The 72,089-nt window shown below is 32.5% G+C and overlaps 2 protein-coding genes across 9 annotated transcripts; both read right to left on the bottom strand.

The window, feature by feature from the left end:
- Positions 1 to 19,260: 19,260 nt before the first annotated feature.
- Positions 19,261 to 56,521, bottom strand: LOC143076272 (fringe glycosyltransferase-like). Of its 7 annotated transcripts, XM_076252006.1 has the most exons (13): positions 55,827 to 56,521; positions 55,199 to 55,291; positions 53,375 to 53,440; positions 45,262 to 45,430; positions 42,271 to 42,319; positions 39,042 to 39,084; positions 35,161 to 35,220; positions 32,652 to 32,799; positions 32,241 to 32,326; positions 31,808 to 31,878; positions 25,085 to 25,179; positions 24,405 to 24,475; positions 19,261 to 21,034 (listed from the first exon to the last, which is right to left on the bottom strand). In XM_076252006.1, the coding sequence occupies exons 4-13, from the start codon at positions 45,286 to 45,288 to the stop codon at positions 20,968 to 20,970; spliced, it is 717 nt and encodes a 238-aa protein (XP_076108121.1). In that variant the 5' UTR covers positions 45,289 to 45,430; positions 53,375 to 53,440; positions 55,199 to 55,291; positions 55,827 to 56,521; the 3' UTR covers positions 19,261 to 20,967. The 7 variants fall into 7 exon arrangements, 6 of the variants coding, with proteins under 6 accessions (XP_076108121.1, XP_076108123.1, XP_076108120.1 ...); XM_076252008.1 differs by lacking the exon at positions 39,042 to 39,084; XM_076252005.1 differs by lacking the exon at positions 45,262 to 45,430.
- A 1,250-nt stretch (positions 56,522 to 57,771) lies between these two features.
- LOC143076274 (uncharacterized) lies at positions 57,772 to 69,829 on the bottom strand. 2 transcript variants are annotated; one of them, XR_012978591.1, is made up of 4 exons: positions 69,619 to 69,820; positions 65,100 to 65,220; positions 63,989 to 64,066; positions 57,772 to 58,379 (listed from the first exon to the last, which is right to left on the bottom strand). XR_012978591.1 is itself a non-coding variant. In XM_076252011.1 (4 exons), the coding sequence occupies exons 1-4, from the start codon at positions 69,793 to 69,795 to the stop codon at positions 58,269 to 58,271; spliced, it is 417 nt and encodes a 138-aa protein (XP_076108126.1). In that variant the 5' UTR covers positions 69,796 to 69,829; the 3' UTR covers positions 57,772 to 58,268. The 2 variants fall into 2 exon arrangements, 1 of the variants encoding a protein (XP_076108126.1); XM_076252011.1 differs by having other exon boundaries at positions 69,689 to 69,829.
- Between the last annotated feature and the right edge of the window lie 2,260 nt (positions 69,830 to 72,089).

The raw sequence follows: 72,089 nt of genomic DNA, 5'->3' as shown, positions 1-72,089 counted from the left end.
AACTATTATCCAATCAAACGCCTTTGACATAAACTTGAATAATACATGGGCAATATAACAAAGATTTTGAAAAAAGTTGAGACTCTAAATTCTAACTTAAAAGTATAGATTAATGCTCGTAATGCATTTTCGCAATTTACATTAAATTTTATACATACGTTCACCTGTCTAGTGAGGAAAAAATACAAATTTAAAACAATTGCAAATTACAACTATTTTGAATTATAATGCACAGCAAGGACGTATATTAGTTATCCGTCCTTGTGCACAGTTTGTGATAAATGGGTGTCAAAATGTCTTAAACAAAAACCCAAAGACCAGTTTCAAGAAGAATTCTTTGCTTTTATTGCAGAATCGCATAAAACATAATGTTGTCGTATTTTCAAAAAGAATTATCAATTTGAAAACTACTTTTCCTTTTTACCTTTCTAAAATAATACATTACGCAGATATAGATGTGGTAGTTGCCGATTGAGTCTAGAAGGTGTCAGGATTTACACAGAGAAGACAGAATATGCCGTCTCTGTGACACAAACAACATTGATGACGAGTACCATTACATAATGAATTGTAAAACATTTAAAATATAGAAAAAGAAGGAAATGTTTAAGGAACTACTGTTAGTCAAACCCTTATATCTTTAAAGCTGTTCAACAGTTAAACTCATCAAATATTGTAATATTAGAAAAACTATGTAAGAGTTATAAATGTGAAAGTCAGTCCTCCAAGTTTATTTTTTTTTTTTTTTTTTTTTTTTCATTAAAACTAAGTTTTATTAACATATTTACATTTGTTAATATATACATCAAATACCGGTACCTTATCCCGGCCTCGTTAACATTAGTATAATACATCTAAAATTATGGTTAATTATGTTAGTACACAAATTTTCTTAAATCCGGATATAATTCATGTCTTTGCCAGAATGATTTTCTAAACTAGTATCTTTGTTTACAAAGAAGGTAGATAACACGTGCAGTGCATATATATATGGAATATAAACTAATAAGTGCTTTTTATTCAAGGAAATGTTTCCAAAATATTTGTTTTGAAAGGATTATTGATATGCCGTTATCTTTTTCTGTTGTGAATATTCGATTGATATGCAAATGCATTTTGCCAAATATGACTACAGTAAAATCGGATGCTATTTTATCAATTGAAGGTAATTGTCATTTATGTCAGATTATAGATTGTAACGTTATGTCTTGAATAACGTTAAACTTGTGGGGGGATATGAGTGGACAACAACAAAAAGAGACGAATAATACATAGTACAAGTAATAACCGTGAAAACATAACAAATACATATAAAACAACAGCTGACTGTTGTGTGAAAATACAGTCAAATCTAAACTCACAATTTATAAACACTATAATTTGCATGCACATACATAACCAATTAGTTATACATGTGCTGTGCTTGAAGAAAAATTACAGTATAATCTCAATATTTCAAATCAAATATTTACATGTATATACATAAACATAAACAGGTAATTATACCTTTGCCTTGTTTGAAGAAAATTACAGTATAATCTCTGTATTTGGGTGAATGAGTCAGACATTCAGTTCATTAAATTGCTTTAATAGTCTGTCAATTTTATATCCTAAAAAGTTTCTTATTTCAATAAAAGTTCTGATCTCTTGTCTTAATATTTTGAGTGGTTGTATAACTTTTATTTTTTTGTCAGACATATAGTATACTTTATATATTGTGTAACTAATAATAGTTAAAAGTAAATTGAGTCCATAGTACTCTTTATCATGTATTTTATATCCAAAAGCTATGCTTTTTAGATTGATAACATGTCTTCCAATATTTAGTTTCTTAAGAATTTGTTGTACTTTTTCCAAGAATAATTCAAAATATGAACATTTGAGGAAGAAGTGTTCATAATTCTCTATTTGTTTACAGTGTAAGCAGGTGTCTGTTTCTACTATATGCCATTGTTTTAATAGTTGATTACAGGGAAGTATATGATGAAGTAGTTTCCATCTAAATATTTTATATCTATTATCATCTAAAAATGTAAAGATAAATTTTAATGTTTCATATGCTAGATTAGTATTTTCTAGTGTAAAGTATGATTTCCATTTTAAAAAGCCATTAGGTGTTTGCATTTCCTTTGTTTCTAGTAAGAAGTTATAAATATCATGGTTATTTAGGGTTTGAATAGGCTTTTTGTTTATGATGTTCAGATTTTCTTTTATATTTATATTGACTTGTGTATGTTTAGAAGGTGAATTTTTGATGATATTGGTCCACTGTTTTGGAATAGCTTTCTTCAGTTTTGTGAGCTCAGCTATCCAGTTTTCCTTATTTTTTAGTTTACTTAGTATGATATCTGAGGATATATTTCCATCTTTATCTAATAAGTCATTTATAACCAGAATGTTGCTTTGTATCCAATTTTTAAACAGTAAACATTTATTGTTGATGTTAATATATTTATTGCCCCATATTATTTGTTTCCTTATTTCCCAAAACAATGTAGGCTTTTGTATAGTTTTTTCTTTTACTTTTATCCAGGTCTTTATTAACTGCATATAAAACTCTGGGATTTGTTTTATAATATTTTTTTCAATAATATTTATATTGGCTATATTCATCTTGAATATTAAAAAATTATCTCCTAACTTATTCAAAAAATATTTTGGAATTATCTTCCAATGTTGCTCATCATTTTCTTCAAACAATAATTGTTTTATCCATTTTAGTTGAATTGTTGAAATATAGGTATCTATACAAATCATTTTTAATCCCCCTTCCGTATAATTTTGCGACAAATTATCTCTTTTAATCATATCTCTTTTCCCATTCCATACATAGTTATATATCATAGTTTTGATGTTTTGTATAAAATCTTTTGGTAATATCATGTTGCTTGCTATATATGTTATATTTGGCAGTATTAGAGACTTGACTACAGTTATTCTTCCTAGCATACTTAGCTTTCTTTTTGACCACATGTTTATAATTTTTTCAATTTTATCAGCTTGTTTTTGACAATTAAGTTTTTTACAGTTTTCTTTATTATAGCCAAAATAAATGCCCAAACTTTTTATAGGTTCTTTCGTCCAATTGATTCTTTCGAATTTATCTTTAGTATGTTTAAGTCTGCCTAGCCAAATTCCTTCTGTTTTAGTTCTATTTAATTTTAATCCTGAGAACGATCCAAATGTTTCTATTAAGTTCATGACTAAAGATATTTCCTTTTTGGATTTTAAAAATAAGGTTGTGTCGTCAGCCAGTTGACATATTTTTATACTACAGTCTTTTCCATTTAATTTAATTTGGAACCCTTTGATATTTTTCTCAGATCTAATTCTGCAGGCTAATACCTCCACCGCTAGTACAAAAATCAAAGCGGACAACGGACATCCTTGTCGAATTCCGCGACAGATCTGAAAGGGGTTTGATATCCACCCATTATTTACAATGCACCCTGATATACCATTGTATATAGTCTCAACCCAGTGTATAAAATCTTTTTTAAATCCAAATTTTTTTAATGTTTGTATCATAAAAAACCATTCAATTGAATCAAAAGCTTTTGAAAAATCTAGAAATAAAATTGCTCCTTCAACATTGAAGTTTTCAGCATAGTCAATAACATCTTGTATTTGTCTTATATTAAAACCAATGTATCTATTTTTTACATAGCCTTTCTGGTCTGCATTAATAATATTGGGTAAAACTTTTTTTAGTCTTTGTGCAAGTGCATAAGCAAGAATTTTAACATCTACATTTAGTAAAGTTATTGGCCTATAGTTATCCAGAGATTTTGGATCATTCTTTTTAAAGATCAATGAAATTGCCCCCTTTTTTTGCGAATTTGTTAAACTTTTCTTTTTATATGACTCATTATATACTTTGGTTAATATCTTTTGAATTTGGGTCCAAAATTTTCTATAGAATTCTACATTAAGTCCATCTAAACCTGGTGCTTTATTAAGTTTCATTTTAAACACTGCTTCTGTAATTTCTTCTGATGTCACAAGCCCTTCTAAGCTATTACTGTCTTTATCTGAGAGTTTTTTTTCTATTTTAGTATTTTGAATATACTCTTTAGTATGTCAGTATGTAATTTATCTGGATTTGATGATTTATATAGTTTTTCATAATATTTTACTTCCTCTTTTAAAATTTCTGTTTGGTCTGTTATAGTATTGCCTTTATCATCATATAATTCTATTATACTTTTATTTATTTGTCTTGATTTTTCTAAATTCAAGAAAAAAGCAGTATTTTTTTCACCTTCTTCTATCCATTTTGCTCTTGACCTTATTTGAGCTCCTTTAGTTTTTTCAAGGTATAATTGATCTAATTGTTCAGATATATTATTTATCTGCAAAATTAATACAGAATTATTAGTACTTTCACTTTGGTCTAATTTAATATTTAGCTTATTAAGGTCGTTTTCAAAAGTTTGAATTTTATCTCTTTTTTGTTTTGCTTTTCTTTTGCAAAAATCTAGACTAATGTCCCTTACTTCAGATTTAAAGTTATCCCACAGTATACCTATATTTTCTGTCGTTTTTTCCTTGTTTTCGTAATATTTTATTAGTTTTTCTATATTACAACAGTAGTCTCTATCGTTCAGTATTGATGAGTTTAATTTCCAGTATCCTTTTCCTCTGTTTACTTTTTGAGTTCTGATTTTTAATGAAATACCGTTATGGTCTGTTGATTTTAATATAATAGGCCTTATATCTGCTTTGACTATTTGTGCTTTACATTCCTTACTTACAAGGAATAAGTCGATTCGAGTTGCTTCTAATCCTGATTTTCTACGCCATGTATATTGAATTTGTGTTGGGTTTTTATCTCTCCATATATCTATAAATTTGAAATATTTTATGAGCGTTTTAAGCCCGTGAACTGGTTTGTCAAATTTGTTTTTTGTTTTTTTATTTTTTGTATCATTAATTTTTAGAATGTCATTAAAATCTCCTCCCATTATAATTTGGCCTAAGCTATGTTCTTGAGTCCAGTCTTTTACTTTTTTAAAGAAAGCATTTCTTTTTTTTGCTATATTTGGTGCATATATATTTATAAGAGAATAGATATTATCTCCTAGTTCAACATTAATTAATAGATAACGTCCCTCCTGATCTTTAAATTCATTTATAATGTTATATTTTGTTTGTTTTGTGAACCAAATTGCTACACCCCTTGATGCGCTACTACCCCAACTATGAAAGATTTCTCCAGGTAAGTCATTATTTAAATTGTCATTCATACTTCTGGTAAAATGTGTTTCTTGCATCATTAAAATTTGACATTTTTGCTGTTTGCACCACTCAAATAATCTTTTCCTTTTTTCAGATTGCAGTAAACCTTGAGTGTTTACAGAACATATGTGAAGTGGTTTAGGAGCCATTTGTGTGTAAAGGTAAGTTTGTTTATTTTTTTATTTTCATTCATTATTTGTTTGTTCTTTCTGTTTTTATTTTTTCCGCTAACGTACCTTTCGTTTATTGTTAATTCTGTTCTTAATTTAAATGACCTAGTTTGTTGGACTTCATAATATCGCAAGTGTGTATTTACACAGTCACGTGATGAGTGTACATATAAACAATACCACGTGATATTGCTATCATGTGACGTTTGTAAATAAAAACAATACCATGTGTTTTCTATGTTAGTTGATTCAAGTTTGTTTATTGTAATGGGGTTTTTACTTAAGTTCTGATTTTCCCCGTGTTTAAATACCATAACCAGTATGTATCTTGTAACAATATTTTTCATACTTGCATGCAACTTAGCAGCATTTAAATTTAAATGTATACACTTGTTTACCAACTTATTTTTGCATACAATACAAATAATGTGACATCCTTTTGTCGCATTGGTTTCATTAAACCACATGCAGACTAAATATTTTTGTATATTTTTTTTGTATAAACATAAGAACATTGTTAATACAATGAGATATTTACAATTTAAAAAATACATTGTTTATTTAATGTGTTATTGTGTCATATTACTTTTCTTGCAGTTACTTTTTCTGCTTTTTTGAACAATTTTCTCTTTGATGTAATTCTTCTGGAGGTGTTACTGGCGACTTTTCAAATACGTTCAAAAGGCACTTCACATTTGTTGACTTTGGTGTTTTTGGTACTGTTTCACTAGTTGTATTTGATGTTTTAACAACATGTACATAGTCTGACATATTACTTTGTGTTTGATTCTGTTTTTTTGCTTTCTTTTTTTTACGTCGTTCGTCATTTCTACCGATATTGTCTTTTGGGGTCTTTTGGGTTTCCTGTGGAATTGACTGATATGGATTTACAAATTCTGTGTCACTTAGGTTTTGTGTCGCTTTCTGGTTTTCTTTATTATTTTGCTTTTCCTTGGATTCTGTTGATTTACCATCAGCTTCATTTCCTTCTACATCTCCTGTTTGTGCGCTTGATGTTTCGTTCTCTTTCTCTTCCTCAGATTCTGAGCTTTCTGTATTGTCTTGTTCATCCTCTGTGAACAAACCTTCTGTGCACGCGTCTTGTTTGTGACCAGACTTCCCACACCCTTTACATTTCCAGTCATTTGTACATTCACCAGCTATGTGTCCTTCTTCAAGACACTTTCTACAGATTATTTTCTGGTTGTTTCTTGGCTGTCCATAATGTATGATATTTGCAGCATACTTTCCTATTTTTAGAAATCTTGGAAGAGGGTTTTCAAATTTCAGGCAAATGATTATACGGTCTCCTGTCTGACAGTTTGTATTCAGATCTTTGTACCTTAACCGTTCTCTGTAGTGTGAAAGTATTTTGATGTTATATCTTTCAAAAACATATAGTATCTCTCCGTCGTCTGCGGATAGTGGTATATCTTTGACTCTGACTCTAATAGTTTCTTCTTTATCATATTCTGTGAAGCGAGGATTTCTGGTATAGATTGTCATGCTCTGACCTCTAATAGAAAGTCCTTTGGATATGAGTGTTTCTCTATCACTTTCTCTATCTAAATATATTCTCCATAGACCTTTGACGCGTTGCAATCCTCGTATTGCATGCTTTTTCACTACTTGAGACAGGTTATAGAACATTTCTATGTTGGAAAAGTTCCAGTATTTCTTCTCTATGGATTTACCGGCAAACCACTCTTCTTCTAGAATAAATACTGGCTTTTGTGATTGAAAGTTCGATGATAGCCCTACTGGATCTTCAACTTTTTTACTTTGTGTCTCGGTCCTCACGGCCTCGGCATAGGACGCCATTTTGTCGTTGTCTTTGTGTTCAGTTTGTTTATCATTTTGAGTTGCCATTTTTTACTTTATTTTGATTTTGTATGTAAAAACTTTTTGTTTCCCACCTTACAATGATCAATGTTTATGTCATCTATATCGTTTTCTGTATCAAACTCTTCAGTTTGCACTAGTTATACACTTTTTCTTTCTCTCGAGTCACTTCGTGTCCTTGGAGCAAAAGGTGCGCTCGAAAATCCAAGTTTATTTAATTGTATCGTTTACACATGCATGTGATAATTTTACCTTATAGTTATGTTTATGTATGTTCTTGATAACTAGCAATTGAAGTTTTATGAGAAATAAAGTATTCGTATTCCTTTAAACCATAAATTACAGTACACGAAGACCGCCTACGGGTAAAGTACAAGTGAATATATCACAAAGATCATCCGTACGCGTCCTTGTAAATGCAAAACTCTGGATTTTCTTTGATAATTACCCGAGAGGTTATAAAAGATCTAGAAAAGACTTCCAAAGGTGTTTGCCAAAAATGAATTGAAATAAAAGATTTTTGTGTAGACGAGTTACAACATTGCATAAGCATGATTAGGAAATTTGAACAAAAAATGTAAGTGCACATCTTTCTAGTGGCGAAAAACACGTATATCGAGCTACGTAGACGAAAAAGAATAAGTTCATAATGATTATGATGTAAATTCACGAAATTATAAGGTTATAATTAGAAAACAATTTAAAACACGATTCGTCATTCCCCATGTATATAGATTAAAACAGAATTATAATTTTCTAATTCTTAAATTAAATTCTGGAATTCAAAAGACATGTTTCTGATACTTGACAGTTCAGCGAACACTATTACATGAAATGCACGATGATATTGACCGAAAACAAAGGTGAAAGATTCAAATTGTAAAATCAGCCGCTGGACGGTAGAATTTCTATCAATCATTCAACGATAAAAAAGAAAAAGAAAAAGAAGACTATTGAGTGTAAACGTATGATAGAAATACTTTTAATTTATTATAATGCCTGTTAAATTGTTCCAGTCATTGGTTACTAGTGATTGTCAGTCCATTTCGATATTTCATAGCACTTTTACAAATTCTGAAACAAATAAAAGAAAAAACTAATTTTCCCATGGGAAAAATATATCTACCCATGAGAAGAAATTTGTCCCGCACAGTGTTCAACCCCCAAAAAGGGAGTCTAACCAACAAAGAAATGCTTTATCATCTGTAGATTGATTTTTATATATGAAACGATGTGTATTGATTTTACTTGGTTCAATGTTCAGTGGCAAGTATTTTATATATGCGCAGGTCCTGAGACAGAAAATCAAATTATTCATTCACTTAAGGTCTTCAAAAATAACGATTGCGAGATGACGGACAGGAAGACTTCAAACGTAACAGTTTGAACTAGCTGTCAGAAACTTAAGTACTCTCAGATCTTTTCTTGCTATTGTCGTTTTGTTCTTCTGGTAAACAAGTGATTCTTTCATTGTTGAAGATTCTCTAGCGACTATAAAGATGAACAGGAATAAAACGCTGACCATTGATAATTTGTATTTTTGTTTAGCTCTGACTTTGTGTTCGATAAGGTCCCGTGTAAAAATGTACCTTTACTCCATATTCCTTTATTTTCTATAAAGGCGTCTGTCTTGACAGTAAGTTGACACGACTTAATACAAGTTAAACCCTTAAATGTAAGACACCAGATGGAAGTACTCAAAAAGGAGAGCCAGTTTGGTATTCTGTAATGTTAGAGTTCAATTCTTCATGAAGAAACGACTACTAGTATATGTTTTCTGTATTCAGCATAGAATCATTTCTTCTAAAGTATATTTTTTCGCACAATGTCTGGATATTGGTGGACATGCATCATTGCGAAACCAGACATTTACAAATGAAAATTAATACTTGTACTATAGCCATTTAGTAGGAAAGTAAATGCACAAAAGACAAGTAATTCAGAAACATGCATGGATCACGCAAAATTATGCAGGGGCGACACCGGAGTAATGGGAGTTTGCTTCTTGCAAGACATTCGCCGTGAAAACAATTTGATATGAAGACAAGCCTTTGTTTCAACTTTGTTTTAAAATTTCAAACATGAGGCTGTTACGGCCCAGGTCAATGTTCTTAAGCAACACATATTTTCCTTTCATTTTGCTGTTAGCTTTCTGATATAAATTTATACATATTATAGACTATTATGATTCTTTTTTTTCAATTTAGTTAAACACTATTTATGATTTGCTTTTAAATAAATTTTAACATGTTTAAATGTCTCATCTTTTTGAAACCCTGGTTTTGTATTACCACTGACCAGTTCAGTAAAGAAACAGCTGCTTCATGTTTGCATAAATGTGTTTGTAACCAATCTAACATGCTATTATAATTTCCTTAGTTTTTATTCCGTGTCTATAGATAGTCTTCATCGGGGAGGCAAGATTTACTTTGTCTGTTGGTTGCTTGGCTAGCGTAAGCTAATCGATTTACCTCACATTTTGAAGTTGGATGGAGATTGTTTCTAGATAAATGCCGTACCTTTGTACTTTGGTTTCCTGTCGGATTTTTCTCAATTTTAAATTTGGAAGTTTTATCATTTGTTTTGCATAATTATTATTTTTGACTTGCAAATGAACGATTAATAAATCTAGTTCCGTGTGTGCTAGCGAAATGTCTTTAGTGTAATCTCGGAGTGTAATTTTTATTTCAACTTTTACGTTTGCATCAGGACAACCTAAAACACGAAAACTTTCTTTTTTTCAAGAATGACATTCGTTACTTCAAACAAAAATCGCTTTTATCTTCTTTTTTTTCTGCAGTAAAAGACCTGTTTCTTTAAAAAAAAACTTTCATACAATCGACTGATTCGGGAAGGTCAAGGATTATAACATATTTTTCGTAATTCTGAAAAACTTTTTAGTAATCTCTGGTTGATGGCTTGGTTTGAAGCGATAACAGACGAACTATGCTTACTAGTGCTGCATAAAAAAACATGAGGATATGGTTTGTCCTTTATTACAAATTTGACTCCAATAAGGATAATTTTTGTCTCATAGAAAAATCGATAATTTATTTTTCGATTTTTATCGGATATAAATATATCGGATTATTATTTATTAAAGTTTCGTATGCATCATAAATCAAGCTCCGGCAACTTTTGACTTGTTCTGATATAAATAGTAATGATTTTCATCGGAGAAAAAGATAGATATTTTTGTCGTGATTGGAAGAATCGTAAAAGTGTTATTTTTCTGAATTCTGTTTGTTTAATCGGACATCGTAGAGTTTTAATTTGATTTCTTTTTGCCGAACTGGACTTCATATTGTGTATTGATTTGAAACATGAACGAGGACCTCGATGAGAACACCTGGATTGAAAGTTTGCAAACGTTCCGACCAATGAAATTCATTTTAATATGTAACGAGAGCACCTAGATGAAATATTTTATCTATACTACAATCAGTTTTAACTTAGAAATTTCCGCTCAAATATATAGGAAATAAAATTATATGAAAGCAACAATGCAGAATGTTTCTTTTCCATTTTCTGTTTTTTTTTAACAATGTTTATGTTCATTTCAATTTGGAAAGTAGACTTATATTAAATGCCCAAAACGTAAATGTATGTTTTCTTTTAAAACATTAAAAAACGTAAGAGTATGCCGACAAATAGCCTGTCAAGGTCGTTAAACTTAAATCAACTTACCCATCTTTATCGCAGACTAAAATTTATCTCATATATACAGAATACATGTTAATTTATTACAAGTACGTCAGGGTGCATGAAGGCACAATAATCTTTTTACAGAGTCGTAAGAACAATATTTTTGTTTGATATTTGTTTCTCTTCCACAATTAACGCCCGATTTGGCCAGTGACCGGTATTACAATTTAACACAGTTTTAGAAGTTCAGTGGGCTGCTGCTTCATTTAGAATTTTGAGCATGCCTTTCTGTTTATCATATTCAACGTCAACATTATCTTCGTCGATTTTATTATTCAACAATATCTTGTTTTTCATTACAAGCTTTTCCAAATATCAATATACAGCAAGAGAATGAATATATGTTGCTTCAAGACACATCGATTTAAATTATGTACACAAATTATGTAGTTTTCCGTGTCTACATTTGATTTACGAGTACAATATAGTAAAACAGAAAAAAGAGAAACGGTAAATATACAGGAATACATAAAGTTTCGTAAATAGTTGCAAAGGACCACACGTTACTTACGATATATACATCGAGGTCGTTTTGCTTGAGTGATTTACCTGTAAAAAGTCCTCGGGTCTCATTCATGTTTAAAACGAATTAATGCATGTTTGAAATAGCTTAACAGGGGCGTGGCCTATTAGTTTGACCCAACTGACCACTAACTTGATTTCAATTGATCGACTGCAGAGAAATCTATTTGACTGGCGTTAAAATGAATTGATATGAATTGAAATGAATTAAATATAATTTTTAATTTTTGTCAATCTTTATCAAATAACGATCAATCTCATTTAAATAGCGTTAACACGTTTTTGTCCGATCAAGTTAAATTCGGGTTACTAGTGCAGGGTACATGTGGTATATAAGGTGTATAACATCCTCCTGTGTTACATCCACCAGAGTACATGTGGTATATAGGTTGTATAACATCCTCCTGTGTTGCATAAACTAGAGTACATGTTGTATATAAGGTGTATAACATCCTCCTGTGTTACATCAACCAGGGTACATGTGGTATATAGGGTGTATAACATCCTCTTGTGTTGCATACACCAGGATATATGTGGTATATAGGGTGTATAACATCCTCCTGTGTTACATCAACCAGGGTACATGTGGTATATAAGGTGTATAACATCCTTCTGTGTTACATCAACCCGGGTACATGTTGGATGTAAGGTGTATAACATCCTCCTGTGTTACATCCACCAGGATACATGTGGTATATAGGGTGTATAACATCCTCCTGTGTTACATCAACCAGGGTACATGTGGTATATAAGGTGTATAACATCCTTCTGTGTTACATCAACCCGGGTACATGTTGGATGTAAGGTGTATAACATCCTCCTGTGTTACATCCACCAGGATACATGTGGTATATAAGGTGTATAACATCCTCCTGTGTTACATCCACCAGGATACATGTGGTATATAAGGTGTATAACATCCTCCTGTGTTGCATAAACTAGGGTACATGTGGTATATAAGGTGTATAACATCCTCCTGTGTTACATCCACCAGAGTACATGTGGTATATTAGGTGTATAACATCCTCCTGTGTTACATCCACCAGGATACATGTGGTATATAAGGTGCATAACATCCTTCTGTGTTTCATCCACCAGAGTACATGTGGTATATTAAGTGTATAACATCCTCCTGTGTTACATCCACCAGAGTACATGTGGTATATTAGGTGTATAACATCCTCCTGTGTTACATCAACACGGGTACATGTGGTATGAAAGGTGTATAACATCCTCCAGTGTTACATCAACCCGGGTACATGTTGGATGTAAGGTGTATAACATCCTCTTGTGTTACATTAACCCGGGTACATGTTGGATGTAAGGTGTATAACATCCTCTTGTGTTACATCAACCCGGGTACATGTTGGATGTAAGGTGTATAACATCCTCTTGTGTTACATCAACCAGGGTACATGTGGTATATAGGGTGTATAACATCCTCCTGTGTTACATCAACCGGGGTACATGTGGTATATAAGGTGTATAACATCCTCCAGTGTTATATCAACCAGGGTACATGTGGTATATAGGGTGTATAACATCCTCCTGTGTTACATCAACCCGGGTACATGTTGTATGTAAGGTGTATAACATCCTCCTGTGTTACATCCACCAGGATACATGTGGTACATAAGGTGCATAACATCCTTCTGTGTTACATCAACCCGGGTACATCTTGGATGTAAGGTGTATAACATCCTCCTGTGTTACATCTTCCAGAGTACATGTGGTATATTAGGTGTATAACATCCTCTTGTGTTACATCATCCCAGGTACATGTTGTATGTAAGGTGTATAACATCCTCCTGTGTTACATCCCCCATAGTACATGTGGTATATTAGGTGTATAACATCCTCTTGTGTTATATCATCCCGGGTACATGTTGTATGTAAGGTGTATAACATCCTCTTGTGTTACATCCTCCAGGGTACATGTTGTATGTAAGGTGTATAACATCCTCTTGTGTTACATCAACACGGGTACATCTGGTATATAGGGTGCATAACAACCTTCTGTGTTACATCAACACGGGTACATGATGTATGTAAGGTGTATAACATCCTCCTGTGTTACATCCACCAGGGTACATGTGGTATATAAGGTGTATAACATCATCCTGTGTTACATCAACCAGGATACATGTGGTATATAAGGTGTATAACATCCTCCTGTGTTACATCAACCAGGATACATGTGGTATATAAGGTGTATAACATCCTCCTGTGTTACATCCACCAGAGTACATGTGGTATATAGGGTGTATAACATCCTCCTGTGTTGCATAAACTAGAGTACATGTTGTATATAAGGTGTATAACATCCTCCTGTGTTACATCAACCAGGGTACATGTGGTATATAGGGTGTATAACATCCTCTTGTGTTGCATACACCAGGATATATGTGGTATGTAGGGTGTATAACATCCTCCTGTGTTACATCAACCTGGGTACATGTGGTATATAAGGTGTATAACATCCTTCTGTGTTACATCAACCCGGGTACATGTTGGATGTAAGGTGTATAACATCCTCTTGTGTTACATCAACCCGGGTACATGTTGGATGTAAGGTGTATAACATCCTCTTGTGTTACATCAACCAGGGTACATGTGGTATATAGGGTGTATAACATCCTCCTGTGTTACATCAACCGGGGTACATGTGGTATATAAGGTGTATAACATCCTCCAGTGTTATATCAACCAGGGTACATGTGGTATATAGGGTGTATAACATCCTCCTGTGTTACATCAACCCGGGAACATGTTGTATGTAAGGTGTATAACATCCTCCTGTGTTACATCCACCAGGATACATGTGGTACATAAGGTGCATAACATCCTTCTGTGTTACATCAACCCGTGTACATCTTGGATGTAAGGTGTATAACATCCTCCTGTGTTACATCTTCCAGAGTACATGTGGTATATTAGGTGTATAACATCCTCTTGTGTTACATCATCCCGGGTACATGTTGTATGTAAGGTGTATAACATCCTCCTGTGTTACATCCCCCAGAGTACATGTGGTATATTAGGTGTATAACATCCTCTTGTGTTATATCATCCCGGGTACATGTTGTATGTAAGGTGTATAACATCCTCTTGTGTTACATCCTCCAGGGTACATGTTGTATGTAAGGTGTATAACATCCTCCTGTGTTACATCAACACGGGTACATGTGGTATATAGGGTGCATAACAACCTTCTGTGTTACATCAACACGGGTACATGATGTATGTAAGGTGTATAACATCCTCCTGTGTTACATCCACCAGGGTACATGTGGTATATAAGGTGTATAACATCATCCTGTGTTACATCAACCAGGATACATGTGGTATATAAGGTGTATAACATCCTCCTGTGTTACATCAACCAGGATACATGTGGTATATAAGGTGTATAACATCCTCCTGTGTTACATCCACCAGAGTACATGTGGTATATAGGGTGTATAACATCCTCCTGTGTTGCATAAACTAGAGTACATGTTGTATATAAGGTGTATAACATCCTCCTGTGTTACATCAACCAGGGTACATGTGGTATATAGGGTGTATAACATCCTCTTGTGTTGCATACACCAGGATATATGTGGTATGTAGGGTGTATAACATCCTCCTGTGTTACATCAACCAGGGTACATGTGGTATATAAGGTGTATAACATCCTTCTGTGTTACATCAACCCGGGTACATGTTGGATGTAAGGTGTATAACATCCTCCTGTGTTACATCCACCAGGATACATGTGGTATATAGGGTGTATAACATCCTCCTGTGTTACATCAACCAGGGTACATGTGGTATATAAGGTGTATAACATCCTTCTGTGTTACATCAACCCGGGTACATGTTGGATGTAAGGTGTATAACATCCTCCTGTGTTACATCCACCAGGATACATGTGGTATATAAGGTGTATAACATCCTCCTGTGTTACATCCACCAGGATACATGTGGTATATAAGGTGTATAACATCCTCCTGTGTTGCATAAACTAGGGTACATGTGGTATATAAGGTGTATAACATCCTCCTGTGTTACATCCACCAGAGTACATGTGGTATATTAGGTGTATAACATCCTCCTGTGTTACATCCACCAGGATACATGTGGTATATAAGGTGCATAACATCCTTCTGTGTTTCATCCACCAGAGTACATGTGGTATATTAGGTGTATAACATCCTCCTGTGTTACATCATCCCGGGTACATGTTGTATGTAAGGTGTATAACATCCTCCTGTGTTACATCCACCAGAGTACATGTGGTATATTAGGTGTATAACATCCTCCTGTGTTACATCAACACGGGTACATGTGGTATGAAAGGTGTATAACATCCTCTTGTGTTACATCAACCCGGGTACATGTTGGATGTAAGGTGTATAACATCCTCCTGTGTTACATCAACCCGGGTACATGTTGGATGTAAGGTGTATAACATCCTCTTGTGTTACATCAACCCGGGTACATGTTGGATGTAAGGTGTATAACATCCTCTTGTGTTACATCAACCAGGGTACATGTGGTATATAGGGTGTATAACATCCTCCTGTGTTACATCAACCGGGGTACATGTGGTATATAAGGTGTATAACATCCTCCAGTGTTATATCAACCAGGGTACATGTGGTATATAGGGTGTATAACATCCTCCTGTGTTACATCAACCCGGGTACATGTTGTATGTAAGGTGTATAACATCCTCCTGTGTTACATCCACCAGGATACATGTGGTATATAAGGTGTATAACATCCTTTTGTGTTACATCCACCAGGACACATGTGGTATATAGGGTGTATAACATCCTCCTGTGTTTCATCCACCAGGACACATGTGGTATATAGGGTGTATAACATCCTTCTGTGTTACATCCACCAGGACACATGTGGTATATAGGGTGTATAACATTCTTCTGTGTTACATCCACCAGGACACATGTGGTATATAAGGTGTATAGCATCCTCCTGTGTTACATCCACCAGGGTACATGTTGTATATAAGGTGTATAACATCCTCCTGTGTTACATCCACCAGGACACATGTGGTATATAGGGTGTATTACATCCTCCTGTGTTACATCCACCAGGACACATGTGGTATATAGGGTGTATAACATCCTCCTGTGTTACATCAACCGGGGTACATGTGGTATATAAGGTGTATAACATCCTCCTGTGTTACATCAACCGGGGTACATGTTGTATATAAGGTGTATAACATCCTCCTGTGTTACATCCACCAGGACACATGTGGTATATAGGGTGTATAACATCCTCCTGTGTTACATCCACCAGGACACATGTGGTATATAGGGTGTATAACATCCTCCTGTGTTACATCCACCAGGACACATGTGGTATATAAGGTGTATAACATCCTCCTGTGTTACATCCACCAGGACACATGTGGTATGTAAGGTGTATAACATCCTCCTGTGTTACATCCACCAGGACACATGTGGTATATAAGGTGTATAACATCCTCCTGTGTTACATCCACCAGGACACATGTGGTATGTAGGGTGTATAACATCCTCCTGTTGTACATCAACTAGGGTACATGTGGTATATAAGGTGTATAACATCCTCCTGTGTTACATCAACCCGGGTACATGTTGTATGTAAGGTGTATAACATCCTCCTGTGTTACATCCACCAGGACACATGTGGTATATAAGGTGTATAACATCCTCCTGTTGTACATCAACCCGGGTACATGTGGTATATAGGGTGTATAACATCCTTCTGTGTTACATCAACCATTGCATTGACTTAAGACTCAGGTGGTTTAATTTATGAAACTTTATAAATTGACTTCCAAAAATGGGGTAGACTTACTTTCCAATCCCCCTCCTTTAATTCATAAAAAAATCCTACCGTTAGCCTTTGTCCATACCAGGTAAGAATGATAGGCAATTGCCCAAGGTTGCCTGGACCCAAAGACCCAGGTTGTTAAATTATGGAACGTTTTTAATTGATGTCTAAAGTTAGGGTAGGGAGACTCTACCACCTCCGTTCTTGAGTTCATTCAAGATTTTCTACGGCTAAGCTTTTGTCCACACTAGGTACAAATGATAGGCATTACCATAAGGTTGCCTGACCTTTAGACTCAGGTGTTTACATGCCACTTTTTTTTATTTGGTATCATATGGCTTTGAAACTTTGTAAACTGTTTTATAATATACTAAGCTTAAATCATGCCAAGTTTTATCAGAATTGGTCAAGTTTTAGGCCCCTAAGAGGTGCATTTCAGCAAATTTTGAATTTTTACTTTAACAGCTTCTCTGAATGATCTATTGGTAATAATTTGTCAAACTACATGAGAAGAAATGATTTTCACTTTCATTTGATAGAAATTTTGTGAAAAAGTCACTTTTCAGGTTAAATGACCAAAATGTAGCTTTTTCACTTTTTTCAATATTTTTGCAAAAACAGCATGCTCAATTTCTCTCTGACAGGTTTTTTCTGATATCTATTTGTGTTTGTGGTATTTATTTCAGTTGTTTTACTCATTTGTGAACTCTGAACACAAAAAAAAGTAGATAAAAACATAAAAAGAGTGCAAAATGTGCTGTTTTAATAGTCTAACGGTCAGTATACACAGCAGGTGAAATGTGAAGTTCTATGCACTTAAAAGTTGTATTCCTAAATAGATTGCACTGAATCTATACCAGAAACACTTATTACTGGTTGTTTAACCATTTCTGTTTAACAGACTACCTTTATTTTCTTCTGTTGGATAGCTAGTGGTTAAAATATTGGCCTTTTGAGGCTGAAATTTCATTCAGGTTTTAAACAGTAAAGTTAATAAACTTTGCATCAGACCATACTGTCTACATATATAGTTGATAGTGACAGTCTTGTTACATCCAGGCTCCATGTTTTGTCATATCTAAGCATAGATTTAAGCAAAAAGAAGCATATCTCCATCTCCCATATCATTTATATGCTTTTTAATATGCAAATGCGGGGAATGGCCTAAATTGACAACCTGTTTTTTTAAGCTTGACATTGCTAAAGACTTTTTTATCCACATGTGTTATGCTATTTGAAACTTATATTTCCATTAAAAATACATTTATAATATGTTAAAGTTTTTTTGATAACTTAACAACTTCAGAAAATTGTGGTTAGTGAAAAATATTACATTTGATATAAGACCTCACTTTATTTGAAAACCTCTATTTTTTGGCACAGGCTCATATAAAATGAACTTCTGGCCATTTTTCATAAGTCTGATACATGAAGTACCCCTACAGAAAAAAAAGTTGAGGGCCAGTTGATGGCCATGTGGCGGACAGTTGAGGGTGAGCTGTTCTAAACAAAATAGTTGAGGGCTAGGCGTTGAGCATCTTAGCTCAACTCAAACCTGGCCAAGCACTGTATGTTTAATAGATGTCGCTCAACTGGCCCTCAACTGAAGCTTGCCATTAAGTTGAGGAATAAGTTGAGCAATTGATCTTTGGTTTTCATATAGTTAAGCAAAAGTTGAGCATTCAGACTTTGAAATTTTTGTAGTTGAGGAAAAGTTGAGCATTCAGACTTTGAAATTTTTGTAGTTGAGCAAAAGTTGAGCAATTAGAAATATGACCTGGTGATATGAATGTTATGTGCCATCTGTTTTATCTGTCTTTAGTGCAAATGGACAGGAAGTATTATTATTAAATGTACACAAAGTTTGAGGCAAAATTAAGGGAAGCACATGTATTTATACATTTTTCTGTATTTTAACTTTTAATAACTAAATCTTTTACATAAAGATAAAAAACAAACAGTATTTCTTTTATTATAATTAAGATATATCAAATATTCAAGAAAATATTACATGTTTTTCGTCTTCTATGTCATCATTACACATGAAACACATTCTTTCGTCTACATTATACAAACAAAACATTACTTAATTACATTGTTTACAGAAGCTCCCATATCGCCTTAGTTATTTCTGTGTACCTGAAAATTTGTACTAAGGCAAACTGGGATTAATTTTATATAATTATTTTGACAGCTAAGGCGAAATGAGAATAAACCATCAGATGATGAATTTTCAGTTTATATATATTAAGTACGAAAATGTCAAATTATAGTGTAATGAGATTTTGAGCCATCTCATTGATCAGTATGCTACATAGTGCCCCCAAATGACCAGTATAAAACTATCCAGCAAGAGAGAAAAGGGATAGGTCAATATACGAAACCTTAGTAACAAGGCAACTTCAGTTCAATTTCAAATGTCAGAGGGAATATCTTTTTAAATGTGGTAGGAGTACCAAAGAGACAACTCTCCATCAAGACACAGCGTAGTTAAAGTAAGTAATAATAGGTTATAATACAGCCTTCAACACAAAGGCCTGGCTCACATTGGACAGCATCCTACTAAGGGCTCTCTTTAGACCCAAAACACTGTTATAAAACAATTTAAACAGGAAAAAACAAATAAAGTTCACGTATTGCATTTCTGAAATACAAATAATAATTAATTGATTAAATTTCTTCACAATTGCATTTGAACTTCTAGATTGACTTTTAAACAAACTTTATCTTGCTTTCAATAATCTGCATAAAGAGTTATTTCAGACCGGTCATCCTTTTTTCATGATATTCCAATAGCAAAATCAGGGGAAAGCAAGAAAATTTTACTTTAAAATTTAATTTTGAACAATGGAGGACTGAAATAAAACAAACCATGTGCTGATTACAAAAAAATAATCAACTGGTAGAGGAAATCATAAATCAGCTATTAGTTAATAAAGTGTTAACTGTCATGGAAATTATAATGAAAAATAAAATAAAGGACAAATTCACAATAAAAATATTGTATTTTCTCATTATAAAACTTTAGTCACAACTTTATTTTGATGAATGTGATATGAAATTTTACATAAAATTTAAAAATTTAAATGAGATCAGAACACAACCAACTTATCAATCAATTGCACTTCACATGTAAGCACCAAACATCTATTCTGAAATTCTTTTTTTATCATTTGTTGTATCAGCAATTTTGCAAAACATAAAACCTTAAGAGCTCAGTTTTACAACTATAAAATACAGTTGTCTAAAAAATTATTTGGGTTTAATTTAACTTGGATTTACATAATTATCTCCCTTGAATAACATAAATTCAGTGGGACTTTTTTTCCAAAACAAATAACATAACAAAAAAAGATACTTGCAACACTTTTGAAACATAGTTACAAAATCAATAATTTTCATTAATTCAAGTTATAAAAATATAATCTACTACAACCATTTCATGCCAATATCACAGATTATAAAATTTATCATTTACAAATGTATCAAAAAGTTTTCATCTTTTGTTGATCTCGTTGAAATTGTTCTGCTTGTGCATGATACATTTACAAAAAGACTTGAATCTATAGTATAAATATAAAGTCTTGCAGCAGCATTTCAGCAACAGCACTATAGTTATATCTGAAGCAAGTAGGTATAGGTGAACACTATATAATACTGGTCACCATCTTGGCATGTCTACACACTGAGAAAGGTATGGATACAGATGACAGTGAACTGTTTTAAATCTGAAAAGAAATGAGAATAAGAACACAATCTCGAGATATACTAGAAAATTTCAAAATATTGCTGAAACTATTATTGGTGTTTTTCATCATTTCTGTTTTTAACAAGTAAATGAGATGCACAGACCCTTTTGTGCTTTTTTTGTTTTTGAATTTACCATTACCTATATATATTATTATGCTTTTTCAACTGATAATGTTGTTTTCTTCCATTTTTATTAAATTTTAATTATTTCTAATACTGTTGATGTCATTTTCATGATAACTGTAAGATCAAAAAATTATTGCGTTCAGTTTTTATTGTAAATTGAAACGAAAGGACAAAACTAAACATTAAATATAAATCAATTGCTTTTAAAAAGCAATTGTAAACGGTCTTTCCCCCCTTTGAAACATGATTGTTTGTTATGTGTGTGCGTGTTTGTTTGTTTGTTTGTTTCTGTAAGGGGGCTATATTATTCTGGGGAAGTTTCATGTTTAGTTCGGAAAGTTTTTATTTTATTTCAGGTCCAGCGCGCGACTTCTCGCACCAGATTGAGGAGACATCACGTGACGTGGGTTTATAATAACGAAAACTTAGTATATTTATTCCTTTTTAGGTGGGGACGTTGAATAGACAACATGTATAGATACGGAATGTACACAATGTCATTTCTTTTGTCATTGTAGGAAATTGACATTTTGATCACAGTTCACCAGCAGTGCATGTTTTGGATTTAATTGATCCGGTGTAACTTTAATACACATTTAAGGATTATTTTCTGATAATGTACATTTTTCAGCACCTGTTTGTAACACAGATTAGTATTTCAATCTAGGAGTGGACATTTTATTGTAGGATTTCACTGAGATGTACGGACCTAGCAAGCGATATTTACGGCATTGCAATTTCTTTTCTCTAGGAAAAGTCTTGAGAGATATCTGCACCACGTTGTTTTATAAACTTTTAGTACATGTATGCCCTGCTGAATGCAAATTTTGGGGTCCATTAGACTTGTAGTTTCAGAGTATAACTGATAACAAACATGTGGATTTTTTTTTCAGAAGAGATGTAAGAACAATATTAAAAACCAATTGTTCAGAGAACCATTGATGGTCTTTCCACTAGTAAAGATCTTTTTTATATGAAAATATTAAAATTCGGTTTTAAATGTCAATTTTAGCGTCAAATGACAGCTTATTGAACACTGATTCCAAAAATGTATGGTTTCTATACAAAAAGATATAAATAAGGAGATCATTTTTTACTTCCGGTTTAAAAGATGTTACTTTCGGTATGTTTTGATAGTTTACTTGACACTGATTCCAAAAATAGATGGTTCTATATACTTTTACATTAAATTAGTACAAAAAAACGGCTACTTCCGGTTTACAAAAGGTCACTTCCTGTTGGATTTTTCAAGGTCACATTGCTTGCAACCTTTTGCCAAAAGTCCCATGGCTTTATATGTATATATAAGAGGAAAAAGGCAAAGGTCAAAATCTAGAACGTTAAATTTACCTATGACCTTGAGCTCAATTTCAAGGTCATCAACCAAGGACCTTAAATCAAAAGACTCTAGGCCTCTACTTTATATTGTTAATGAGTTAATGAGTTATATTACCATACAACTAATATTAGATATAAAAGGGGGCAAAACTCGCATTAAATGTTACGTAAGTAAAATTTACATGTTACGAAATAAGAGATAACAAGCCAAAATCAAAAATTTGATCATGAACTTGACCTTTGACCTTGACCTCATTTTCATACTTTTTGACCAAGGGCCTCAAATCAAAAGACCCTAGGCCTCTATCACTTATGGTTTTCCAGTTACAAATTTATTTCACTTATTTCAATACAAAAGGGGAAATTACTCTCATATGGGGTATTCGTAAAGCTTCGGTCAAAATAAAACGTAACATCCTGAGGATATAACGAGCAATTTTGAAAAATAAATTTGTCGCTTTCTTTTACAGTTGCGGAGGAGATCTGATAACAAGAAAAACAGTGTTTGGGGAGATAACTCTTACAAAGAAAAGTGTTTGGTTAAACAGGGTGAGTTTCAAAAGCGTATAGACTGTATGATCTCATATACAAAAATAAACAGCTGCGCCATGAGCGCATGATACGCCCGATGTCTTATGTGGAAGTCTTATGCAATAATCATAAATAGTTTATGAGAAAGTTTTAAGCAATAACCATATATTGTTTTAGAGACACGGCGGGACATGTGAAACCCCCCCACCCTGTTTTTTTTTTTACAAAAATTAAATATTACCAAAATAAAATTTTGAATCAAAACCAAAAAGTATACAGATCTTTAGATTAATATATCAAAGAAGTGAGTAAAGTTTTAAGCAATAATCATAACTTATTTTTGAGATACGGCGCGACATGTAAAAAGCAGTTTTACAAAATACTCAATAACTCAAAAATGAAATTTTGAATCATCACCAAAAAGTATACAGATATTGAGATTAATATAACAAAGACATGTGTAAAGTTTTAAGCAATAATCATAAATAGTTTTTGAGATATGGCGCGACATGTAAAAAAACCCTCCCCCTTTTTTACAAAATACTCAATAACTCAAAAATGAAATTTTGAATCATCACCAAAAAGTATACAGATATTGAGATTAAAATACTAAGAAGTGTTTAAAGTTTTAAGTCATAATCAAGAATCGTTTTTGAGATACATTGCGACATGTGAAAAAAACACACCCCTGTTTTAGTTATAAAGTGCCGTAACTCAAAAAGTTTAAATCTTATTTTCACCAAAAAGTATACAGATCATTTGACCATCATAAGAAACATTAATATTAAGTTTCATGAAATTTGGATAAGTCGTTCTCAAGTTACGGTGCGACGTGTTGACGCCGGACAGACGGACGGACACTGGACATTTGTATATCATAATACGTCCCGTCAAAATTTTGACGGGCGTATAAAAACTAAGCGATATCTTTTGAAACATTTTTACACCGCAAGAAAAAATTAGGCGGAAGAAAAAAAAAAAAAAAATAAATAATCAGAACAAAATCAATAGGTCTTTCCACACGTAAAGGTGGAAAGACCTAATTATTGCAATTTTAAATGAACGGACAAAAATGCAACATTGATTATTGCAATTTCAGGAAACGCTGCATACAGATATATGTAGCAGATATTAAAATGTTAGTTATTACTATTGTGATACTCCCCCAATTGCATTATTCAAAACCTCATTTCTGAATTCAAAGTATCAATATATCTCATTATATTGAAAAGTTCAGAAAAAGTTTCAAAGGGAGATAATTATATAACTCATATACAAATATAAAACTTGATACTACATCGAGGCACAGTAACCATATTTTGTAAATATTGTAGAAACTGATTTTATGTTTACCTTGTTGGATCGTTTTCATGGCTGTACCCTTTTACATCTATCACATTACTGTTAAAATAACTTAAAGTCAGCTGAAAGAAAAATACAACTGCTGCTATTGACTATGAATAATTTGTCATTGTATAATGGCAAAATTTGTTTACAATGACAGAACAGTTCAATTATTCCTAATTAGCTGTATTGCTCATCATAAAATTAAATCAAATTCATTGAAAAATTAAAATAAAAATATGATTTTGATTGACAACTCCTTATTTTCTATAGAATTTCTGTTGTTAATGTTAGAGATCTTTGATAGTCTCTGATAATTTAATCACAACTTTTCACCAAGACTTTGCACTTTAAGTTCTGATTGATTTAAGCAATTTCAATTGATAGTTCATAGGGTGTCTTTTAATGTTGTAATATTACACAACTGTCTTAGGTAGTGTGAAGGTTTTCATAAATTGTAACTTTGATGGAGAGATGTTTTATTGGCACTCATACCACATCTTCTTATTTAGAAGTACTGACAGTAATGCAACTTTATAGAAAATTTCATTGATCTATCACCAGATGTTCTAATTTAACTACCTTAAGCAACAAACTCAACAATTATTGACACTGCTAAGGATGACGACGCTGCTGCAAGAAAAGCAACGAGTGTGTATGATTGCTGTCAGTGACTTTGGTGTACATACCTGATCAGAGAGTTGATGCTGAGGAATCCTATGTAGTCCCTCTAAGTGGGAATGAAATTCTTTAATTTTTGTTAATGGCACTTTCAATAGATGATCTGAAAAATAAGATGATATTTTTTTTAATTATTTAATTTTGCATGTTTGAATACTTCAGAAATCACCATACTAGACATCAATATTATCTTGCAACTAAGCAAAACTATACAGAAAAGACAATTTTGAATTCAACAGCTAGTCTAGCAATGTATATATTTAGCTTATTTCTGTAATATTCTGTAATTATTAGCAAAAATGTAAAGGTAATGGAAGAAACATAGATATTGCATTCTGGTCTCATGTTAAAAAATAATAATACTGTAAGTTATGGAAAAAATACCATAAATAAAATACATGAATATATGCTCATTATACAAATAACGAAGTACTTAAATCTGTTTTTATTGAAATTGATTTATATTTTAACATAAATTTAATTTCAGTAATCTTTTGAAGAAGAAAAAATCATTATATATATGCATTACACATGTTACAAGTTATGGTTGTTGAAATTCAAAAAGAAAAAAGAAAAAAGAAAAAGAATTTCAAAATTTCAGAACTGTTAGATCATGTTTAATTAAATGGAGTTTAGCAAAGAAAACATGATAATCAGTTTAAATTATTAATTATAGATGGAAAAAACACCACTTATGTTAACTAGAGGCTCTTAAGAGTCTGTGTCCCTCACCTTGGTCTATGTGCATATTAAACAAAGGACACGGATGGATTCATGACAAAATTGTGTTTTAGTGATGGTGATGTGTTTGTAGATCTTACTTTACTGAACATCCTTGCAACTTACAATTTTCTCTATCTATAATAAACTTGGCCCTTTAGTTACAAAAGATAATATTTTGTAAAAATTCACAAAAATTTGCTAAACATTATTGCTGTTTACAGTTTATCTCTATCTATAATAGTATTCAAGATAATAACCAAAAACGGCAAAATTTCTTTAAAAATTACCAATTTGGGGGCAGCAACCCATCAACCTGTTGTCCAATTCATTTGAAAATTTCAGGGCAGATAGATATTGACTTGATAAACAATTTAATCCCTGTCAGATTTGCTCTTAATGCTTTGGTTTCAGAGTTTCAAGCCAAAATCTACATTTTACCCCTATGTTCTATTTTTAGCCATGTTGGCCATATTGGTTGGTTGGCTGGGTTACCGCACACATTTTTTAAATAAGATACCCTAATAATGATTGTGACTAAGTTTGGTTATATTGGTCCAGAAGTTTCAGGAGAAGATTTTTGTAAAAGATTACAAAATCGTATAAAAAATTATTAAAAATTGACTTTAAAGGGCAATAACTACTTATGGGGTCGACTGATAATTTTAGTCATGTTAATTTATTTGTAGATCTTACTTTGCTGAACATTATTACTGTTACCAGTTTATCTCTATCTATAATAATATTCAAGATAATAACCAAAACAGCAAACTTTCCTTAAAATTACCAATTTAGGGGCAGCAACCCATCAACTGGTTGTCCGATTCCTCTGAGAATTTGAGGTCACATAGATCTTGACTTGATAAACACTTTCACCCCATGTCAGATTTGCTCTAAATGCTTTGGTTTCAGAGTTATAAGCCAAACTCTACATTTTACCCCTATGTTCTATTTTTAGCCATGGGGGCCATCTTGGTTGGTTGGCTGGGTCACCGCACACATTTTTTAAACTAGAAACCCAAATGATGATAGTGGCCAAGTTTGATTAAATTTGGCCCAGTAGTTTCAGAAAAGATTTTTGTAAAAATAAACGAAAATGAGGACGACTGACGACGACGACGGACGCCAAGTGATGAGAAAAGCTCACTTGGCCCTGTGGGCCAGGTGAGCTAAAATTAACATAATCATAAAGTCATTAGAATGAAACCAACTGAAAAAAGCATGTATCAAAAACTTTGAAATCATTCTTTTTCATTCAAATATACACAAGTGTTTCTTCTTAACCATGTTAACCTAATAAAACTAAATACTTTCACTATTCAAGCCTAATAAAATTGACAATATTAAACTGAATTTGAGGGCAGATATATCTTGACCTGATAAATACTTTCACCCCATGTCAGATTTGCTCTAAATGCTTTGGTTATAAGCCAAACTCTACATTTTACCCCTATGTTCTATTTTTAGCCATGGCGGCCTTCTTGGTTAGTTGGCCCGGTCACAGGACACATTTTTTAAACTAGATACCCCAATGATGATTGTGGCCAAGTTTGGTTAAATTTGGCCCAGAGGAGAAGATTTTTGTAAAAGTTTACCAAAGCCGGAAGACGACTGAAGCCAAGTGATGGGAAAAGCTCACTTGACCTTTCAGGTCAGGTGAGCTAAAAAGTAAAAAAAAACAACATTCCCCAAACATCATTTATATCTAAAAGAAGCAACTGATTTTTACAATTGACGCAAAATATGATGGCATATTTTTCTTGTGGTGTACAAACATAGATAAATGTAAAATTCTTTAAAAGTATAGATTATTTAGATGGTGTTGAAACATACAGAATTCTTGGATTTCCTGTTTAGCAAATTGGAAAATATGTGTAGATGGATTGTCGATTAAAAGATTTATAAACAGGTAATTTTTTTATAAATGAGTGCAAGTGAGTATTAGAATCTACTGGTACCCTATTCAAATTATTCTACCACCAACTGTACCAAGGATTTCAACTGGAGTGTTTACAAAATGCAATCATAATAAAAGTATTAAAACCTTTTCCAAAGTTAAAAGACAAAAAGATCCAAAATAAAAGAAAAGCAGTCCCACTTAAGTTGAAAGAAGAAAGGATCCTCTCAAAACAGGTTGTAGAGTAAAAATAAGACATTTCAATATTATTAATCATATACCCCTTAGCTTTACATCTAGACTGGGATCATATTCTGGTATCAAATTCTCCTGTTGCACACATAAAATATATTTCATTAAAATATGTAGTAGTTTTCAATTTTAGTCATGACTTCCCTATCTGTTCAATGATGATTATTTTAGAATGATGAAATACATGTAATGATAAAACTAGAGGCTCTAAAGAGCCTGTGTCGCTCACCTTGGTCTATGTGCATATTAAACAAAGGACACAAATGGATTCATGACAAAATTGTATTTTGGTGATGGTGATGTGTTTGAAGTTCTTACTTTACTGAACGATTTTGCTTCTTACAATTATATCTATCATGAACTTTGCCCATTAGTAACAGAGAACTATATTTGGTAAAAATTTACATAAATTTACCAAATTAATGAAAATTGTTAAAAATTGACTATAAAGGGCAATAACTCCTTAAGGGGTCAATTGACCATTTCAGTTATGTTGACTTATTTGTAGATCTTACTTTGCTGAACATTATTGCTGTTTACAGTTTATCGCTATCTATAATAGTATTCAAGATAACCAAAAATGGCAAAATTTCTTTAAAAATTACCAATTGGAGGGCAGCAACCCAACAACCAGTTGTCCAATTCATCTGAAAAATTCAGGGCAGATAGATATTGACTTGATTAACAATTTAACTTCTTGTCAGATTTGCTCTAGATGCTTTGGTTTCATAGTTATAAGCAAAAAACTGCATTTTACCCCTATGTTCTATTTTTAGCCGTGGCGGCCATCTTGGTTGAATGGCCAGGTCATCGGACACATTTTTCAAACTAGATACCCCAAAGATGATTGTGGCCTAGTAGTTTCAGTGGAGATTTTGTAAAAGATTACTTAGATTTATGAAAAATGGTTAAAGATTGACTATAAAGGGCAATAACTCCTAAAGGGGTCAACTGACCATTTTGGTCATGTTGACTTATTTGTAGATCTTACTTTGCTGAACATTATTGCTGTTTACAATTTATCTCTATCTATAATAATATTCAAGATAATAACCAAAAACAGCAAAATTTCCTCAAAATTACCAATTCAGGGGCAGCAACCCAACAACCGATTGACCGATTCATCTGAAAATTTCAGGGCAGATAGTTCTTGACCTGATAAACATTTTTATCCCATGTCAGATTTCCTCAAAATGCTTTGGTTTTTGAGTTATAAGCCAAAAACTGCATTTTACCCCTATGTTCTATTTTTAGCCGTGGCGGCCATCTTGGTTGGTTGACCAGGTCACGCCACACATTTTTTAAACTAGATACCCCAAAGATGATTGTGGCCAAGTTTGGATTAATTTGGCCAAGTAGTTTCAGAGGAGAAGATTTTTGTAAAAGATTACTTTAATTTACGAAAAATGGTTAAAAATTGACTATAAAGGGCAATAACTCCTAAACGGGTCAACTGACCATTTTGGTCATGTTGACTTATTTGTAGATCTTACTTTGCTGAACATTATTGCTGTTTACAGTTTATCTCTATCTATAATAATATTCAAGATAATAACCAAAAACAGCAAAATTTCCTCAAAATTACCAATTCAGGGGCAGCAACCCAACAACCGATTGACCGATTCATCTGAAAATTTTAGGGCAGATAGATCTTGACCTGATAAACATTTTTATCCCATGTCAGATTTCCTCAAAATGCTTTGGTTTTTGAGTTATAAGCCAAAAACTGCATTTTACCCCTATGTTCTATTTTTAGCCGTGGCGGCCATCTTGGTTGGTTGACCAGGTCACGCCACACATTTTTTAAACTAGATACCCCAAAGATGATTGTGGCCAAGTTTGGATTAATTTGGCCAAGTAGTTTCAGAGGAGAAGATTTTTGTAAAAGATTACTTTAATTAACGAAAAATGGTTAAAAATTGACTATAAAGGGCAATAACTCCTAAACGGGTCAACTGACCGTTTGGTCATGTTGACTTATTTGTAGATCTTATTTTGCTGAACATTATTGCTGTTTACAGTTTGACTCTAACTATAATAATATTCAAGATAATAACCAAAAACAGCAAAATTTCTTCAAAATTACCAATTCAGGGGCAGCAACCCAACAACCGATTGACCGATTCATCTGAAAATTTCAGGGCAGATAGATCTTGACCTGATAAACATTTTTACCCCTGTCAGATTTGCTCTAAATGCTTTGGTTTTTGAGTTATAAGCCAAAAACTGCATTTTACCCCTATGTTCTATTTTTAGCCGTGGCGGCCATCTTGGTTGGTTGACCGGGTCACGCCACACATTTTTTAAACTAGATACCCCAATGATGATTGTGGCCAAGTTTGGTTTGATTTGGCCCAGTAGTTTCAGAGGAGAAGATTTTTGTAAAAGTTAACGACGACGGACGCAGGACGACGACGGACGACGACGGACGCAGGACGCCGGACGCAAAGTGATGGGAAAAGCTCACTTGGCCCTTCGGGCCAGGTGAGCTAAAAAGATAATGTTAAAGCAAATCACTCAGGTACTATAGAAACATTTATTTTTGTGGATACCAATTTTCGTGGATTGAAAGAAACTTTGCCTTTTTTTTCATTATATTCAATTTTGTGGTTATTGCTCAATTCTGCATAAAAGCCTAAAGAAAATGTTTATATCTTTAACTTCAGGTTAACCTGTATCAATGAAATCCACAAAAAATGGTAAACCACTTAAAATAATGAATTCACAGTAACTAAATCATGTAAATAGTCAAAGTATGAGACACTGCAGAATAATAAACAAGATTTCAGTTGAAACTATTAAAAAAATAAACAACAAATGAACAACATGCAGTAAACTGAAAATAAAGCAAACATTAAATTTACAGACATAAAACACATGATAAACAACAGCAAACAACTTCACTGTCAGCAGACTTACTATTCCTTTTCCTGTTCTAATAAATTCAATAACACATTTATATTTAAATTCATATTTAGACAATATAAATATTTAAATTAGAAAAGTGTCCAAGAAGTTTGTACAGTATCAAAATGTCTATACAAACAAATTTTGTATGGTTTAGATGAAGAATTTCTTATGAATTTGTGTTTAAAAGTTTCATTCGTCCTGTGTTGATGTTTGTGCCTTTTCTTAGTTAAAGGTATAATAGGAACTTTAAGCTGAAGAACAGCATTAAATACATGTGCATGTCATTATGTTCATAATCAAACTTGCCAAATTTCTGTTTTAGAACTGGTAATTTAACCTAATTGCTATTATTTTGCAATTGAGTGTCAGATAGAATTGAGAAATGTAAGTGATATTTTCTGAAGATAGCAAGTGTATTTCAATTTTAAAGTATTATTTAACAACTTAATAGACAATTAGTTTTTAAAATTGATCGGTTATCATATAAACAATGATAATTTGCAAGCAAGCTTCAAAGCTATTCTAGATTGCAATATGCAGCGTTTTCATCCTAAATTGAAAATTATTTTGAAATAAAAAAAGAATGTGTCACGAATGCCCCATTCATGCTTTGCAATTTTCCAATTTAAAAGGAGGCATTTCTTTAGAATGGCAAATGACTCACTACCTAAACTTTGTGTTTTTGTTCTTAGCATTGTGTAAGAGTTTCAGAAAAATTGATGAGACAAACTAAAGTCAGATAGCATATTGTCATGGAAAGCATAAAGGACATAAACGGTTAAAAGGGAAGATTCAACTGATGGTGCATTCATAGGCTTCACAGGCCAACATTATTTTCCTTGTATTTTAAATCTGTTAGAGTATTTTTTTATTTTTTTTTGTACTTTTAATATATGTCATCATGGTCATGTATGTACAGAAATGAGAATTATTGATTTTTTGAGACACTTACTTATGATATATCCCACAGTACAGTCATCTGGTAACCTTATGATGTCTCCTGTTGTCATTATCCTTCCTCCTCTGAAAATATAAAGTTAAAATTAAACATACTAAGAATGAATATCTTTTTTATGGTGATCATTTAGTCAAATCGACGATCTATGTTAGAAAATATTTTATAGATACAAGTCTTAGTCAAATAGGTAGTAGAAGCATGACTTAAAGTTGTTCATAAAATGACAGAAATGTGTCATATAGAGGTAAATCTGAGTATCATATTCCTTTGAAACAGCAGTAAAATGATAAATGTACTTTAGTCTGGTTACTGTCACAATGATCTTCAAACATCTTTAAGAATCTCACCACTGAAAAATTCTTATTCCAATTTTTGATGGTCCTAAAAATTGATCCATACAAATAATATTTAAAGGTATATATCTTACCCAGCATGTGGTACCATTTTATCAGCTAGACCTCTGCTTATACAGAAACCTGCACCTCCAGTTGCAAACCAAAATGCCAACTTTTGCTGTAATATAAAGGTTTTATAAATAATCTACCATACAGGACATATAGACTATACATGATGATAATCATCCATATATTTCTGTTTTTAAAATGTTGGATTGCTTAAAGCTTTGTAAAGCTTTCCCAATTTAATAAACAAAATACTGATTTTTTTATTAGATTTCACATAGATCTAATTTACTACACATAAGGCTAGATTTCAAGTCTAAAAATATGCGTGATTTTCATAGTCATTCTTGGTTTTAGTCAACTAACGTCAATACAAGTTCAAACTAAATTTTAAATCCAAGCAATTCAAAAGAATATAAAAGTGGCAATATAATTACTCCTGGGTTAGCTCTGTCTAGTACTTCCATTGGATGACTTATACTTGGTCTGCCTAAATACCAGTCATCACTGTGGTTATACTGCTGCAGAAACCCAACTAAAGCTGGTACATTCACATAGTTATCATCATCTACATGACAAAACCACCTGCAAAATTTTTAATAAAGTGTTAGCATATTGTGTTGTAGATAATAGTTACAAAATGCTTTATTTGTTGTAGAATCATTTACATGACAAAACCACCTGCAAAATGTTTAATAAGTGTTCATATTGTGTTGTAGATATGTTACACACTGCTTTATTTGTTGTAGATGTGTTATGTGTTGTAAATAAAAGCTACACAATTCTAATGATGTGTTATATGTGATGTAGATAAAGGTTATACAATGTGTAATGTGATATGTGTTGTAGATAAAAGATACACAATGTGTTATGTGTTGTACAAAGTTACACAATGTGTTACTGTACATGTACATGTTGTATTGTAGTTAAAAGTTGCACAATGTGTTGTGTACATGTTATCTGTTAAAAGTTACACAATGTGTTGTGTACATGTTATCTGTTAAAAGTTACACAATGTGTCAGTGTATAAACTATACACAATTTGTCACATGTTGAAGATACAAGTTACACAATGTGTTCTGTTTACAAAATGTCTCACTTGTTGTAGAAGAAATTTAAGTCATACATTATGTGGAATATTTTCTTTTTTTCTTCCGAGGTATTAATTGTCTGTGCATTTTGGTTATCCCTGTTCTCCTTTTTGTCGAGCCTTCGACTTTAGTCGAAAAAGCTAGACTAAGCGATCCTACATTCCGTCGTGGTCGGTGTCGTCGGCGGCGTCCACAAATATTCACTCTGTGGTTAAAGTTTTTGAAATTTTAATAACTTTCTTAAACCATACTGGATTTCTACCAAACTTGGACAGAAGCTTGTTTATGATTATAAGATAGTATCCAGAAGTAAATTTTGTGAAAATAAAATTCCATTTTTTCCGTATTTTACTTATAATTGGACTTAGTTTTTCTGCGGGAAAACATTACATACACTCTGTGGTTAAAGTTTTTAAAATTTAAATAACTTTCTTAAACTATCCTGGATTTCTATCAAACTTCGACAGAAGCTTATTTATGATCATAAGACAGTATCAAGAAGTAAATTTTCCGTATTTTACTTATAAATGCACTTAGTTTTTCTGCGGGAAAACATTACATCACTCTGTGGTTGTAGTTTTTAAAATTTTAATAACTTTCTTAAACTATCCTTGGTTTGTACCAAACTTGGACAGAAGCTTGTTTATGATCATAAGATAGTATCCAGAAGTAAATTCTGTAAAATGACAAATCCATTTTTTCCATAATATTTTACTTTAAATGGACTTTTTTTCTGCCAGGAAACAACACATTCACTCTGTGGTTAAATTTTTTTAAATTTTGATAACTTTCTTATACTATTTTTTATTTGTACCAAACTAAGACAGAAGCTTGTTTATGATCAAAAGCTAGTATCTAGAAGGACATTTTTTTAATATTTTGTACCTGTGTATCTGTATTTTACTTATAAATGGACTTAGTTTTTCTTCCAGTTAACATTACATCCAGTCTGCAGTTAAAGTTTTTAAAACATTTATTAGATTCATAAACTATCCAGGATTTTTTATGGAACTTGGACAGAAGCTTCCTACAATCCAAACATGGTATCAAGCAGAATATTTTTATTGATTTTTTCCCTCATTTTTGTTGATCCTGCAATTTACAGCAAAAGTAGGCGAGACACTGGGTTCCGCGGAACCCTTACAAATTTTTATGTATATTTAGCAGAATTTATCAAGTTGAAATGTGAGCTTTAAGTATTTGGTAAACATGGAATTGATGACTGATTGACTTCAAAATGTATCATATGCATGGTACCACAAGCTCACATGATTGATTTAATTTTTGTTGCTTAATATTCAGTGGCAAATATTTCATTCATGTTCACGACGAGAAGAGATTAACAATTAATACAATCGGGTTCTGTTAAGAATGATGTCTGGGATGAAGGTGAGTGAAATTTGGGCTATCACTGGAAAATGCAGGTATATGTAAATTGATTAGGGACAGATATTTTGCGCAGGCTAAAGGACACCCAACTCTGGCAAGCCTTGAAGGGTTGTACCGCTTGTCAGAAGAAGACCCAAGTGACCGTATTCCTATCCCCCATCCAACCTTAGGGTCAAACAAGTTCACATGAAGCTTGATATCAAATTTAAGGGAAATGATAGATAGTTCTTGAGTAAAATATGATGATGATGTCATACATGGCAATAAATATTATCTTCATATAGTCCTAAAATTGGCAGTTTATAATGTTAATTCAATAAACAAAACATTCTTGGAAATAGAATGTTTCAGGTTAGGTCAGTGTAGATGAAACAAATTAATCTTGATTTGCTGTTAATCATTTAGAAAGTTATCAACTTATTTCATCAACTGCATGTCTTAATTATTTCTTTTTTAATTAATATACCTTTTTTCACTTTCCATGAAGATGTCATATTCTCTAGCCATCTTACAGCACAATCCTTGTCTAAAATAGAAAAAAGAATATTGGATCATTTTTGTGGATAGAGTACATGGAGTTCTGCAAATCGTCATGTGGGTTATCTTTTCCCACCCTGATTCAATATATAATACATGATGGTAGACGGTTATTTTCATATGTTTTTGTGCTCAACCCAGTATTTATGACTTGTGAATTTCCTGTAAAATTAAACAATGCACAACAACTGAAAATATTTTCACATTACACTCTTCCTCTAACAGGGAGGTAACTTGATAACCAAAAATGATAAGTTACTAATTATATATAACAGGCAATATGCAAAGTTCAGTGATAGTAAGTTTCTCAGGGTCCTTTCTTGTTTTAAAGAAATAAGTCACACGATATTATCAGAAAGTAAGGAACTATACATCATTTGCATGAATTATCAGTAAAATTTTAGGTAAACAAAAATTCACATGACCCTAAGATTTCAGAAATGTAATGAATAAGAAGGTGAAAATTAGAAAAGTATTCTAAGTGCAAACCTAAATGTATTAGTCTTTCCTTCCACATCGTTTGACTTCAGCAATACACATGATACAAGGCAGATGCAAAGGAAAATATCAATGTTACATAATTTGATCAGATTTAACTTAGTAAATTGATTGGTGTTGAACACAACTTTCAGCACTTTATTGCTATCGGGTGATGGTCAGATTTTATCGGTGAAGGAAGCCAGTGCCTAGAGAGAACCATGCCACCAACCTTTGGTAGGAAAACTTACAATCCTAGTAATGTGGGACTAGACCTTACAACATCAGTAATCTGACAAGCTAATAGTACAGTAGTATTACTACTTAGACCACTCAGCCGGCGTTTTGCATTTGCGCCGATTTTTTCTTTCATTTGCGCCAATTTTTTTTTTTCAATTGCGCCGATATTTTTACAGGTAAATTACAGGTGAACAGATATAAGAAGATGTGGTATGAGTGCCAATGAGAGAACTCTCCATCCAAGTCATGTTATTTTTCATTTATCATTATAGACCTCTTCCGTTAGCCACTTGTACAAATTTAATGAATCACCATGGGGAGGTGGAAGAAGCCTACAAGATACATTTCCAGACTTTTTCCTTGACCGTACCCATAGTTCTTTAGCCTCCGTGTCTTTTGGACATCTGCCACATGATTATGCTCGTTCTGTGTTTTGACAATAGAATCTGTGGTGACTCTGGCTTTACACGATTTTATGGTACATTTGTAGGATATGTTGTTATGTTTCAGGACATTAACTAACCTTCCAATATGTATGGCCCTCTTTTGGCTCGTTTCAGCGTGCAATATGTCCATCATGTTACAACGAAGTTCCAGAACAATATGAATCAAAATTAACATAAATGAACCAGATTTTACCAGTGGTATCATATAGTATAGTACATGTACAAGTATTAACGTACCTGTAAATCTAATTACAGTGGCATAGCTAGGTCATATTTACGTGTACGCCCGAACCTTGGCGAGGAATTCAAGATACCAAAACGGGTAAATGTCAAACAATTGCTGTAGTGGGTTAGAACTAGGGAGCGAACCGGAATCTAAAGATATACCATTTCTGTCATTAAAAACTCATCAGTAGCAGCATACTTTAGAATCTTAATGGTTTATTTGTTATGTTAAATATTCATGTTGTTTTTTTAAATATATTGGCTATTGGATTTAGAAAAAATGTCAAAACCAGTAACTTTAAAAATATATTCAAAAAGAGCTGTGGGAGTAAAGCACTCAACCAACAAACCCACATATTTTATGTCCAAATTTCGTAAAAGAGGGACGAAAGATACCAGAGGGACAGTCACACTCTAAATCGAACACAGAAAACTAAAAAATAAACAACAAGAACCCAACAAAAAACTAAGGGTGATCCTAGATGCTCCGGAAGGATACGCAGATCCTGCTCCACATGTGGCACCCGTGGTGTTGCTCATGTTGGTAAATAGTCTTATTCGGTAGGTCACATTCATGAAAGGGAAGGAGATTGTAGTTACGGTGTAAGGACATATCCGATATCATTATTGAAACGGTTATTTCATAACAGTCAAACAACTCGCGATGACGTCCGTAAAATTTACGAAGGGATTATTTCATTTCACCATTTGGAACTCTTGGTTTAATAGCTTCCTTGTGAGCAGCAATCCTCTACCAAGAAAATCATGATAGGAAATCATGTGCAAGCACGCGAATATCATATCAATTGGGAGATATATACCCCGCATGCAGGTGCTGTTGGAATGTTGCAACTTAGAAATGGAAAGTTCATAAATTGAACATGTAATAATTCATATTCAGAGATATTCAGGTGCAATATTTGATATCGTAAAAGTTTCTGTTGGACACTGGTTCTCGTCTGGAATGTTCATCGCAAAAGTTTATCAGTCCATGACTGGATTTAGACAAAGTTTTGACAAAGAAATTGAGCTGATGTGCTTCTTACAAGTTCTTTCTATTTTCTGTAGATTTTTTTTTATCAAATTCAAGTGTACGCCCGGGCGTTTTGACGTAAACGTAGCTACCCGCCTGAATTAGGAGCAAACATAAAATCGGCGCAAATGAAAAAATGAAATCGGCCCAAATGAAAGAATGAATATTTTCTAAATCGGCGCAAATGTCATACGCCCCACTCAGCCAAGTGCTACCACCCCCATGATTTCATCAACCGCCCTTTTTAATGATGCTGAAACAACAACTTTCTCGAAAATCCTATTTCACTAAACAAAATACTCTAAGAATCTGCGGCTCTTTTTGCACTTCCATAACAGAGAAATATCTTTGTTGCATTATATGTACATTCCTAAATGCAGGTCCTGGGATTCTGAACTAAGTGATGGTTTGTACAGTAATACACTATGAAAAATCTCCCTAGATATTAAACGGTAATATACCAGTGTTGTTATCTCAAATCACCAGAAAATGAGTAACCATCTGTGTTATTGTAATTTACTCTAAACCCAAAGGGGTGAATTTTACTGAATCATCCTGTGCGTATTGCACAAGTTATATGTGGGTCAACTGGGATTCAATGACACATAAATAAAATGCATATAAAAGCAGTTTTTGTATCACTGGTTTATTGTTTCAGTTTGAAGACAAATATTTATCATTATCAAATAATTTACCAAAATCTGATTAAGACATAATTGAAATAAAATGACTATTTCAAATGATGAGACTGTCATTAAAGTGAGACGGTTAGCGCTATACTATCAGGTTTAATCCACCATTTTCTACATTTGAAAATGCCTGTACCAAGTCAGGAATATGACAGTTCTTGTCCATTCGTTTTTGATGCGCTTTGTTATTTGATTTTGCCATGTGATTATCATGATTATGGACTTTCCGAATTGATTTTCCTCTAAGTTCAGTATTTTTGTGATTTTACTTTTTCAAAAAGATTTATAAAGAGATTGAAAAATAATTACAGGCTGCAAGCTACATTTTGTCCAACATTATAGACTAAAATTAAGAAAATTTTAATTCATGACCAACATTCTGACTAAAAAATGTAACAAAATCATCTTCATTTGAGGGGAATAAGTTTAACTATAACGAATGAGCTGACAATATACACAACTTATTTGTAAATCTTGTCATGCTACCCTAAACCTTGGAATAATTCTAAATTTCAGATAAAAAATTTCACACTTTTTTTTCTGAAAACTTGACATCTGTAACTATTGCAATTTCAACTATTTTCCAAGAAGAAAGAAATGACAATACACTGAAATTGTGTTCTCAAATTGAATAAAGAATGTTGATATAATGTAGTTGACATTTCTCTAATCATATTTACATTTCAATCTAAGTACTTACCTGTAATGTGAATCTGCACAAAACGTGTTGATGAAATGATCAGCTTAAAAAAAGAAAATAGAAAGATTATGCTAATAATTCTTTTTTTCTTCAGACATGTCAGATTTTTATTCTAAATTCAAGTTGGTCTAAATAAAATTATAAGGACAGATATCCCATCAAAGTATACTGTGGATTCAGTATAATCATGATAATTCAAGAGATACACTTTCATTGGATTACATCAGTAAAAGTAACAAGTTTAAATGTTCAACATTGTCTATCGATTTGTATGCAGATGTTGACAAACCACCAGATTGAAATACCCCAAAAAATAAATGAATCCACAGTTCTAAGATCTTTATCAGGTTTATATTGAATAATCTTAAATTTAAGTTACCATATGATTACATATATGATAAAAGAAAATCTCGTCATTTTAATTGATATACTAGAACACACCTGTGATATCGCGGGTTCGTGACTGAATTAAAATATATAACTATGTGTAAGCCTTATTTTTAAAGTATTGGTATTGTCATCTGATAAAGTCATGCCGATTATAAGATACACAGTTTTCTCTGCTTTCAAAATTTTTCTGTTTGAACCCGTCGACCTGGGACTTATCAATTATTGGTAATATTAATTATTAGGAAAACAAAAGGTCCTGGAATGGAGTATTTTTCAATCAACAGCATTGTAAATAAAGTTGAATTCTTTTATTTGCTGTTTTACGTCATGCCCGCTAACAAATTAAAAACTGTACCTGTACGCCTTATTTTAGGTCCAGATTTTTAGTATTCGTATTGTTATCTTAGAAAGTCTTACTGATTAAAATACTACACTAGGGAACAATTTGACAATGATTGAATTTAGTAGTGTCAACCCTGTGATTATAACCTGTATATATAGCAAAATCCTAAATACACTGTTTGGTGGTGCGCCTGTCAAATGCGGAACGTACACATAAGGTAATAGGTAACAGGTGAATATACTATTGGTATCGGCATTGGATTCGACGCGGAACTTGTTAATTATTGGCAATATTAATTGTGGAAAACAAAAGGGTCTGGAGTGGTGTAATTTTTAATCTACACCATTGTCCTATATAAGTTATATATAAAGTTGAATTCTTTGAATTGTCGTTTTTACCCAATGACGGCTGACAATAGATAAGTATCTTTGTTCAATATAGAATAACTAATCTTGTAATATCATTAGACTATACAATTTAAGGGAGCTACCATTTGATTTTTATGGGGGGGGGGCTAGGATGAAATTTGAAAAAAATAGGCAGGACAGGAGTTTTGAGTAAAAAAAAAGCAGGATGAGACAATTGCAAAAAAAAAAGTCAGGACGACAATTTAGGTAAAAAAAAGTCAGGATAAACTAAAAAAAAAAAAAGCTAAGATGGTTAATTTGCATTTATTGAAATTAAAACAAAGGGTATCTGAAATATAAAAAAATAGGCAGGACAGGAGTTTTGAGTAAAAAAAAAGCAGGATGAGACAATTGCAAAAAAAAAAGTCAGGACGACAATTTAGGTAAAAAAAAGTCAGGATAAACTAAAAAAAAAAAAAGCTAAGATGGTTAATTTGCATTTATTGAAATTAAAACAAAGGGTATCTGAAAGATTAGTCAAATACAACACTTAAAAGGATGTACCTGTTTATAATTCAGCATAAATTTAAACACATGCATAGGATGTTGTACAATAGTAGAACTTTCCTCAATACAAGGGGGGCTAACATACATGTGTATGAAGTGAAATATCATTGATTCATTGATATACCACAATGATTACGAGTCTGACCTTAAGCTATAACAATCAGACATAAATTTAAAGGGAAGATGGCATTAATCCAATTTGAATGATGAGGAACAAAATGATCAGACAAGAGGTTATCTCCCCTTAGGACAAAGATGTACTTTAAAGAGAGTTTATATGTTCTATTACAGTCAGGAAAGTGACGAGACGGCATTCTTGTCTGACTGGAAAAATGTACTGAAATTAAACTTCTTTCATGATCATCATTAAACCTCTAACATGCTGACATATCATATCAAACCTCTAACGTATTGACCCAACAGACATTAACAGCGGGTTATTTCTCTGAAAATTGAAGCTGTAAGCAAATTCTAAGGTTTCTTTCAATTAGCATGAATAGTGTTTTAATTTAAAAGTCTTTGAAGTTGATTTGTTGATAAACCTTTAACTTTAAAGTATTTACAAACATGATAAATTTAAGGGAAACAAGTGAAACTGCGAGCTACTGCTCACTGATGATACCCCCGCTGCAAGTGGATAATATTAATAGTGTAAAAATATGCAAGTGTTAGGTAAACAGGAAGTTGTCGAGTGATGAATCTGTAAACGCATCACACGGTATAGCTGACTTATATAAATCCTGAAACCAAATTTCAGAAATCCTTGTATTGTAGTTCCTGAGAAAAATGTGACGAAAATTTTCAACTTGGCTATCACGTGTAAAATCATACAAGTGTTCGGTAAACAGGAAGTTGTCAAGTGATCAATCTGAAAACGCATCACACGGTATACATGTAGCTGACTTAGATTAACCCTGAAACCAAATTTCAAAAATCCTTGAATTGTAGTTCCTGAGAAAAATGTGACGAAAATTTTCAACTTGGCTATCATGTGTAAAATCATACAAGTGTTCGGTAAACAGGAAGTTGTCAAGTGATCAATCTGAAAACGCATCACACGGTATAGCTAACTTAGATAAACCCTGACAGCAAATTTCAGAAATCCTTGTATTGTAGTTCCTCAGAAAAATGTGACGAAAATTTTCAACTTGGCTATCATGTGTAAAATCATACAAGTGTTCAGTAAACAGGAAGTTGTCAAGTGATCAATCTGAAAACGCATCACACGGTATAGCTGACTTAGATAAACCCTGAAACCAAATTTCAGAAATCCTTGTATTGTAGTTCCTGAGAAAAATGCGACGAAAAATATTCATGGGACGGACGGACTGACTGACGGAAGGACAGACAGAGGTAAAACAGTATACCCCCCCTTTTTTAAAGCGGGGGTATAAAAAGCATTTTGCTTAAGAATAAATTACATTTGGTATGTTATTGTTTATCAGCATACATGTACTTCATTGTATCCCAAAATAATTTGTAAAAAAAAAGATAAAAAAATTACAGTAATTTTTAACTCAAACTTCATGCATGTAACATTAACATGTATATACCATGTATACCCGACTATAGAAAAACTTACCATGAACATTTTCTGGAATGGGTGAATCATTATCTGTAAATATATAGGTCTGAAAAGGAGAATATATAGAACTGTTATCATGTACTAGAATGAAACAATACATTTTGTTCATGACATAAAAGCTGGATGTATTTTGCACATCTAGCATATATATACAATGACTTTTATTATTATGTAAAAATTATTATGTAAAACTATATTGATTATAATTTAAAATTAAATCTACAAAGGAGTAGGTTCAGTAAGACCCCTTTTTGGCCCCAAAATATAGCAGTTTTACAAAATTGTTAAAATGTAAACCTTTAGTTATTTATTGGACAGTAGAATGCTTCTGCTACATAAATATGGGCTGTTTTTTGACAATACAATGCACATATATCCGGTACTAGCACCATTAAGTCATGCTAAATTACTGAAATCCTCATAATTCTAGCATTTTAGTTAAATTTTAGACGGTTTTCGTGTAAAACAAAAGTGGCCGCATTCGTGTTCATCCTTAATATTGAAATGTAAGTTGTATTTTATGATATAACATAACATATATAAAGGTTGAGGATGAACACGGATGCGGCCACTTTCATTTTTACCAAAAACCATCTGAAAAGTGACATTTTTCAGCATATTAGGTAGATTTTTCATATTTGAGCTTGAATCGGATCGTTTTTAATGACTAAATCTGTTATAATCTTTCACATAAACTAATTAATTCAAATAAAATAGACACTTAAGTGTTTAAAAAGTGGTCAAAATCTTTCGTCAGATGAACCTGAAATTTGAGGCCAAAATCGGTCCTTACCGGACCTACTCCTTTAATAATTTTCCTATACTTCAAAGATATTCATGTAACTTCATTATCTGTTTTCTGTATAAATTCATATTTTTTTCATTTTCTGTTTATACATGAATTTGTGTTTCTTTCATTTTCTGATTCATTTTAATAAATTTTGAACATTTACCAGGCATGTACATCATTCATGTCATTCAGAATTTCTGTTTAGCATCACAAAATTTTGTATCAAGCTTGAGTTGTCATTGATATCATCATGATCAAACTAATTTATAAAATCTTACACATGTAATTAACAATTCAAGTATAAAGGGCAACGTTCGTCATACCTTCAACATCGACTTCAATCAAATGCTTTGAATCTCTAAATGCAAGTGTTCATGCCAAACACTCACATGATACCACATGGACTTAACCTTATACAGGGAAGATAAAACCCGTGGATTCCGGTAAAAAAGTTTTGAGCGGGAAATACAAATATAAGATTTTCGGTAGGAACGAAAAATAATTAAAATAAAATATTGCTGGTAAATACAAATAAAAGATTTTCAGTCGGAACGAATTTATAGGGTCGGTCGGTAAAGGGCAAACAAACAATATTTTAATTTAAGCCTAACCAGTGTAATTTTTCTGACAAAACAGTTGGTTCAAAATTTTTTTAAATTTTTATATTTTTGTTAAAGGGTCAAAGTAAATGCATTGGCAAAGTTTTATGAAAATTAAACAAGCCAAATTAATTTAAGTGAAAGTGTTGGGTACCACCTTAAGACAAAAAAAAAATTAAAACTAGTATCTCAATTGTTTGTAAAACAATTGAAAGGTCTTTCCTGTAAAAGTGATGTTTTCGTAATGTACCTTGTACGACCTTTCGTTTGATATACGACAAGCATACCTTCTGAAACTTTCCACTTTTAACACTTAATGACCTCATACGCCTACATTTTTGAGATCGGAATTATGATATAAATAACATAGAGTAGATGAGCTTTCATTTGATATGCAACAACTCTATGTTCTAGAAAGTTTGATTTTTGCACTTAATAACCCTATCCAACTAATTTTTGGAGGTCGGGATTTGATATTTCCAATGTACACATCATGACCTTTCATTTAATATACAACAACCCTATCTTAAAAGAAAATTTATTTTTTGCACTCAATGACCCCATCGAACCCATTTTTGGGAGACGTCAATTTTAAATTTGAAATGTACCTTTATGTTCTTTCATTTGATATGCGACAACCTTACCATCTGAGAAATTTGAATGTTTGCACTAAATGAACCCGCTCGTCCTCCTGGGATGAAAAGGGGGTTTAAAATTTTCATTTTTAAGTAGAGTTTATTTAGACCTTCAATTTGATATATCAGATGACCCCATTTGATAAAGTGCAAAAAATGATGCAATATCAACTATATAAATAGAAGTTATGAAACTTACAAAGTCAATGCAAAACTTGAAAATTTCAAATTGAATTTTTGGCGTTTTTTCCATGGAATGTTTTTGGTATTTGGTCAAACATAGAACTATGTTAACCTCTTCAATTTCTAAAACATTTTAAGAGGTACGCTCTTGTTGATTCAGAAATACATGCCTCCGCTGGCAAAACTTCAAACTGCATTATCTCTACAGCAACAATAGATATATATATATATCTCAAATCTGTTAAATGATAAATGATCTACAGTTGAAGGACAACATTATAGAAAAAGAATTGGGACAATTTCAAAGTTCACCAAGGTCACAATTAATCATCAAATATATGATGCAATACCAAACTTAAGAACCGGAAGTCGTAGAGACACGGGACTAGCACCACTTGTGCTCAACCTGTTCAGACAGTATCGAGAAGGAAATTTTTATTGATGTTTTTCCTCATTTTGTTGAGTCTGCGATTAACAGCAAAAGTAGGCGAGACACTGGGTTCCGCGGAACCCTTACAAATTTTTTTTACTATTAGCATTTGATTAAAAGCTGACGTTAATAGAGTTAACTCCCTTTAGTGTTATATACCCTTTAATACTTTGAGTAATATGCCATAAAGGGATTTTAGTCAACATACCTCAATTATTTCCACTAATATGCCATAAAGGGATTTTAGTCAACATACCACAATTATTTCCTCTATCAGTTTTTTATAAATTTTTGTCTCATAAAAAAAAATTGCACAGAGCAGATAGTTTAAAAAACATTTTTTACGCCTACCTTTTCCATGATCAATCGCCATTTCATATCTTCTGCTACTTAAATATCAAGTCCTGAAGCCACACATGTTTTAATTTTTGTTCACAAATGGGCAAATGGGCAATCTTAGCATTGCAATATGACTTCCCAATTTAAGGTCCAAAATAACAGTAGTTTAAAATCTGAATTCCTGAAAAGGATAAGATGACAATTTACAATTTGTATTTCCTATCATCATATTTTATTTACTGAAGCATTTTTAAATGTGTTGTGTACCTGCTGATATAGTCCAGGCAATTACTGAAAACAGTAATATTACTTTTTTATATAATATTACAAGTAAAAGTATGGCCGCCCTTACTTTAAATAGAACATAGGGGTCAAATGCAGTTTTTGGCTAATATCTCAAAAACGAAAGCATTTAGAGCAAATCTGACATGGGGGTAAAAATGTTCATAAGGTCAAGATCTATCAGCCCTGAAATTTTCAGACGAATCAAACAAACCATTGTTGGGTTGCTGCCACTTAATTGGTAATTTTAAGGAAATTTTGCAGTTTTTATACGACCGCAAAATTTGAAAAATTTTTCGTCGTATATTGCTATCACGTTGGCGTCGTCGTCGTCGTCGTCGTCATCCGAATACTTTTAGTTTTCGCACTCTAACTTTAGTAAAAGTGAATGGAAATCTATGAAATTTTAACACAAGGTTTATGACCACAAAAGGAAGGTTGGTATTGATTTTGGGAGTTTTGGTCCCAACATTTTAGGAATTAGGGGCCAAAAAGGGCCCAAAAAAGCATTTTCTTGGTTTTCGCACAATAACTTAAGTTTAAGTAAATAGAAATCTATGAAATTTTGACACAAGGTTTATGACCACAAAAGGAAGGTTGGGATTGATTTTGGGAGTTTTGGTTCTAACAGATTAGGAATTAGGGGCCAAAAAAGGGCCCAAATAAGCATTATTCTTGGTTTTCGCACAATAACTTTAGTTTAAGTAAATAGAAATCAATGAAATTTAAACACAATGTTAATGACTACAAAAGGAAGGTTGGTATTGATTTTGGGAGTTTAGGTCCCAACAGTTTAGGAATTAGGGGCCAAAAAGGGACCCAAATAAGCATTTTTCTTGGTTTTCGCACCATAACGTTAGTATAAGTAAATAGAAATCTATGAAATTTAAACACAAGGTTTATGACCATAAAAGGAAGGTTGGTATTGATTTTGGGAGTTTTGGTCCCAACAGAATAAGGGGCCCAAAGGGTCCAAAATTAAACTTTGTTTGATTTCATCAAAATTGAATAATTGGGGTTCTTTGATATGCCGAATCTAACTGTCATGACTGTGTATGTAGATTCTTAACTTTTGGTCCCGTTTTCAAATTGGTCTACATTAAGGTCCAAAGGGTCCAAAATTAAACTTAGTTTGATTTTGACAAAAAATGAATCAGTTAGGTTCTTTGATATGCTGAATCTAAAAATGTACTTAGATTCTTGATTATTGGCCCAGTTTTCAAGTTGGTCCAAATCGGGGTCCAAAATTAAACTTTGTTTAACAGCAAAATAAAATTTCATGTAGACAAGAAAAGATACCAAAGAAGACATCATAAGTCTTAACTTGTGTCTCATTCCCTTTGATGATTACAAATAAAATATGTTTATATTAAGGGGGCTCTCCAGTATAAATCTTTTTTTTCTTTCTAATATATGATTTCTTTATATTTTTCTATAAACATGATAAATGAACTTTATCATATACTTAATAGAACAAGAGGCTCTCAAGAGCCTGAATCGCTCACCTGGTAAACAATGCCTTATTGAACATATTGAACCATGCCAGGCAAACATGTACAGCTAACAATTCTTCAATATTAGAAATACAAGTTCTACCATGTTTACATGTTTCCTTCTAATATAATATGCATACAAGAAGAGGGGCAGGACGTTATTTTTATTACATTATAGTTACAATAAAAGAATTTTAACAATAAAATTGTTATTGTTACATTATTAAATTGTTATTCTTTCGAATTTCTTCATTCATGATTTGGATTTATTCCACTGCTGAGAAGGGGCAAGGGGCTCCAATAACAGCAAAACAGTTAAATGATTTCATTAATAACAGTTAGGCATGGACCATTTAACTTGTAGGGGGACATGGTTTTTTTTCTGGTCAGAATATTTTCTATTTTTTGGAAGTAGCACAACAAATTATTTTTTTTGCAAATTGCAAATTGAAAATTTCAGGACAGGTAGACCTTGACCTAATAAATATTTTAACTTCTAGTCTTATTTGCTCTAAATGCTGGAGTTTTTTAGATATAAGCCAAAAACTGCATTTTACCCTGTGTTCTATTTTTAGCCATGACGGCCATGTTTTTAGACAAAATAGAAAATAAAACACAAACTTTATTTTATACACCCTACTGATCATTCAGTTGAAGTTTGGTTGAATTTGGTTGAGTAGTTTTAGAGGAGAAGATTTTTTAAAGTTAGCAAATATGATGAACAAATTGTGAAAAAATTGTCATTAAAGGACAATAACCCCTTAAGGGGTCAATTGACAATTTTGGTCATATTTAACTTATTTGTAGATCTTACTTTGCTGATCATTTTAGCTGTTTACAGCTTATCTTTATCTATAATGATATTCAAGATAATGACCAACCAGATGCTCCACAGGGCGTAGCTTTATACGACCGCAGAGGTTGAACCCTGAACGGTTGGGGAAAGTATGGACACAACATTCAAGCTGGATTCAGCTCTAAATTTGGATTGTGATTAAATAGTTGACACAGCATAGGTTTCTGACACAGAATGAATGTGTTCTAATGAACTTAAAATTTTCGTTTTCTCTTAGAGCAATTCACTATGCTGTTGAATATTAATCCTCTCAAAAAAATGTTTGAAGAAATTTTCTTTTTTATTTATGAAATTTCAAATGAGAAAAATTGAACCCAATTTTTTTAATCACATCCCCCTTTCCCTTATTCCAAAACTAATCTCAATTAAAATTTCTAATGGAGTTTGCAACAATAACTACTCATTTAAATACATCATAAAATATTAAGATGTAAAAAAACTGCTTGTTATCACTGAATGGTAAAGATTATTTTAATTTATCAGTTGGTAGTAAAAAGTGAATATACATTGTATATTGTATATAACAAAGATTTAAGTTGATTCTGGACAAAGAAAGATAACTCCAATTAAAAAAAAATCTTGCTATTGCACAATATTTTTCAATTAGATATTTCTTGCTTACTATTCTGGACAAAGAAAGATAACTCTAATTTAAAAAAAATTTGCTATTTCACAATATTGTGCAATTAGATATTTCTTGCCATTGCGCAATACTGTGCAATTGAAAAGACTTGCTATTGCACAATACTTAATATAATAATTTTAGATCCTGATTTGGACCAACTTGAAAACTGGGCCCATAATAAAAAATCTAAGTACATTTTTGGATTCAGCATATCAAAGAACCCCAAGATTTCAATTTTTGTTAAAATCAGACTAAGTTTAATTTTGGACCCTTTGGACTTTAGTGTAGACCAATTTGAAAACAGGACCAAAAATGAAGAATCTACATACACAGTTAGATTTGGTATATCAAAGAACCCCATTTATTCAATTTTTGATGAAGTCAAACAAAGTTTAATTTTGGACCCCGATTTGGACCAACTTGAAAACTGGGCCAATAATCAAGAATCTAAGTACATTTTTAGATTCAGCATATCAAAGAACCTAACTGATTTATTTTTTGTCAAAATCAAACTAAGTTTAATTTTGGACCCTTTGGACCTTAATGTAGACCAATTTGAAAACGGGACCAAAAGTTAAGAATCTACATACACAGTCATGACAGTTAGATTCGGCATATCAAAGAACCCCAATTATTCAATTTTGATGAAATCAAACAAAGTTTAATTTTGGACCCTTTGGGCCCCTTATTCTGTTGGGACCAAAACTCCCAAAATCAATACCAACCTTCCTTTTATGGTCATAAACCTTGTGTTTAAATTTCATAGATTTCTTTTTACTTATACTAACGTTATGGTGCGAAAACCAAGAAAAATGCTTATTTGGGTCCCTTTTTGGCCCCTAATTCCTAAACTGTTGGGACCTAAACTCCCAAAATCAATACCAACCTTCCTTTTGTAGTCATTAACATTGTGTTTAAATTTCATTGATTTCTATTTACTTAAACTAAAGTTATTGTGCGAAAACCAAGAATAATGCTTATTTGGGCCCTTTTTTGGCCCCTAATTCCTAAACTGTTAGAACCAAAACTCCCAAAATCAATCCCAACCTTCCTTTTGTGGTCATAAACCTTGTGTCAAAATTTCATAGATTTCTATTTACTTAAACTTAAGTTATTGTGCGAAAACCAAGAAAATGCTTTTTTGGGCCCTTTTTGGCCCCTAATTCCTAAAATGTTGGGACCAAAACTCCCAAAATCAATACCAACCTTCCTTTTGTGGTCATAAACCTTGTGTTAAAATTTCATAGATTTCCATTCACTTTTACTAAAGTTAGAGTGCGAAAACTAAAAGTATTCGGATGACGACGACGACGACGACGACGACGCCAACGTGATAGCAATATACGACGAAAAATTTTTCAAATTTTGCGGTCGTATAAAAACTGCAAAATTTCCTTAAAATTACCAATTAAGTGGCAGCAACCCAACAATGGTTTGTTTGATTCGTCTGAAAATTTCAGGGCTGATAGATCTTGACCTAATGAACATTTTTACCCCCATGTCAGATTTGCTCTAAATGCTTTCGTTTTTGAGATATTAGCCAAAAACTGCATTTGACCCCTATGTTCTATTTAAAGTAAGGGCGGCCATGTTTTTTGACGGATCAAAAATCGAAGTACACACTTTGTGCAGGATAATCTAAGGAACTATCATGCTAAGTTTCATCCAAATCCATTCAGTAGTTTCAGAGGAGAAGATGTTTGAAAAATTGTCAACGACAACAGACGACGACGACGGACGCCAAGTGATGAGAAAAGCTCACATGGCCTTTTAGGCCAGGTGAGCTAAAAATGAAATAAAAAAATTGGGTCACCGTTCATTTACGCTAACAATCTGCCTCTGAAAGAAGCATAATTTTTTGTTAATGTCCTTATTTACTGTTGAACTAATAGGAGAAAAAGAGGTAATATCGAAATAAAAAAAGAACTAAATTACAGAAATCGCTTAAATTTTACAAGTATTTAGTTTATGTACAGCTTTTTGAAAACAATAATAAAAAATATAGGTCATCGATGATTTAAAAAAGATATTTCAACTTTAATGCCAAAAAAATGTATTTTTGCATCAAAGGGAGATAATTTGGAGCTTTTTCAATGCTATAAACATATTAAAAGTCACCTGGGGGCAAACAAAATTGATTTTTTTAGTTGATTTTTGTACCATATCATAAAGCAATAACTAATAGTGTGATGAATAAAATTTGTAATGAAAAAATTCGTAAGGGTTCCGCGGAACCCAGTGTCTCACCTACTTTTGCTGTAAATCGCAGGCTGAACAAAAAAAAGGAAAACAAGAGGCTGTCACAACGACAGCAAACCGGATTTATTAACATTTATTTGTGTCCTAGCAATATCACAAGAACCATTACTGATGAATAGTGAAAGGGAAAATCGTCAATATCAAATTTGACCTCCATTTTGTCATCAGTATCAACATATTAAAATTAGAAAAGCTTAGATTGAATGGTTCATGAGTAAATGCAATAAAGTGAATGGAAACGCCATTTTACGATCTTTCAAGAACCATAACTCCTGAACGGTAAAAGTCAAAATCGTCATTATTGAACATGTTGAACTTGACCTCTATTTTGTCATCAGTAACAACATATAAAAATTTCAAAAGCTTTGGTTGAATGGTTCATGAGAAAATGCACGGACATGACTGGAAACACCATTTTTCAATCTTTCAAGAACCATAACTCCTGAACGGTAAAATTCAAAATCGTCATTATTGAACTTGACCTCCATTTTGTCATCAGTAACAACATATTAAAATTTGGGAAGCTTTGGTAGAACAGTTCATGTGTAAATACACGGACACGACTGGAAACTCCATTTTTCAGTCTTTCAAGAACCATAACTCCTGAACGGTAAAAGTCAAAATCGTCATTATTGAACTTGACCTCCATTTTGTCATCAGTAACAACATATTAAAATTTGGGAAGCTTTGGTAGAACAGTTCATGCGTAAATGCACGGACACGACTGGAAAAACCATTTTTCAATCTTTCAAGAACCATAACTCCTGAACGGTAAAAGTCAAAATCGCCATTATTGAACTTGACCTTCATTTAGTTGTCAGTAACAACATATTAAAATTTTAAAAGCTTTGGTTGAACGGTTCATGAGTTAATGCACGGACAACATTTGATTGACGCCCGAAAAATACTGAAAAAATGAATTTAATTTTTTACAAAATTAAGTTCTGGATACTATCTTATGATCATAAACAAGCTTCTGTCCAAGTTTGGTACAAACCCAGGATAGTTTAAGAAAGTTAAAGTTAAAAAACTACCTTGATCAAAAACTTTAACCTGAACTTTGCTCTATCATTTTCTATGTTCAGTGGACCATGAAACTTGGGTCAAAACTATAATTTGGCATTAAAATTAGAAAGATCATATCATGGGGAACATGTGTACTAAGCTGAATGGACTTCAAATTCTTCAAAAACTACCTTGACCAAAAACTTAAACCTGAAGCGAACGGACACACAGATGGACGAACTAACGAACGAACGAACGGAGGCACAGACCAGAAAACATAATGCCTCTCTACTATCGTAGGTGGGGCAATCGTAGGTGGGGCATAAAAATGAAATCACATTTAAAATTTTTTTTTACACCAGAAATCAGGGACGTTCTCTGAAAGCAGGAAATATATTTCCTGACTTGTGCTCAACCTGTTCAGACGTCTCAGACTATTTTTACTCAAAAGATTTTATCATTTAAACAGGAACAGAGGTTAAAGACAAATCCAATCAAGGTGCACTCAGTGGGTTGAAAGATGCTTCAGATTTAAGATCCCCCTTGCACACAACACAAATCATGTGGCAAGGCATTATGTTTGTTTTCCTTGATTCCAAATCATATAGAAGCTTCAAAGCAAAAAAGCTTTGATTTAAAACGTTTGATGACTGCAGCATCAGAAAGGTATAAAAAAAACCAACGCATCGGAAAGATATCACTAAAAACCATCATAGAAAAAAAAAAATTTGGAAAAGAATTGCCGATAAAAATTTTCGTGTTGCAGTGATTTTACAGGGTTAGTCGTGGAAAGGGAAACAAACAATAATTAATTTTTGGGCTACATAGCTAGTTGACACACAATGAATGTTGTGTTAGAACTTAAAAAAATTAAATTAGACATTTACCTGCTATGGTCCAATATACAAAATCTAAATACATGATTTGATTCAGCATATTTTAAAAAGAACCCCAACAATTCAATTTTTGATGAAATCAAAGAAAGTTCAATTTTGGAACCTCTAGAACTCAATGTGGACCAATTTGATAAAGGGGCCCAGAAATCTAAATAAACGATTAGAATCGGCATATCAAAGAACCCCAATAGTTCAATTTTTGATGAAATCAAACAAAGTTTAATTTTGGACCCTTTTGGCCCCTCATTCCTAAACTGTTGGAACCAAAACTCTAAAAATCAATCCCAATCTTCCTTTTGTGGTCATAGATTTCTATTTACTTATACATACTAAAGTTATTATCCCGAAATCATTGGTCTTGGATGACGCTCAACAAGGCAGATGACAACAACATATAACAAATATCAACTAAATTTTTTTTAATTATTTTTGCGGTTGTATCAAACGGACATATAAACCCATAACGTTAAAAGTGAATGTACCCAAATTCATGCTTCATTAAAAATTTGTGTGAATAAGCATTGTGTATACATTTTTTATATTATTTGGTTGATGCAAACTTCAGTTAGAGAATGGAAACAGAAAATTCAGCATTGTTTCCATAATTGTAAAGAAATATTTAACTTAAATGGAAATTAAGACCTCATTTAACACAAAATTGAAAATAAAAGGTTGAAAAATAAAAGGCAAAGCTACAATATTTACAAACCTTTCGGCTCACTAATGCCATGAATTGATAGCCATACCACAGTGGTAACATCCTGTGTTATCTGATCTAGAAAAGAAAAAAAATACAAAAATAAATATGTAGTAAATATATATACTGTCTTAAGTGTTGAGGTACAATATCCAATAAAGAAAAATAAATCTGACATTAAGACGAAGTTGCAAGTGTTGAATTAATATTTCTGAATGCAGTTGTTTGCCAGCCCAGAATTCCATCAATTGAGGGCAGTATGTTTATTATACTAAGTGCTTGCAGAAATTAATCCTAACTACATAAGCCAAGGTTGTTTATAATTATTAGGATTTTAAATAGCATGAAACATAACCAGTGCTTAACAATTGTAAAGTATTGTGTAACTTATATTCAGAACTGTTAACGTTGGATTATGTTGCTTGATGAATTTGGTGATTAGATTTTGTCAGTTGTCATGGTTGTTGTAGGATTTTTCTTGGATTTCAGTATTTCTGTTATTCTACTTTTTTTGTTATATTTTAATCATTTTAATTAGCCAAACATCATGTAGTCGCCAGAAATATGGTCATTGTATCAAAGCACATGTGAATGGTTCCAGTATGAAAAGAAGATAATTACACTTTTGCGAGATATGAACAAAGAAATGTTTAGCAACATTTTGAAAGCATATATTTCATGCTATTTTCATTGCATGAAGTTTTAGAAGAACAATAATGTATACAAAATCATACATGTACATGTATTATTGGGGAAAAAAATAAAAGCAAAGGAAGGGTGCTCTGGCTGTTGTCTTTCATTCTAAGGTCATGGTCAAATGGTGAGTACCCTGATTTAACATAAGTGAATTTCTTTGTTAGTGTGAGTAACCCTGCAAAGACGCCATTGGCATTGCAACAATTAATAAAAGTATATTTCAGGTGTAAGTAGGATGACAAAAGTATCTCTTATATTTGGAACTTGTAGCTTAACAGTGGAAAAGGTGTTTTCTAGAATTGATGCCACAGTAAACCAATCTTATTTCTCGGATTTAAACAAATGAGTAAAGGTTCTGTGCTACAAGAAAAAAAAGTATCATAAGTATAATGTGTACATACATTTTGAAGTTATTTTGCATTTTTTACAAAAAAATATTTACATGGTAATAATGAGAAGTTCTGTTAATATTCACATGCAAATTTCAAAAACGCACACATGACATAGAGGGAATAAAAAGCCATATCTAGTTGTTACAATGGTCAACAAATATGGTCATAATTTAACTTAGGACTCAATAAAAACCAGCGCATCCCAGCTGGAGAAAACTCTGCAAATTTTGTTTGTTTTTGGATTTGCAAATTTTAAATTCTTCTTCTTGTCTTTATCATGTTTATGTGTTTACAGATTTTTTTACATCATTTATTAATCTCCCACATTCATGACATTTGAATCAAATGATTGATGATTTGAAACAATCACATGGTCACAGTGTGCCCACATATAACGCATCCAAAGACGATTGTGTAAGATTTATTTTAATTCATTCAGAAGTTATATTATAACTTGCTTATTTATAAAAATCTGACATTTTTTTTTTTTAATATTGCAATGTATTGTAATGAAAGAAAAAACAGTGTATCGTAATTTTCTGTCGATAAACACATCTACATATTTTGTTCTTGTTATCTACAGAGTTTTATAAAATTCTGTTGAGTGGTTTCAGAGGAGTTGGGATGACTAGAACAGGACTGATGGACAAAGTCAAAAACATTATACCCTACAGAACTTTGATCCATGGGTTATAATTAATGTACATGAAATAAAAATCTCAGACATAAGAGATTTTATTTTACTTACACACAATTTTCCATTAGGATCCCCCATGATGCAAACTGTCACATGTCAGTTCTTACCATGCTGACCAAACCAATCACTCTGTTTTTCTCGATACTGTAACAAAAAAGAAAGATACATGTATAACAAAGGTATATGTTCCATACTCCAAGGTATATCTAAAAGTAAATGTCCATAAAAACTGTCAATACAAAATCCCACTATCATATCACTATTAGGTAAAAATACCATTTTTTTTTTAATCATTGTTAATGTTCCATTTTCTGTTCATCGTTCCAGAGTTTTATTTTTTTTACACTATCTACATGTATAGTATATAAATACAAATGGTGTTGTGATGTAAACAAATGACACCATAATGACATTTATGTGGTGAAAACAGATACTTTTGCAGTATAAGCTATTTATTTGTCTAGCAAATATGAATAATTGCATACAATTCACATTTTGTATCATAATCCTTCATGCTTAACAAATAAATTATATACATGTACATGTAATCTGGCATATTTGACTGTAAACACTGAATTTGACTGAGAATGTGTATGTATGCATTGAAAGAAGTGAGCTCCTTCTTCATGTGTTCATCAGAAAAAAAATCTAAATTTTATGCATTTGAATAGTTATATACCTTTTATGGCAGGAATTTCATTGCAAACTCCATGATTATTAAAATCTGCTGAGGCTTGAGGTCCTTTAGGATATCCAGTTGTGATTGGTCTTAGTTGATTGTTCAGACTATATGTCTCTTCCAGACATGCATCTGATCCATGGTTTGATACAGTTAATTTTCTCTCCTGAATCTTCACAGAACTGAGCACACTGTAACATTTTCAACATCTCGAATCAGCTGACACTGCTCATGATCACATGCTGAGTATAATTCTAGCCTTTTTAGGTAACTGAGAAGTCAAGTAATGCAATGGTCTGCACGTCTACTCTGAGATGCACAATGTACATGACGTAGTTTAAAATCAATTTTAAGGCACTGCTTTGCTGCAGAAAGCTTATTCTTACAAAACTTGGGCTGTTCATTTGACATACATGTGGATCCCTTATTATGAAGCTCTTCAATCATCTCTTCAAGTCGTGTAAATGTGTCATTTTCATCTGCTGCAATATTGTCTAGACCTTGTAAACTTGTTCTTTTTGAAGCTGCATATGTTTGTAAGATTCTATACAAGGATGATTTTCTTAATGGAGTAAAGTCAGTTTTTTCACAATAAGAAAGATATATATCATATATATATTAACCATCTGTGAAAGACATACTGTTCTGACTACATCTGGAATACTTAGACTTTTGCCACAGAGTCCAATTTCATATCTGGTCAGGGATCTCCATGGATGAAAATTGAACCATGGAGGAACTTTCACCATTACAAACCTTGTCTACGCTGTACAGTGTAGCGCGATCGGAAGTATTTTATCCATCCATACAAGGAATGGTGAAAATGCTAATTCATTGCTTATTTAAATTATATTTATTTGAATTTTTATTATAGAATTAGAAGTATCAATATTTTCATTTATTGCCGTTTTTAACCATTCAAATGCCAAGTCATCATGGCCCCCCCTTAGTCGAGAATGACCAAAAGCTGTCATGAAGGTCCCCATGCAGATTTCTTTTATTTTTGGTAATTGTTATGGGGGTTAAAAATCATCTAATGTGGAGCTTATTTTTCGTGGACACTGTCAAATTCAGAGCCCATTACCGGTATGGCTGATTTGCAGCAACAACAAAACAATTCGTACGGGTTATGTAAAAGGTTAAAGAGATTTGTAAAGCAAACGTCGACAAATGAAAAGGTTTTTAATGACTATCTGGAAAAATTGATGCTGTGCAACATGCATCTTTCGAGTCTGAATAGAAACCGGAAACGCGGATGTATCAATTTGATTGTAATATACGAAATGAATTCGGAATTTAGATACGATATTTCTTTACAGGAAATATTTAAGCTTTTACTTTTAAACTTTTAAAGTAATTCTAAATTATCGTTACAGCAGTACTCGAGTTATTTACGATGAAATAATATTTACTGTTTTGCGTCTTATTTTGTACTTCTTAAAAAAGGGGGATGCTGATTGCGTAAGTCAAAATAAAGCACGTGTTCGACTTGTTAAACTGTTTTCTTTGTAACTGGATTAATTTATTAATTTATATATTTAATCTAAATGATCATAATCATTTGCTGAAACTTAGTTGATTACTTCGACAAATGGATCGTCTATCCTCAGATAGTATTCTCCTGTTTGGTTTGTTGATCTACCTGTACAAGCTCAGGTACAAGTAATTAGCGATCTTAATCCGGATATCCCTCAGGCGTTAGAACTGTATTGGATTATAACATAAAAAGCCTAAGGGTTATGCAATTACATGCATTTGATTATAATTGATAAAAAAAATGGCGTCGGGCTACAAAAAACGATGAAGTTTTGAACGATGGCGGAAGACAATTTAACGATGGCGCAAGACAATTTAACGATGGCGCGAGTCATTTGACGATGGCGCAAGACATTTGAACGATGGCGGGGCTCCATCGTTAAACAGGCCATGGAGATCCCTGCTGGTGTTTCATACATTTAACTAACTGATTGAACAAAACAGGAGTCAGTTAAGAATGCCATAGAATGTTTTAATTTGACAGTGTTCATCCTTTGTCTGGGGTATTTTTCTTTGACCATGTCAACTAATCCTGTGGTTTCAATATCTAATATTTAGACTGATAATACACGTAGCTTGAAATGTTAGGTATGTATCTGTTTATATCTGATTTTGTGTATTTTTTGGACAGAACAGCCAGCAGTTGCTACTTTAATACATTGTTTTCAGTCTGTATGTTCATCTTAAATAATGTTAATATAAATCCTTCAGGTAATGAAGTTGTAATTCCAGAAGATAGTATTGCTTTCTTTTAAATTCATCAGACTGGCCAGGTGCAATTCAAATATGTGTGATACTACTTCCTCAGTTTTTCGTGTATAGTATCTTTTGGTGCAGTCTGATGTACTATTCCAAGTTGTTTTAGTTGCAATTTTAAGGAACTCACAGTATTATTTGAGATCAGTGTCAAACAGTTATTAACATTACCAAGTTGATGATCAGTACATGTACTTCCCTGTGCCACAAAAATTCTGACGTCTGACTCCAATTTGATATCTGTGAATCTGTAATAGATCCCTGAAATAAAAGAATACAATTAACAGATATCTATGAACATGATACATTAATAATTCTTATAATAATATGATTTGCATATATCAATAAATAATTGAACGGGATTGGTCAATTTCATTATTCCCCCTTGGTTTACACTTCAATAAATATAAAAAAGAAGATGTGGTATGATTGCCAATGAGACAACTATCCACAAAAGACCAAAATGATACAGACATTAACAACTATAGGTCACTGTACGGCCTTCAACAATGATCAAAGCCCATACCGCATAGTCAGCTATAATAGGCCCCGATAAGACAATGTAAAACAATTCAAACGAGAAAATGATACATTAATAATTCTTATAATAATATGATTTGCATATATCAATAAATACTTGAACAGGATTGGTCAATTTCATTATTCCCCCTTGGTTTACACTCCAATAAATATAAAAAAGATGTGGTATGATTGCCAATGAGACAACTATCCACAAAAGACCAAAATGACACAGACATTAACAACTATAGGTCACTGTACGGCCTTCAACAATGATCAAAGCCCATACCCCATAGTCAGCTATAATAGGCCCTGATAAGACAATGTAAAACAATTCAAACGAGAAAACTAACGGTCTATTTATGTAAAACAAGAGGCTGTCACAACAACAGCAAACCAAATTTATTAACATTTATTTGTATCCTGCCAATATCACAAGAACCATAACTGAACCACGGTGAAAATGAAAATCGTCAATATCAAATTTGACCTCCATTTTAAAATTTGAAAAGCTTAGGTTGAATGGTTCATGAGTAAATGCACGGACACAACTGGAAAAGCCATTTTTCAATCTTTCAAGAACCATAACTCCTGAACGGTAAAATTCAAAATCGTCATTATTGAACTTGACCTCCATTTTGTCATCAGTAACAACATATTAAAATTTGAGAAGCTTTGGTTGAACAGTTCATGTGTAAATGCACGGACACAACTGGAAATGCCATTTTTCAGTCTTTCAAGAACCATAACTCCTGAACGGCAAAAGTCAAAATCGTCATTATTGAACTTGACCTCCATTTTGTCATCAGTAACAACATATTAAAATTTGAAAAGCTTTGATTGAACAGTTCATGGGTAAATGCACGGACACGACTGGAAAAGCCATTTTTCAATCTTTCAAGAACCATAACTCCTGAACAATAAAAGTCAAAATCATCATTATTGGACTTGACCTTCATTTTGTTGTCTGTAACAACATATTAAAATTTGAAAAGCTTTGGTTGAACGGTTCATGAGTAAATGCATGGACAATATTTAGTTGCTGCCCGGCCGCCCGCCCAACCGGTTGCCCGCTGTACATCCCCAAATCAATAACCGACATTTTTGTCACAAAAATCCGGTTAAAAATGAACGAACAACAAATATGTAACACATAAACAAACGTAAAACCACTGAATTACAGGCTCCTGATTTCATGTTTCTGAAACCACTTTCATAAACTTCAGTGATCTATTCATGCGCAATACACATGCATAAAAGGATCCCAGGATTTTCATCAAATTGAGATTGAAAAACAAATAAACATAACAGTAGACTTTTTTCTATTTAATGCACATATAACAGAAAAAAACAAGAATGTGTCCATATATCGTACACGGATGCCCCACTCGCACTATCATTTTACATGTTCACTGGACCGTGAAATTGGGGTCAATACTTTAATTTGGCATTAAAATTGGAAAGATCATATCATAGTTAATATGTGTACTAAGTTTCAAGTTGATTGGACTTCAACTTCATCAAAAACTACCTTGACCAAAAACTTTAACCTGAGCTTCACACTATCTTCTTCTTTGTTCAGTGGACCATGAAATTGGGGTCAATACTTTAATTTGACATTAAAATTAGAAAGATCATATCATAGGGAACATGTGTACTAAGTTACAAATTGATTGGACTTCAACTTCATCAAAAACTACCTCAACCAAAAACTTTAACCTTAAGTCTTTCCACTTTTCTGTGGAAAGACTTATTGTTTTTGTTCTGATTAGTATTATTATTAGGTCTTTCCACTTTTCTGTGGAAAGAACTATATTGTATTTGTTCTGATTATTATTATTATTATTATATTTTTTTTTCCGCCAAATTTTGTTCTTGCGATAAATGTTTGTTTCGCAATATGTCGCTTAAATATTTCTCATAATGTATCGTATAGTTTATGCGCTTTTAAATTTCACCCTGCTAAGCCGAACCATTTTCTTTGTAAAAGTTATCTCCCTATTCACTGTTTTTCATCTGTGTGCATCTCCTTCGTAACAAAAAAAGATATCGACAAAATTCTTTTTACAAATTGTTCGTTACATCCTCAGTAATTTTTGGCTTATTTGGATCGAAGCGATCATTTATGTTCATTTAACTCATAAACAGTTAACCGTATAACCCTGGAATGTTTTTATTTGAGTCCCCTAGGTCCTAACTTAGAAAATGAGGTCAAGGTCAAAGGTCAAGGTCAAGTTCTCAATTGTGACTTTTGCTTGTTTTTGCATTTTCTCCGACACTTTGAAAGATACATACTAAAGAACAAGTGCAAAATGTCTGCTTTATTGTAATGAAGATATGCTACATTTAGTCTTATACAATTTAATGGCATCTTATAGGAGTTGTTGCCCCTCAAATGTCTTGATATGAGGTTATTTGATTATGACTTCAACTAAGTTCATTATAAAGGCATTTGACCTTGTACAAAAGATTAGGTGACAAATGACCTTGAAAAATGACTACCGGAAGTGACCTTGAGAAAACCGGAAGTAGCCTTTTTTGCAATTTTTTCATCTCAAAGTACCCAGAATCAATATATTTTGTCATATAGATACATAAACTGATTACTGGAGACAAAACATGACTTCCAACAAACCGGAAGTGGCCAATTATTTCCCCTTCTACATACAATAGTATATAGAAACTATATATTTTTGGAATCAGTGTGAAATAAGCTATCATATGAGACCGGAAGTGACATTTATTTCACCGGAAGTAGCATATTATCTCCCTTTTATCACTCAAAAACATAATTAAACCATTATTTATCTCATCAGTATGAAGAAACTATCTTCTTATCAAAATTTCTTTGGTGTGGAAAGACTTTCAATTGTTCTCTGAACAATTGGTTTTTAATTGTATTTGTTCTGATTATTATTATTTTTTTTTTTTCCGCCACATTCTAAAATTTTTGTTTCGCAATATGTCGCTTATGTTGGCCAATAATCAAAAATCTAAGTACATTTTTAGATTCAGCATATCAAGGTGTAATACCACCATTGATTTTCCCCTATTAGTCTTTGTTAAATTTGCACTTTTCAAAAAAATGTGCAGAATTTATCTTTGTTTCAAATAAAGAAATACTTGGCATGAGTAAAGTTTTATCCTGTCCAGTACTATAGAAAAAAATTCACATAACATTTAATTACATATAAGAAAATAACCATCATTGGAAGTTAATCAATCAAATGTCTCCCCTTATTTTATCTGTGTACAAGGTTTAGTCACCATGTAACCTCAAGATTACAAAATTTTCTATAGAAATCCAAAATAAAAAATAATGGTGTTTTGAAATACCCAAGACATATGTTTATGACACAGAAATGTTTTTACTGCAATAAAATGTAGGATTAATTACCTACAACTGTCAAATTCAAGGGAATATTTTTTTAGACCTACTTTCATATACAACCGGATGTGACGTACCATGATTTGGTGGTATTACACCTAGAACCCCAAGGATTCAATTTTTGTTAAAATCAAACTAAGTTTAATTTTGGACCCTTTGGACCTTAATGTCGACCAATTTGAACACGGGACCAAAAATTAAGAATCTACATACACAGTAACATTTTTTGTAGATTCGGCATATCAAAGAACCCCAATTATTCAATTTTTGATGAAATCAAACAAAGTTTAATTTTGGACCCTTTGGACCCCTTATTCCTGAACTGTTGGGACCAAAACTCAATCCCAACCTTCCTTTCATGGTCATAAACCTTGTGTTTAAATTTCATAAATTTCTATTAACTTATACTAAAGTTATGGTACGAAAACCAAGAAAAATGCTTATTTGGGCCCCTTTTTTTACCCTAATTCCTAAACAGTTGGAACCAAAACACCCAAAATCAATCCCAACCTTCCTTTTGTGGTCATAAACTTTGTGTCAAAATATCATTGATTTCTATTCACTTAAACTAAAGTTATAGTGCGGAAACCTAGAAAATGCTTATTTGGGCCCTTTTTGGCCCCTAATTCCTAAACTGATGGGACCAAAACTTTCAAAATCAATCCCACCTTCCTTTTATGGTCATAAACCTTGTGTTTGAATTTCAAAGATTTCTATTTACTTAAACTAAAGTTTTAGTGCGAAAACCAAAAGTATTCGGACGACGACAACGACGCTGACCCCAACGTGATACCAATAAACGACCAAAAAATTTTCAATTTTTGCCATCGTATAAAAAGTAGTGTTTAGTGTTTCTTCATTCCAATTTACAATGTAAACTAAAAGATGAGTTTGAGAATAATCATAGACAACAATAGGGCAAACTCATTTTGGTTGGGGGAGGGGGGGGGAAGATAGAAAGAAGGGAAATTTCAAACAAACAGTATATTTATGATACTTGGCGAATAAAATAATAAAGTGGCGAAAAATATATTGTTCTGGCGAAAGAGGTGGCAAAATTAATAATTGACCCAGGGGAAACCCTGCTCACAAACTTGACATATATATACAAATCTGAATATTTAGTTTGTGAGTTAATCGCCCCGGTTTACACAGCCATTACAGCAATAACCTCTAGAAAAAATGTGTTTAATCCTATAATGTTCATGATGTTTGCAAGTATTGAAGGTATATAAAACTCTATGTTTTAAATTTCTCAAATAAACCAATATTAAGGTATAATCTTAGGCTACATGAACTTGCTAATGGTCATCATATTCATGATATTGGATGGCTGTGAGACTTACTGTATCTATCCTAAATTTCTAATCAATAATAATTTTATAAAAATTTAAATTATATAAAATTATATTAAAATTGGATTGTGATTAAATATTTGACACATCAAAAGTTCCTGATCAAAGAACTAATATATGACATGTATGACATTACATTACCTTCTGTATTACCCAATATTCTAAATCTAAATACACATGGTTAGATTCAGCATATCAGAAACCCCAAGAATTAAATTTTTGATAAAATCAAACAAAGCTTAATTTGAACATAAATTTGGACCAATTTGATACAAAGGCTCAAAATCAAAATCTAAATATAGCCAATATGATTAATTTTTATTGAAATCGAACGAAATTTAATTGGTCTCTGAAATTTAAGAAAATTTGAAAACTGGACACAAACACTAAAATATGGATACAAATTTCATTTTTTCTTCTTATTAAAATCAAACAAAGTTTAATTTTGGACCCTTTATATATGTACTTCTTATTGGCTATTCAGTTTGAGAGGAGAAGATTGAAAGATGTAATTTGAAGAACAGCAGATGTAAAAATGCCAGCTGCCACTCATCCAACAAGAGCTCACAAAGCAGTTGAAGTTATTATCCATCATTGTCCATAATTACCTTATCACTGGTTTGAGATGCATAAACATATTTTCTTTTCCTAGTATTGTAATGACTCTCTGGATCAAATTGATTTTCCTGCAAAAATTATGAAATTTTAACAAGAAGGCATGCAATGTCATATTACAAATACCAATTATCCCCCTTGTAGTTCCAATTTTCTGCTTACAGGCAGTACATGTACATTGTGTAGGTGTTTGATAGATCTGAAAAGTGCTCAAATATTACAAGTTATCACTGTGAAGCTCATACATAAAATAGTCAGTATAAGAAGTAGTTTCAGAGAAACATGTGACTGAAATTGAGTCACTGAATTTTTTAGGACCAACTGGCCAAGGACAAATGGAGTGACACAATATAGCTCCTATTTTTAGAGTTAACACAGTTCTATTTACAGATCATTACATAAAAAAAAATATAAAAATCATTTGAAGTCCTTTTCATGCTTTTCGGGCAGATCATTACATATTTTTTTTTTCAATTTCATTTTAAGTCCTTTTCGGCCAAGTTTTCATTTATGCCAATCAAGGTTACTTTTTTTTTTAATTTTTGATCATTTCCAGATCATTGACAAATTAAAACATGAATATTTAATCAAAGCATGCAAAGTATTAACAAGAATGTGTCCATAGTACACGGATGCCCCACTCGCATTATCATTTTCTATGTTCAGTAGACCATGAAATTGGGGTCAAAACTCTAATTTGGCAATTAAATTAGAAAGATCATATCATAGGGAACATGTGTACTAAGTTTGAAGTTGATTGGACTTCAACTTCATCAAAAACTACCTTGACCAAAAACTTTAACCTGAACGAACAGACAGACAGACGGAAGGACGGACGGTCGGAAGGACGGACGGTCGGAAGGACGGACAGACGCACAGACCAGAAAACATTATTCCCCTCTACTATCGTAGGTAGTAGACCATAAAAATGTAAGAACTTTACATTTTTGATATATTAGATTTTTTTCATGACTTACATGTACTGGACTAGACAATCATAATGAACTACATGTACATGTATAAAGTATACATCACATGTACATGTTTATAGCTACATGAACTAAGAACATTTTTTTTAAAAGTTTTGTTTGTACATGTACATACATCTATTAATGGCTCCGGTGGTACTTGTAGCTGAGCTGGTAAATTTTCTTCCTCAGTCATACATGTAGCATTCTTTTGACTGCATCTCTTGTATATATGTTGTAGCAGACTATACATAATCCTGTGCAAATTGAAGAAAAAAATCATATGTCATAAGCTGTCCATGTTATGCAAACATTTGAAAATCATAATAAACAATGATAAACTGCAGCTAATATTTTCCACCTGAAGTAGAAATTAAAAAAAAATATATCTATCATGTTCAGTTCATCAAAAAATGTTTTACCCATGTGCATATATACTACATACATGAACATGTATGTATATGTGTATACATGTATATTGTCATGATTGTGTTCAATACTATAAAATTGTGATAGGAGTAAATCGGTAAAAAGATTGTGAACAGCTGGATTCATATTTATGATTAAAACAACATTAATAATAGTTTTTTTCACTATTATATTATGAAGAAATAGCTACATTTGTAGTACAATTATTTATGGATCTCAGAAAGGCTGATCCTGAAGTCCCTTTCTTACAAGTGCAGTGTTATCCCCAGAAGATAGCATCCCATTTGGCGTAAAAAAAAAATTAAATGTGTCATTTGTCGCGTCTCAGCGATGCTCTATTTCCATTGATTTCCTTTATGTTATACATGTTTATGTTTATACTGTTCAATTCATTACTGAGAATACAATTAGACTAATCACTAATACCATGAATACAGTTGTTTCAGTTTGTTTTATTTATTCATTTATAGTTACAGAATTATTTTTTGCCTCTTGTGCCAAATAAAAATATATATATGTGGTTTCAGTTACTATAAGTCATGAACATGATGAAAGTAAAATGAATGAATGATTTATCATAGTGCAACTTGTATATATATACAATGATAAACATATAAATATCTAGTACAAAAAAGGAACCTTTTTTTTTTTATATCAAAAGAGTAAAGAAAGTGTTATAAATAGCAAAAAAATCTCAATTTAAAAACTTTTTTCTTCATCATGTCTATGAAATTCATTGTTTTGGGCCAATGATTTAGTTCCAGTTGTTTCTAATCTTTACATCAAAATGATATATATATTTTTGACAAAGTTTTCAGAAAAATAGTCTTTTTATGCGTAGTTCTCTATCGTGAAAATGTGGATTTTTGTCATATCTGGTCCGGTTCCGAACCGTAGTGTGCAATGGCAGCCAAAATTTTTTTTAACAAAAATGAGTCCAACAATAAACAATGTTTGACAAGAGATTGGGAATGAATGACGCTTTTAATGGATTAAATGGATTAAACATAAACTAAAGCCAATTATGATCACTTTATGAAGAAGCATAAAATGTATTAAGCTCAAAATCAAATTGTTCGCTCTCAATAGAAAAGTAGTACCGGAAGAGAAAGAAAGTATATTTTGGAAAGTTGTAAAAATAAACCAACAAACCTTTTTTTAAGAGAAAAATGGTTTCAATCTAAGATTTTCGTAATACAAAACGTAGATTTCAATAAATGCGACGAAAATATTCATGGGACTGACGGACTGACGGAAGGACAGACAGAGGTAAAACAGTATACCCCCCTTTTTTAAAGCGGGGGTATAATAAGGAATGGGTTGTCCAGAAATTTTTCAGTATTTACGCAAGAAGAGTTAATTAAGGAAGAGGTTGTCTAGAGATATTCACTTAATTTTATTCACATTTTTTGGGGGTTGATGTAAATATTTTTTTCTCTCATATAAACTAAATGTGTATTTTTAATTATGTATAAGAGGTAATGGATATTTCTTATACATTTTTTAACCAGTTGAACATTTTGCAGGATTGTTGGTTTAAAGGGAAACTTCGCAAAAAAATCAAAAATTGATATTATGTCCATTCTGTATAAAAATGCTCAAATTTATAGATATTAAAGTTTTATTCTTCTAGATAAGAGATCACCATCGATTTTAAATTTTGAGTATCAATTGTCTGCATTCCGCTATTTTGTCATCTTCTCCGATAAAAAAATCATGATATGTCTATAAACCACAAAGATTTGAAGAAAGTAGAAATCTATTTACATATTTTTTCCAAGGGTTTATTTGGAAAAATGTAATATATACTCGCTGTCAATAGTAAAGGACAGATTGAAACATACCAGATATTGATTTAAAAAATGTATGCACTTGTTGTCGATTCGTTTATACGCCTGGATAGAAAGTTACGGAACTATAGCGTAATTTAAAATATATACATGTATACATTGAACATAAGAAAGGAACATACATTTTGTGTAAATTTGGGTAAAAGTTTTGTAAATAGACTAGTCAACGTATGCCAACGGTATGTAATCAACGAATTCGATAGACTTTTGTATACCAAAAGAAGAAGAAGAAGAAGAGAACCAATTTGATTTAAATACAGGTCGATATATAACTTGCTTTGGTTCATCAAAGTTATGAACATAGTAAAATCACAGATTTATATATCAAATAGATTGTTCTCGAATAAAGGAAGAAATTCGTCATCATCACAATTGTTCCGACATTCATGTAATATATATATGCAACTGGAGGTACACTGATAATCCCCAAGGGATGTGAATATTTTCTAGGAAAACTATTAAGTATTACGTACAGTTTCAAATCAATTTCGGAATTTATTTTCTTTCTTGATATTCAATGACAGCAACTTAAAGAATAAACTGCTTGTCCGCTTTAGGGGTATTCTTGTCAGTTGAACAGACTTATAATTACATTCAAAAATAGGGAAAGATGACATTAAATTCGTTGTCTGTTGTTTTTAAGTAAAAGTTAATTGAATCATCAAAGTTAATATCCTTTGGTCTCGAATGTATGTTAACTAATTAATGTGTTTTTATAGGCTAGCTCAAATCCTCATCCAAATAATATAATCTATATGTAATAATCCCTTCCTTCCACACAGAGATTTAATGCCAAGCAGTAGACATATAGGTACTAATTAAGTAATTAAATGAACAATAGATAACAATAATTAATCATAAATGTGCAAAGATGTGAAAACAAAAGTATTCGTAGATATTATATTCCGCTTCGGTAGAGTTATCTTCAGATAGTTTCAGATATTAATTAATACATGGCTTTCAAAAGTCTAACTCGTACATTTTTTTGCCTAATTAAGACAATCAAAATGCTTTGGTTAAGCTATTTCTAATTTCTAAGTTCCCCTTTTTTATGAGACATAAATCAAGGACAAGCGGTGTATATCATTTCATTCTGACACATGAATTAGGTTTCCCGTCTTTAACGAAAATTGTTTATTTCTTAGTAAATTAAGTTATTTGAATTCAAATAAATAATCATGATAATAGCACCAAATATAATTAAATAATTCCACGGCGATCTATTTTTATTCGTCACCAACTTGAGTATGTACTTTAAATGTGTGTATTAAATGCTCCCTTGTTTTATAATCCACTGATCCGAATAGACAGTCACACCTGGCAAGGTGTGCCCTAGAGGCGTGGTTAAATACTGAAGTGCAAATAACAATTTACCTTTCAACAAGCCAACTACGAGTATTGCCACAGAACCGTGAATACACACACAGTCATAGCAGAGGTAGTAAAAGGTCAATCAATAAGAGTACACCAACATATTGTCTTAACAGATTATTGTACGTTAATTTATTCACTTAATTAGTCCAAAAATGCATTAATTAAAAATAAATTTATAACTTTTTGTGTTGTCTACAAAAATAATTCAAATATATACGTTTTACATAGAAAATTTATCTCATGAATGTGTACAATTGCACGTCTGTGTGTTTTATCTTCTTATTATCAGATGGTTATTAGATAAAGCATAAGTCATTGGTGAGCTTACAATTACGTTAAAATATGATTAAAAGCCAAGACTTTTAATGATTGTATTTTAAATCCCAGTATGCAAAAACCAGGCGAAAACGTCACGACCTACAGGAAGTAGTTAATATTTTTTCATTAATTATTGCAGGGCTTCGTTGTTTCTTATGAAGTTTTTGAAGTAACTATGTTATTAATTACCTGAAAAGAAAAATTATCAAAACGTCAGTCATAGAATGTTGGGAAAACTTTAGATAATAAACTTTTGCATTCTAGCTGCTTGATGCATTTTAATGCATGCTAAAATCTAGTCCAAATAATTATGACGTCTGGCAAGGCTATTTTATTTTTTTTCTGCCAAATTCTGGGACGACTTTCTAAAATTAGGTGTCAAAGTTCCCCCCAAAATTTGCTTTCAAACTCCAGATGTAAAAAATGGCTTCGGCGTTATGACGTCGTAGGAAGGCGTCCCAGAAAAAAATTAAAATAGCCTTGCCAGACGTCATAATTATTTGGACTAGCTAAAATCCAACCCCCATAATAGATCATGAATTTATACATTTTTAGAATTATTTATATTTATTTTATCAAATATTATAGGATGCCGAATTGACTTTAAATAGGTGCTGATTTGACTAGGTTCCGATTTAACAAGGTGCCGATTTGACCAGGTGCCGATTTGACTTGAAGTTGTACCCATTATAAATTGCCTTCCGACAGAATTTCGGCTGTAAAATCTCGTCTCTGTCCACATTTCAGTCCTAACCTTTTGAAATGTGATGTAACATCCCCCTGGCAATCAAACAACTTTACTAAATGTGTGCCATGAAGATGTAAACATAAAACATAAATTGATAATGTTACAGCAACCATGTTGTATACAGCGCCATCTATAAATAGTTCTAAAGGGAGATAAGGTAAACTTCTTCTTCTTCTTCCAAATTTTCACATCCTTTGTAGGACAACCACACCGTTACGGCGTGTAGAACAAAACCCACCACCATGAATGTAGGAATATAATATGTACACTATATATTGAATAATGATATCCTCCACTAATATATACAGGACCACTTTCTAGTTGCACAGAACGGGCAGATTTAATACTGCTGTTCCTCAATCCCAATCTTAACCAGCGCATACCAAATTTAAAGCACAGAGAACTTGAGAAAATACGTCGAGGAAAACGCACCAGAGAGGAAAACTGCACATTGGGACAATTCGTGCCAACAGGCCATAAGATTGAGGGTTGAGGACGTATAGAAGAGGGACGAAAGATACCAAAGGGACAGTCAAACTCATAAATCTAAAACAAACTGACAACGCCATGGCTAAAAATGAAAAATACTAACAGACAAACAAAAGTATACATGACACAACATAGAAAACTAAAGAAAAAACAACACGAACCCCACCAAAAACTAGGGGTGATCTCAGGTGCTACGGAAGGGTAAGCAGATCCTGCTCCACATTTGGCACCCGTCGTGTTGCGTATGAGATAACAAATCCAGTAAATAGTCTAATTCGGTAGGTCACATAGCTTGTAGTATGCATTCTTAGTTGCGTTAAAAATTGTTAGGCTAGTTACCGGACATATATACAGGGGGGATTACAGTGGCGGATCCAGAACTTTTCATAAGGGGGCCCGTTGACTGACCTAAGGGGGGGCTCCAGTCATGCGTCAGTGATTCCTTATATAAGCAACCAATTTTTCCCACACAAAAGGCGGGCGGGCCCCCAGGCCCCCCTGGATCCGCCTATGGGTTATATATGTTTACGTAGTAAAATAGTAAAAGATAAATGTTGTAAAATAAATTACTTCACTCACATTCACACTGGTAAAAAGAATAACAAGCTTGCAGCATTTAAATCTAAAAATAGTTCGCTTTTCACAATATAGACTAAGGATCTAAAAGCTAAAACACTTTGTCTTCTTTTCATCAGAGACTCTGTTTTCATTAACTAAAATCGAATAAAACGTTCATAGTGTCTACATACTTAATCCACGCATAGAATTTGTCGTTTTACATCATAACATCTAATAAAAAGGTTTTTAAGATTTCATCGTATCTATATATTAGCACTTTGTGTGACGTTTACGATCTAGGCACGCACTGTATATGTAAAGCCAATTGTCAGGTTTTTATTTACTTAGATCTAAAACTTACTGAAAAACTTGTCTTCGTCTCAACTCGGCCGATTCCGTACCCTCATCTAGGAAGGAGCTAGAGTATCGGATTCTACCGAGGATTGTCGAATGCAAACCATCCTTCAGCTAATCAGAAAATGTTTCACGACTATTTTTCTGACTTACAGTGTTTTTTGGGTTTTTTTTTTTTTTATAACCTTCTTCAGTTCAAATAATGATAACCTAGAATTTATTGTCGTTCTTTGCAAATCAAAGAACTGTGTTTTGTTTTTTTACAATTTTGGTATGGATACATACAGGATCATAAAGGAGGGGGAATAGGACCTTTATTGGGACTCCCGGATCGGGTGTTTTTAAACTCGGGATTTCGGGATTGACCCTAGCTTTCGGGATCCGGGAATCCTTTTTTTCGGATTTCGGGATGTCGGGATTCGCTTTATTTAAATTCGGGACCTCGGGATTTCGTTTTTTTCAAGTCCGGGATTTCGGGATCAAGACCTCTCCTATCCCCCCTCATAAAGGGAAACTGATAATTTTTTGTATGATATGTGCTCATGTTTTTCAGCGATGATCCTTTTGTGCTGGGTTTTATACTGAATAAAATTAGTTAGTTAGTTTCTATACTTTTTTTTTTATTAAATGGCTATCCGCAATATGTTTAATAAGATCATTTAGTCTGAGTTGTTTGATTGAGTATCGAGAAAGAAAAAAAATTCTGATGTATGCAGCATAAACACGAAAATTTTGATAACTACATGGCAGAGGGAGGGGCAGGACTTTTTCGGGACGTCGGGATCGGGTGTATTTAAGCTCGGGCCTGAATTCGGGATTGACCCTTTCGGGATCCAAGATTTATTTTTTCTAATTTCGGGATGTCGGGAATTAAATTTCTTTAATCGGGACCTCGATTATTTAGATATAGAGGTTGTTTTTTTTTTTTTTTTTTTTTTTTTTTTTTTTTTTTTTTTTTTTTTTATTAAAGACAGTTTTTGTACTAGTGTAAATTGATATCATTTAC

This window comes from Mytilus galloprovincialis, chromosome 5, assembly GCF_965363235.1.
Source record: "Mytilus galloprovincialis chromosome 5, xbMytGall1.hap1.1, whole genome shotgun sequence".
Taxonomy (NCBI): Eukaryota; Metazoa; Mollusca; class Bivalvia; order Mytilida; family Mytilidae; genus Mytilus; species Mytilus galloprovincialis.
The sequence above is the reverse complement of the archived record's forward strand: the minus strand, read 5'-3'. Positions and strand labels throughout refer to the sequence as shown.

What these genes read in the sequence shown, in the direction of transcription:
- LOC143076272 (XM_076252005.1), bottom strand. Translation starts at nt 53,425, where the DNA reads ATGTTACCACTGTGGTATGGCTATCAATTCATGGCATTAGTGAGCCGA. An exon ending in TGGCATTAGTGAGCCGAAAG is followed by an intron (nt 42,320 to 53,374) that starts GTTTGTAAATAT and finishes TCTCCTTTTCAG; the next exon opens with ACCTATATATTTACAGATAA. An exon ending in CATTCCAGAAAATGTTCATG is followed by an intron (nt 39,085 to 42,270) that starts GTAAGTTTTTCT and finishes TCTTTTTTTAAG; the next exon opens with CTGATCATTTCATCAACACG.
- LOC143076274 (XM_076252011.1), bottom strand. Translation starts at nt 69,795, where the DNA reads ATGGTTGCTGTAACATTATCAATTTATGTTTTATGTTTACATCTTCAT. An exon ending in CACCGGAGCCATTAATAGAT is followed by an intron (nt 64,067 to 65,099) that starts GTATGTACATGT and finishes TAATTTTTGCAG; the next exon opens with GAAAATCAATTTGATCCAGA. An exon ending in CATCTCAAACCAGTGATAAG is followed by an intron (nt 58,380 to 63,988) that starts GTAATTATGGAC and finishes CTTTTATTTCAG; the next exon opens with GGATCTATTACAGATTCACA.